We start from the raw sequence: 68,115 nt of genomic DNA on the forward strand, positions 1-68,115 counted from the left end.
ATAGAGACCAAGGGGGTTCCTCATCTTCAAACAAGAGAAAGAAGAAATCTGATGCTCGTGATAATGTGTATTCTTCATTTGATGAGGCTGCCACTTTGTTGGGGGAAAAAATCCAGGCCGTTGGCGATCAAATCAGTAGGAGTATTGCCTCCGAGGTGGTTGTTCAGCAGAAGTCAGAAGAACATCAAAAGATGGAAGAGAAACTTTAAATTTATATTCAGCCTTATGGTCAATTGAAGGTTTAACCGACGATCAGCGGTATGATGCTTTGAGTAAAATTCCCGATCATCCAGCTCAAATGATCGTTTTCTATAGTTTACCTTCTGTTGCCCGATTGGAATGGGTCAGAAGATTTCTTTCTCACCATTAAATATCAATGTTCAAACTTTTTGATGTTGTAAAACTATATAAAATATGGATTATGATGTACAATTTCATTTTCATCTAACCTTTTCTTAATATAAGTTAATTATGTTCATGCAGAATATAATTCTCAAGTTATATATTGATTTTAGTAAATTCATATAAAAATATTTTATTATTAAGAATTTTATGAAATTATATATCACTATTAAATTATATTTAATATTAATTATTTTAAATTGTATAAATTCATATAAGAAAATTTATTATCAAGAATTTTATGAAATTTAATATTAATTATTAAATTATATGTAATAATTATTATTTTAAATTATACAAATTCATAAAATATAATTTATTAGTTATAATTGTTTTAAATTATTTTAAATCATATATTTTAATTAAAATATATTTAATATTAATTATTTCAAATTTTCATTTACAGTATCATATATTATGATTTAAGTAAATTCATATAAGAATATTAATTATTAAGAATTTTATTAAATTATATATTTTAATTATAATATATTTAATAATAATTATGTTAATTTATATTTTACAGTATCATATATTATGATTTGAGTAAATTCGTATAAGAATATTAATTATTAAGAATTTTATTAAATTATATATTTTAATTATAATATATTTAATAATAATTATGTTTAAATATGATTAAATTATTTATTATTGATATTAATAATCTTATTAAAATTTAAATAACAATAACAATAATAATTTACCAAAACAAATTTCTGCTAATTATAAGAATTTTATTAAATTATATATTTTAATTAAAATATATTTAATAATAATTATGTTTAAATATGATTAAAAAATTTATTACTGATAATAATAATCTTATTATAATTTAAATAACAATAATCATTTACCAAAACAAATTTATGCTAAAGGTATTCTAGTCATTTTAGTTTTTTCCATTATGCTATTACACCTCTGTTCCATTCAACCAAAAACAAGATTACTATTACGCCTCTATTCCATTACATTCAACCAAACAGTTGATTTGCTATTACAACTCTAATCCAATACACCTCTAATCCAATACAGCGAACCAAACGCACTCTTAAATGTGCATAAAAAATTCAGGCACATTTATCCCATGTTCTATATAAGCATTAGAACACCACGATCTACCATATACCTCATCATGTTTAAGGTTTTTTGGTCACCATAGAATGACAATAACCCTTCCCCTTGATGTCTACCAAGTATTAAATAAAATTTATTAGATATGTTGTGATACCCAACATCCTTGCATATGCTTAACAACTCAAAACTACCCAATAAATTAGGGCCCCACCTAAATTTCTTCGACAACCTCACTATCATATACTAAATTTCGACCCTTACTAAAAACGCCTCACCATAATGAAACATGATTATACACAACTCCATTAGCTTGTAATTAACCATAAACTAATATTTGTTAACATCACAAGTATTATACATTAATAAGCCTTAATTACAAGTGTCAACATCACAATTATTCTATATAAACAACCTAACTTTAAAAAAAAAATCCAAAACATACTAATAATCATATATACATGTTGCAATAGGTACACTTGGTAGTAAAGAATAAATTATATTAGTAGGCACATGAGTTTTGAAACTTCAATGAGTAATGCAACTTATAGAATATTTAATTGTAAGTAGGCACATCGCAAAGTGCAAAAAATAAAGAATGTAGTTGGTGTTATAGTGTTTAAGGAAAGGATCTTTGTTTGAAGTTGCTAGTTCTTATGCTTATTTTGGTATGTTTGTATTGCCTGGGTGTGTTTATGTCTTTTATTGTCTTACGGGCTTCAATTTTAGGTTTTGGAGTTATTTGTATTGAGATTGTGGTTTTTTCTTAATAAAATGCTACTTTTCAATATATATGAAATAAAATAAGCATCCCATCATTAGTAAATAAAATTTTACAATATTCCAACATCATTTGATTTTGCTAAAAGTATTGTTGATTTTTGTATATGCCATAAGATCCATGAGAGTACGTTTCAACTTTTGGACTTATATGATGATGATAGTCTTTTATAGTAGTAATTCAGCTTTACCAAATGAAATAAATGTTTTCTTACTTAACTTTAAGATACAAGCTTCAGGTGATATTTTTTTATGTCATTAGTACAAAAATTTATAAAGATAGGTTTAAAAGATATCATGTGTCATAAAGCTTATATAAAACGATTTTGAAAAGATTTGAGATGAAAAGTTGTTCACCAATAGTGACAATAATTGTGATAAGGGACAAATTCAATCTATTTGGTTTTCTTGGAATAATTTGGGAATTCGACATATGTAAGGTATTCTATATCTATTTACAATTATTAACCTTAAATGTGATCATATTTATATAATGTTAAGAGAGTTGTGTCGTGATCAAAGACTATGAAGGCTAAAGAAAAGAAGAGTCCTACAGTTTTTTGCAATCTTAGTCGTTATCTCCGAATAAATATAAAGTAAATAGAATGACATTTTTCAATGAAGGATGAGTTGTGCCTTTGATTTAATGATAAGGGATAATGATGACTTGGAAAACATCTATGTTAAACAAAGAGCTCATCAACTTGTAAAGACAGATTAAAGAAGATATTGATAGTGAAAAATCTGTTCTTTGGGGAATTGTTTTGAGAAGAGAATTAATCATTTTGAATGATATGTTATAAGACACTTACTAGGTGATTGAAAGAATTAAGCCTGAGAATCAAACTAATATGTACAGAGATGGAGTTGCAACTTAAGTAAAGGAATTAGGCTTAAATCATCAAGCTCTTTGTACTATGAGAATTTTAATGTATCGCTTGTTTAATTAAGGATCTGCAGGCGTAAAGATAAGCCCGAACTACATAAACAATTCTTGAGTGATTAGTTTTCTTATAGTTGTCCTACTTGTTGCGACCATAACTCTTACCACAACATTGCCAAATATATGTTGAGGCATGTTTAAAGATTGTTTTGCATTTGTTGAATTCTTTTAAAACCATCTCCCAAGAAATATATTACTCTTGAAAATCCTTTGTCCTCATACCGTTATCATTAGTTTGTACTCATGTAAAGAATTCACTCCGCGTTCTTATAGAACAATATATATATAATATAAATAAGAAATAAAATAATTCAATTAATTTCATCATGATTTTTTATTTAATTATAGAATGAAAAAGTAAAAATGATTGAATATTGTCTTGTATTAAATTTTAACGAGTTGAACTTAAATTTATAATAACAAACCAAACAATTAACCCTTCGATTAAAATTTTTAATCCAACTTGAATAAAAAACTTTAAGCTTGCAAAATAAATCAAAATTTTAATTTCTAAAATGGATTGAGATTTGGTGTAAATAAAATAATTTTAATTCTTTTTTAATTATATAATATTTACCTTTATTATGTAATTTTTATATATAAAGTAAATATAATATTAAAATATAATTATTAGCTAAAAATTTACTGGTCATAAAATAATAACATATATAAAGGCATAATAATAGGTTTAGCTCTGACATTTATATATATTTTTTTATTAATTTGGCCTTTATTCTTTTTTAGCTAAATTTTATATCCAACCAGGGGCAAATCTAGATATATTTTTAGAAGGGGCCGGAATTAAATAATAAATTTTTTAGAGATTAAAACATAATTTTATAATGTATTAATTTATTATTTTCATATTTTTTAAGGGATTAAACATAATTTTTTTCTTCTAAGGTCAAAGTACAATTTTATTGTAAATTAAATTTTAATTTGATCATCTTATAGGCATTTAAATAGCGATTTTCTATCTGAGGGGGGGGGGAGGGGGGATAGGCCAAGGCCCTTGCCTGCCTCCTTCAAATTTGCCTTTGACTCCAACTTTTGTAAAACAGTCAATTTGTTTTTTTTTTTTGGTAAAGGGTGTAAAAAGCCCTCAAACTTTAAAAAAAACAATTAAGTCCCTATTTTTTTATACTCAATTGAGCACTTGAACTTTCAAAATGCATCAGAAAGGCCTTCAAACTTCTTTAAAAAAAAGCAATTAAGCTCCGGCTTTTTCTATCACTCAATTGGGTACTTGAACTTTTAAAATGCATCAAAAAGACCCTCCAAATTTTTCAAAAAAGCAATTAAGCCCATGCTCTTATTAAAAATTAGAAAAAATTTTATTAAAAAATTGGAATTTTTTATAAAAATCATAAAAAAATAAAAATATTAAAATTTTATAAAAATCATAAAAAAATTTAACGACCCCTATTTTTTTAAAATTAAAGTCATCACGTGTCACAACACAGCATGACTTGTGGTGAAAAATGATAAAATAAAAATAAAAATCAATAAAAGTTATAGAAAAATTATAAAATATTTCTTTTGGTACGATAATTTTTATAATTTTTTTTGTGAAATTTATATTTCTTTACATTTTGTATAATTTTCTTACGACTTTATAAAATTTTATAATTTTTTATATTTCTATATATTTTATTTTTTTACGATTTTTATAAAATTTTACAAATTTTTATATTTTTTATGATTTTTATTTTTTTCTAATTTTTAATAAATTTCTAATATTTAAATTTTTTATTAAAATTTAATAATATTTATAGATTTTGTTGATTTTAATTTTTTTTCTCATTTAAGCAATGGCTTAATTTTTTTTTTAAGTTTGAGGGTCTTTTTAATGCATTTTGAAAATTCAAGTACCTAATTGGGTGCAAAAAAAGGTAGGGGCTTAATTGCTTTTTTTGAAAAGGTTTGAGGATCTTTTTGATGCATTTTGAAAGTTCAAGTACCCAAATGAGTGCAAAAAGAAAAACAATGGCTTAATTGCTTTTTTTGAAAAAGTTTGAGGGCTTTTTGCACCCTTAAACATTTTTTTAACGAAAATGATGGCTAAAAAATTAATTTTTTAACGATGTTGATGTGACAATCTGCGTGGTAGTTTACGTACGTTTCATGTTAACTGTAACACCCCCTAACCCTTATCCGTCACCAGAATAGGGTTACAGAGCATTACCGAACTTTTCAGATCAAATATGAACATTATATAATCATCTAGCATACACATCATAATTTAATTATATTGTCCCTTTTATGAGCCATCGAGGCCCAAAATATGTGTTAGAAACAAATCGGGACTAAATCGGGTACTCCAAGAATTTTTCGCAAAATTTCAAAAATTTTCCTAAGTGCAGGGGACACACGCCTATGTGTTAGCTGTGTATCTCACACGGTCCAGTCACACGCCTGTGTGGACTCAAAATTAACCTTAAACATAAAGTTTACCCTTCCCTTCAACCTTAAACACCAAGCAACTCAAAAACCAATCGTTCTATTACTTTCAAACACAATTTAATACCTTTAAAACATGTCAAAACAATCATCCTAATTTCCTAACCAATGTACCCTCATAGGTACTTCACATATATTATCAAAACAATCAAATAAAACATCATTTAAGCCAATTCTAAATTCATACCAATTTCAACCCAAATTTGCCTATATCACTCTCACTTATGCATCAACTTAAACATTCCATATTAAACCTTAACTTAACACGTATAATCATGTATATAAGTAACCAATATCGTCTTATAACATCATTTACACTCACTTTCCAAAATGACAAGCATAAGACATCCTAGGTACATGCCGACAAAAAACGAAATATACATCACCACGTTTTGAGTTCGGGATCGTTGATGGATGCTGAATCGGCAATCTGACTTTAACCTAACCTGCGCACGGAAAACAAACCGTACATTGAGTACAAACTCAGCGGTATTTCTATAATCCGAATGCTTAAAAGTAAAATAATATAACATACAATAACTATAGTCATACAATTATTCAATTCATAAATAAGGTATTTATAACACATTCAATTTTTATCATTTGCTATCCCAGATAGCTTTTTACAATATGAACACAAATCATTTTAACAACAATATTGTTCATTCATATTCAATTCATAAATACACAAATCATGTGTCTCTAACCATATTTCAAATCACCACTCAATATCATTCATAACACTATTTTATTCAACAACCCCTATTAACATGACTCGGACTCGGACGAATACACGGATCCAACCAAAACACACTAGTTTGGCACCCAGTGCCTCATAGGATAATTCAAAGCAATAAGTTGACACCCAGTGTCTCATCAGCCATGTTGAAGTAAATTGGTACCCAGTACCTCATCGAATTTATCCGAAGTAATAAATTGACATCCAGTGTCTCATCAACTCAAAGTCGAAGTATCCCTGAACTCTTCTGATCCTATGGATGCCATCTATATCCGACTCAGCCCGATACAGTTAATAGGGTTTCAATTCACTTTTCTAATGCCATAATTTTCCAATACTCAATTATCACATAAATCACAATTTCACATATATTCAATTCAATATAAAAAATGCTAACACTTACCTTATTTACTTATCATAAATATTTAAATCAAAATACAACAATTAATAATTAAATTTGGATTATAGAAATACAAACCAAAATTTTCGAGCTACTCCTCGTCGACTTTATCTTTTCCTTTCTTAGTCGAAGTTTCCGGTACAACATTAGCTACGAAAATTAAAACAATTAAAATTCATCAATACAATACAATTTCACATTTCAATTTTTATTCAACTTTTTTCTAAATTCCAATTTAGTCCCTAAATCGAAACTAACTTTATTTCTTCAAAACTAATTCCATATTTTCATTCAATTTCCACTTTAGACTAAATTCAACTCTCTAATTTCACTCAAATCCTTAAATTTCAATTTTTTTACAATTTAGTCCCTAATACTCAAAACTTATAATTTATTTTACAATTCAATCCCTTTTTCATTCCTAACTTAAAATTCTATCAATTTAATCTCAAATACTTAAATTATTCAACATGAACAACATCTAAGAATTCAATATTTTCTAAAATTTTAATATAGGTTAAGTAGTATTTAATACTAGAATTCTAAAAACATAAAAATTATAAGAAAATGGACTAAATTGACTTACCAATTAAGCTTTGAACCCTTGAAAACCCTAATTTTCTTCTCCTTTTTCTTTCTCTTTTTCTTCTCTGTTTCGTTCTACTTTGTTCTTCTTTTTCTATTCTTTTTCTTTCATTTATTTTATGTTTTAATTATTATAACAATATAATATAATAATATAATAATATTTACTTAAATAATAAGTAATAATTATTATAAATGTATGTATTTAAATGTTACACATGTCATTATCAATGCCACACACTTGTTAATTTGAGGTTTAATTGCTTATTTAGTCCCTTTACTTTTCTCTAATCTATAATTTAACTTTCTCCCTATATGCAATCTAGTCCTTACACCTAATTACTCTTAAATTAAGCAAAGTCACCTAATAAAAATCTAATTAACCACACAACTAACTTCGTAAATATTTTTACGAATCCGTTTTCCAAAAAAAGAGACCCGAAAATGCACTTTCAGATACCCGTGACTATCAGGTGGTTACATTAACATGGCATTATTTGTCGTATATGTTATGTAACAAATAATTTAAAAATTATAAAATTTTCAAAATTTTAAAAAAATATATAAATAATTCATAATTCTTTAAAAAAAACATAAAGTACACGTGGATTGCATGGAGGCTACCATGTTTAAAAATTCAATATTTTGGTTAATATTTTCATTAAAAAAATAATATTTCGTCCTTTTTTAAAAGATTAATGGTCACATTTAACTATTATAAAAAAATAAAGAATAAATTTAATTAAAAAATTCCAAATTGATAATATACCTAATTGGAGGAACAAAATTAAAAAGAAAAAAAGAAAGATATTAATTATTTTAATGTAAAAGATTAGGTTAAAAAATAATTTAGAATTGGTGGTGTATCTCAAACAATGATCACAAATTTAATTTTATAATTATATTTAGAATATGAAATAAATAGTTATTTAATTATAATTTTGTATACCTGAGAATGTTTCATCACCTACCATTTGAGGCAAATAATGATACTTTTACCAAATAACTTACTCGGATTTAACTCTCCGGAAAAAGCGAAAAATAATATTTATTGAAAATAAAAATATCTCAACAACTCATATTCTAAGAAGGGATTTTTATTACAAAAATATTTACAAACATTAAAACTATAAATTGTAAAGAATATTTTGATTTTAAAAATATAGTACAATAACATTTTAAAATAATAAGAAAAAAACAATTAATTTTCGGAAGCATTGAGGATATAGGTATCCAAGTTAAAATTGAAATGTTTGTGAATCGGAAATCAGTGGAATTAAATTAATAAAACTACTTGGGTGTCTCATTTCGATCATTTTTAATTTTGTCATTATCGTTACAATAATTTATCCATTTTCTCACAAATTAAAGCTAATGTTGCATGAAACATAATGTTCATATAATCTGTCCTTGCTGGCTGATATTTTCATGTAATTATGTAAAAATTTTAAATCCATTTTCCCCTATATTTATCGTAATGTAAAAGCCCTAACCCCAAATTTGTGAGCTTGGTGTGACCAATCTATCAGGGGAAATACCAAAATGTAGATGACACAGATGCAATTACTGATTACTTCGTTGGTAGGGAGTTCATAAGAAGTGAATCATAAGAAGTGAATTAGTGGTAAGGAAAGGGAGATCCCATGAATTTAGCACCATTCTTTCACTGGTTATCACCATGGATCTTTCAAATAATAATCTCATTGAAAACATTTCCAAAGAACTAACCAATCTTGCAAGCTTGCAATCATTGAATCTATCAAGGAATTCCTTGAGAGAAAACATATTAAATCATATTGGCAACATTAAGATGCTAGAATCTCTTGATGTTTCAAGGAACAATTTGTCGGGCTCAATCCCAAAAAGTTTACGAAAAAATAATTTTAAGGTTAGAGTTAAAGCTTTTACATTGTTGTAAAAATAAGGGAAGAAAACGGATTTAAAATATATATTTATATAATTACATGGAAAATACCAGCCAACAAGGACTAATTATATGGACATTACATGTCATGCCTCATTAGCCTCCGTTAGTGATAAAATGAATGGGTGATTAAGTCAATAAATTATTGTAACAACAAAGACAATTGGTAAAAAGTAGGGTGATCAACTAGGTAGTTTATCCTGTAAATTATGGCATTCTCAATTAGTAAAAAGAATTAGGGTAAACTACACCATTATTACTATACTATGGTAAGTTTTTGTTTTGGTTACTTAACTAAAAAAGTTACAATTTAGTCATTGAACTATTCAAAAGTTTTCATTTTAAGTCACTTGGCTGTTAAAATCAATGGTATATGGCTTTCTTTCTTAGCTTTGCCTGCACCAATCGAAAGTTCTCTTTCCCCTTCTCTTCTACACTTAAATTTCTTTAATGAAACAACTTTGGATGTCACTAATTTGTGAACTAAAATTCAAACAGTTTTTTTCTCCGATCTCCAACATTGACTGTCATATCAACTTGGATCTAAGGTATGTTATTATACTCGTCGATTGGTATTGATTAGACTTGTCCAAGGGTCAATAGCCCGCCCGACCCAATAGGCCCAACTCGAGTTGGGATGAGCTTGGAAAGGATTTTTACACCTTAAGTCAGCTCGACCCCACCTGAATACAATTTAAATAAAAAATATTTTAAAACTTAAATTTATTATAAAAGTATATCAAATATCAAATAAAAATATTTTTTTAAAATTTTTAATAGTAAAATGGCCTTTTTAAATAGGCTGGGCTGGCCTGGAAACAAACCTGGACTTGAAAAAAATTTGGAATTGGGCCTTGGCCTAGCCCAAGAACACCTCTAGTACTGATCTACAGTACCGATTGTTGAATCGTCGCTTGAAGCTCATTGGCGGAACTTAAAGAAAAACTTAATAGCACAATGACTTAAATAAAAACTTTTAAATAGTTTAGTGACTTAAATAAAAACTTTCAAATAGTTCAATGACTAAATTGTAACTTCTTTTAGTTAAGTGATCAAAACAAAAATTTACTTATAATATAATGACTACCAATATAATTTACCAAATGAATTAAATGCCAGCATAATAAAAGCTAAACTTGTTTCACCAACACCTACTCTTTTTTTCGTCGTTGAAAACTTTGAAATAATTTGAGCAACTTTCCAACGACTAGTAAGAAACTTGTAGCACCATTTTCTAACTCAAGCTACCTAAAGTTTTCATCGGATACCTTGACGTGGTACGATTCTTATCCTAATAAAATAAAGCCCTCTACCAAAAAGAAAAGCTGCATTTCTGCTTTATTTTTTATTTGAATTTTCACCATTGAAGATCATCCTATTGGTTGAGTGAGTGTCATGTTTGAATAAATTAATGAGCTTTTAAAATGACAATTAAATATGCCTATGTAATAGATTCAATAATTAATTCAACTCAATTAATTAATTAAATTTACATAAATAAAGGATTCAATTTTGGGCGCTCAAAATCTAAAACCTTAACATTATCATAAATTATCTTAAAATGATCAGAATTTAAAGTTAATTTCAAAGAAATGGGCTAAGATAACTAAAAACCCGCAAACATCTTTAAAAACCTCTATACTTTTCATATTGATATCATTTGCATACATTTCATTTAAAAAAAAGTTAAAACATATTAATATTCACTCAACCATGGAATTTTTTTCTTCTTGATCACTCAATTATGAAAAGTTAAAAAATGGTCACTCAATTATTTAATTTTGTCTTTTTTGATCATCAGTTAGCTAATTAAAAACGGAGACACCCAAAAATCCAAGATACTTGGGTGACCAAAAATACAAAATTAAATAGCTAAATGATTATTTTATAATTTTTATAGCTGAATGATCGGAAAAGAAATTTACTAATAGTTGATAATTATTTTATAACTTTTCATAAAACAACAAAAAAAAAGTGAGTATTAATATAAATTTTTAAAAAAAATCACTCAAAAAGCAATAATCTCATTTTCACCAACTACACTCGACACATTTCCTTCCCAAACAACATTTCTTCAATTATCTATTTATTTTGAAGGGGGAAAACACATGCACCAACCAAGTAAATCAAAAGTTAAGCACTTGCTATTTGTATTGCCTCACTCTTTTCTCCTAGATTGAATACTCCATTTCCTGATAACTTCCAACAATATCTGATTCCAAGTATCTATAGGACCAGGCAGACACCAATGCACGCAATCATTCTGTACGCGCTCTCGAACCCCATTCGCAAACGGAAACGGATACATGTAAGGCCCTGGATGACCATCCGATCTCATCAACAATAATTTGGTCACATCCAACATCTCAATCCTCAATCCTTCAATTTGTTTAGCATTTACCTTGACAGCTTCTATTTCTTCAACCTCAATTGCTCTCATATCTGCATCCATTCCTTCAAGCATCTTCTCTCCTTCCTTATAAGGTTTAGTCTTTGGACAAGCACCAGCCTTATCCCATTCACCTTCAAAATGTGAAGGTGAAAACATGGCGAGGAACACATCAATTCCATTACCATTAGCCCATTTTCTCTCAATTATTGTCTTAAGCGCAGTCTTTAAGGCCTTCCTTATCACATCGTAAAATCCAATTTCAGTGTGATTTAGTCCAGGGCAGTGACCACCTAATACTAAACCACCCTCATAATAAACTGCTGGATGAAGAAACCAATGCCCTATTGAGAGTAGAATCATATCTATATGGTCCAAATTAGACCCCCACTTCTCATCAACAGTGTCCACATATAATTCATTATGATTTGGACCAGCTTTTGATTTCTCAACACCTTTAACCAGAAATGGTGACCAGTAAACTGATATAGAAATGTTATATTAAGCAAAATGCCATGTACGAAACTTGTTATCCTCCCCATCTCTATAGACCAGGTTAGGATTGGAGGCAATAGCTAGCATACAAAGAAGAGATTCCAATTGGTTCCTAGCCATGGAATCTCCGACAAAAGCTATGTGCTTGTTACTTAAGAGGTGCAAGAAAGTGTTGGGATTAAACCTGGGGAGCTTGCATTGGCTTGGTCGCCATCTCCAATAAAGGTAATCAAAGTCAGGTCTCCCATGAGAGATACAATTTTGACCGTCCTTGATTGTACCACAGGTTGTGCCATTGTACAGAGGCCCCATCTTGTCGTTTACCCATCTGCCGTCGGTGTAGTCACATAGTGTGTCTCAGGCCGTATGGGCATTTGAAATAGGGCACACGGTCGTGTTCCAGCCCGTGTCCATACCCGTGTAACTCTCTGACTTAGGTCACACGGCCAAGTCACACGCCCGTTTGATAGGCCGTGGGTAGGTGCAAGGGTTACACGGCCAAGCCACGCGCCCGTGTGCCAGGCCGTGTGATCAATACTGAGCATTCTTTTTTGAAAATTTTAAGATGCAGGGGACACATGGCCAAACCACATGCCCATGTGCTAGGCCGTGTGTCACACACAGCTGAGACACATGCTCGTGTGGACGAAAATAGGCCATTCCTAAGGCCACTTTTCTCACCCAAATTTTCATCCACCTATATCAATATTTTAACACATTCTTAAGCGATATCAAAGCACTTAAATCAAACCAAAATCATGTCTTAAAGTTGACATATTACACATACAACCAATGTGCTATTAGGCACCCTAATAGACAATTTATTATTATGTCATTCCAAAACTTATACTTACTTAGATACCAAATGCGTATATGCATAATCAAATTTATACTTAAAACATGATAATACCAGATATACCAAAACATGAACATTACAAGCCATTCCAATGGCTAATTACAACCAAAACATTTATATGCGAACATTGGCCTAGTTAACCTATACATGCCATTATAACCAAAGTTAATTTACTAAATATACCGAGATGAGCCGATGGATAGTGTGATGATATCTCCGCCAAGCTTCCAACTCAACGAGCCTCTGAATTACTATAAAACAGAGGAATTAAAATAGAGTAAGCATTTAATGCTTAGTAAGTTTGTATAACAGGAATTTAACTTACCAATTAAATTCACATTTAAGGTAAACAAATAAACATGTTCAAACCAATTTGGCCAATTGCCTAGCAGATATCCTTATCAAGCATGTTAGTCAAGTAATTCACATAAATAACAAGAAACATGAATGAACCCATCAATATTCAATTTCCACATACATTTATTTATCACTACAAGTGTCCATGAACATGTACATATCATATCTTTGTATTTCAAGTATTTCTCATTGTAATTCATCTTGAATTCATATTATATCATAACAAAACTTTACCCGTTGAATCATTTAAAATATCGATGGATACAAGGGTAGTACACATGAAGTGTAAAAATCTGAAATTCGTTAATTCATATTCGGGGGTGCTCATTTGAGCACATAATCAGGAAGCCCTCTCTCGAGCCATATTACAGGAAGCTCATGTGAGCTGTATAACGGGAAGCTCATAAGAGTCATAATCGGGAAGCTCATGTGAGCCAATAATGGGTAGCTTCGAAGAGTCATTAATCAGGAAGCTCTAGATAGCCATATATCGGGAAGTTCATGCGAGTCATATCGGGAAGCTCCGAAGAGCCATTAATCAAGAAGCTCACAAAGAGCCTTTAATTGGAAAGCTCACGAAGAGCCATATATCGGGATGCTCATAAGAGCTATGGTGTGTCTACAACACGTGCAGAATCACAATTGATCGGGATGCTCTAAAGAGCTATTAATGGGAAGCTCGCAAGAACCATATAACGAGAAGCTCAAAAGGGCTAATATCTAGATGCTCTTTCGAGCTATGGTGTGTCCACAACATATGCAGGACCACAACCAATACGGGAGCCCTATATCCAATCGAATTTCATCTATTCAAATGAGAATTAATATTTATCGGGATTTGTCATATCTGCAATCAATTTCATGTACATGGCAATTAAACAATTCATATATATACAACATTCAATTCAAACATATAAATGTACAAAATTTAGTTACGTGAACTTACCTCGACAAGTGTTCGTGTATGCAAATTCTACTAATATGATACTTTTTCTTTTTCACGATCTAACTCCGTATTTGGCCTATCCAGATCTATATGACTAAATTTAACTCAATTTAATACAATTCATAATCAATTCAATTCAATTCACATCCTAGATAAAATTACCATTTTGCCCATATAATTTTAATTAATTACAATTTCATCCCTAGGCTCAAAAAATGAAATTCATGAAATTTAATCCTTATTCCAAGCCTAAATGATTTTTACATATAACAATAACAGCCCATGTATTTCATAAAATTCAAAATTTTTTCATGAATTTTACATCTTTTCAATTTAGTCCTTAAATCATAATTTCATCAAAATTCCCTTAACAAAAGTTGTTTATCTATCAACAACCTTTCATTTTCTACCATAAAACTTCATAATTCAATTATAATCATTCATGTAAAAACCCTAGTACTTTGACAACTTTACAAATTAATCCCCGAGATAGCTAAATTAAGCTATTACGATCTCGGAAACATAAAAATTACTAAAAACGGGACTTGAATACTCACTTAATTGATCAAATTAAGCTTTTCTATCTTCAAGCTTTCAAACTAGGGTTTCCATGGCTTTTTATTTAGGAAAGATGATAAAAATGATGATATTTTCTTTATTTAATCATTTATCATCTTTTATTATTTTACTTTCCAATTTAGTCCTTTTCTTTATTCAATTTTCCATGGATGAATCATCATACTTATCTACTAACTCCTCTTCATTGTCTATTTTCCATATAAGGACCTCAAATTTTGAATTCCATAGCTATTTAATCCTTTTAGCTACTAGAATTCAACTTTTTCATTTTATGCAATTTGGTCCTTTTATCAATTAAACATGAAATCAATAAAATTTTCTTAACGGAATTTCTATACAATATTCCTATCATAATGCAGATCATGAAATGATATTAAAATAATTTTTCTTATAGGCTCGAATTTGTGGTCCCGAAACTACTGTTCCGATTTCACTGGAAACGAGCTGTTATAGACATATTAGGTATAATGATTTGATTTTTATTTTGTTACTTGTTTAAACAAAAAATTTTCATTCTAATTTTATTGATACTTTTTATAATAATAATTTTTTAGAATTAAGAATTGTATAGTTGTATAATTATAATTTAGACTATCAAATATGATAGAAAATTATAATATAATTATACTCTATTAACCAAAAACATTTAAGAAATTAGAATTACTTATAATTGAATATAATTACTTTCTAGTAATTAGATTTATCCAATTACATTTTAGTGTCCAAACATATTCTTATTGGTTTTAAAATTACGACATTTTAGCTAATTGAGTCTTAACTTGATTGGCATGAACATTGTTGCTTATGCAGGAGGACGAGGGTTCAAGTACATTAAAGCTCATTATTCTTTTATTTATGGGTTGGGGAGGGACTATGGGTAGTTCTAACCATTATGTCAAATAAAACAAATATGATCAAAACCTATAATGAGATTATTCAAAAAATTACAATATTTTAACTTGATAATTTAAATTTAAATTTTTATTGAAGTTGGTCTATATTAAATAGTAGATAATGTATGCATTCATATTATATATTAATATTTATTTCACTTTTTGAATTCTTTTTTATTGGACTTTTTGAATACTTGAGATTTGATGGGATTGAAATTCTATGGTAGTTGGAGGAGAATTTTGATGGATTGGGCGGTTAGTGAGGATAATGGGGAGTTAAGGGCATTATCTTAAAATTTATTTTTTTAATTTTTCTCAAAAAATTCTCTATTTTCCACGTTTTGTCTTTCTGCCAAATTCCTTTGACGTTTTCTTTTTCATCTTCAATTTTAACATCTATCTACTCAATTAAATCATTGTGGCCTAGATTATTTTGTTTCTTCTTGCGGTCTGGTAAGTGGGGTTTGTGGGGTTTTGTTCGGTTTAGGGGTAATTTCAAAGTTCGTTGTGGAATCAGTGTAATTTTCTTTTTGTTGATTATATCCTTGGGTTTGTTGACAGCGGTGAATTGTGAGGGTCGAAACTCCCCCTTGTGGATTAGTGGTGCTAGGAATTGTTCTAGAAGTTGGGGTAAGTGTTTGAACGTTTGAGATTTTTTATTATGGCTAGTGTACTATTTTTGTTAATTGGGGGAAAACATGGCTAATTGGTTTATTGTTGATTTTTAGGTACTCGTGGTCTCCTAGTTGCTTCCGTATCAAAATCAATCCAGGTGTGTAATGAGAAATTCAAAACATGACAATCGATAAAAGCTAAAATTGGGGCCTATCGACGCCACACGATCGTGTGGCTGGCCATGTGGTAGGCTATGTGCGACACACGGGCGTGTGACAGGCTGTTTGTGAGGTCATGTGTTACATATGAGCTAGTCCATCTTGGGCCACATGGGCATGTGTGGGTCGTATGCCAGGCTGTGTGAGCCACACGGGCTAGGCCATTTTGGGCGTGTCGGTCCAAATTTCAAAATTTTTTCCCAGGGTCATACATGTCATCCCGATCACCTGCGGGCCTTCTGTAGGGTCGGTATGTATGGTATAAGCCTTAAAGCATGAAATCTGTCACTCTATTATATTGAAATTATCGTAAATAACATATACTTGAGTATTGTGTATTATGATCTTTTTCGTTGTATATGAGCATGTTTAGTATTTGTTACACAAGCATTCATGTTATATACGTTCTGGTATCTGTTATTTTGTTTTATTTGATGTTCTATCTATATCTGGCTATAGGGCGGGTTATGTATTATGAGGAGAAAGTATTCTGTGAAAGGCGACATTTTGATAATATACTGGCAGCAATGCTGCGATTATTCTGAAGAGTGTCGTATGAATATTATGCAGTGTGTATGGCTAGGTGGTTGTTTTTACCCCACGTGGTGTGTAGAGGATACGGGTAGGATTTTCTGTGCGAATCTATTATAATTCTGATTCTACAAAAGATTTACATTTGTATCTATTCTGCGATGAGATTGAATCTGAATTTATGTTTATTTATGTGTTACACACTGAGTTATCAAAACTCATTCTCTGTCTGCTTGATAATTTTAGGTAGCCTCAAACTTAGGTGGGTCGGTGTGACGAGAACTCGGTTGTGTCCACGTTGTCGTAAAACTACTTTTACTTTAATTTGGCTTGCTTAAATTTTCTGTTTTGAGAGTTTTGTATAATTTGGACTCTCCAGACTTTTGGGACTGTTTTTGGTTTCAGATTTTTATTTTGGTATTCTAGCATAACAATTGATAAAATGGTTTTTATGAAAACGACAAGTTTTCTGAAAATAACGGTTTTCAAGGAAATAAAATCGATTTACCAAAATATCACATTTTAAGAAACATCGCTACAAAATATTTTATTTTATTGAAAAACATAAATGGGCAACGATTTTAAGTTAAATAACCATATCAACACGGTTTCCAAACAAATCGAGCATAATAAGTAACAATGGTTTACGATGGTTTCAAATAAAAAAGAAGTCAGATTTATAATTTTCCTTCGTAACACTTACGGATTCTACCATAATGTCTAGGCTAGGTTTGGGGTGTTACAAAACATACGTACACATATCAAATTTTTTGCTAACAGAATATTAGAAGTCATGTTTTATAACTTAATTTTTATCATACGAACCCTACGGAAGGCCTACATTCAATTCAAACAACGTTTACGACCCTAGGGAAAAATTCTAAAATTTTGGCCCACATGACCTGGCACACTGTCACACACACGCCCGTGTGGCCCACACGACCCAATTGGCCTAAACCGTGTAGCTCAAACAGTCTCACACTGCTTGTCACACACAACCTACCACACAGCCTGGCACACGGTCGAAATAGAGTTATGAAGCATTACCGAAAATCATAACTTAAAACACTAAATTTCAAACATTTTGTAAAACACATCATAGCTCAATCAAACACAAGCACATTGTCCCTTTTTAGAGCCTTGGAGGCCTTAGAATTACTGTCGGAATGATTCGAGACTAAATAAAAAATATTTAAAATTTCATGGAAAAGATAGAAAATTTCATACTGTAGGAGCCACACGGTCGTGTAGCTAGACCATGTGACTCACACGACTGAGACACACGCCCGTGTCTCAAGCCGTGTGGACATTCGAAGTAGGGACACATAGTCGTGTCCCAGCCTGTGTAACTCTCTGACTTGGGTCACAAGGCCAAGCCACACGCCCGTGTGCCAGGCTGTGTAACTCTTGAAATGCAACCTTTAAAACCTACAGGGGACACACGACCGTGTCGCATGGCCGTGTGTCTCACACGGCTAAGACACACGTCCGTGGCTTAAGCCGTGTGGACAAGAAATAGTCCAAATTCCAACCATTTCTTTCACCCATTCAAAGCATGCACTTACAAACCATTTACACTTTTAATCAAAGCAACAAAACATACCAAAACATGCATATTAAGACCAATTCAATAGGTCATTTATCCATACAACCAATATGCCAAAAGGCACCTCCAACATAAATCATCAAGTCAACCTAAACATGTGCACATTTATCATTTATCAACTAATTTGTTTCCATGCCAAAACATATCACAATTGATACATATCAACCATACCATATTAGATTAATTCCATATCAAAATAACCTTACCATTAGGAATGGCCCTTACATGCATCATAACCACTTAAATGACACAAACCGACCATTTCCAAATGGTACCAAACAACCGACATTTATATACCATATTTACATTATGTACATTTGGTTCAAAACCTTTCCAAAGTAAATCATATCTTGACCATGTTGAGATCAATTTATCATATACCACTTTGGCCATTTAAAGATACATTAACATATACCAAATTTAGTCATTCCAAAACATGCATCAATTTTACCATATTAACAACAACCAACAAGACATCAATAATACCATAAGTACCTCAAATCCAAGGCAACATTGCATGCCATAAACATCAACTAAACATTAGACATAATCCCACCTATACATGCTATTATAACCATGACCAAAACATCAAATTCTATCTATATAATCTCTAGATAGTGTGATAGTTCTCTGACGAGCTTATGATAATATGTAAAGTAAAGGAAAGTAACTATGTAAGCAATGAATGCTTAATGAGCTCGTATAAACTTTAAACTGAACATTTCATTTCAAATATGAACTTTATAGGTTAAATATAAATCTATACCACTGCATCAAGATTTAACAACTATATAACATCAACTCACAAATGAGTAGTCTATTAACATCATATGTATTTTTCGTTCCTAACATAATAGGATTTTATAAGACATTTTACACTATCATTAACCTTTTCACAATACTATGAACTTTTTCCTTTACTTAGTTACCATTCCATCTTCTTACTTTCCATTTAATTTACTTAGCATTAACTTAGATAACATCATCAATTCACTAATTATTATATCTGTTCATAAACTAGGTAAATTAATCCATAGCATACGTAAGTTTCTCATATCAATACATCATTCAACTGATCAATCACTTTTTCATCATATTACAATTCAACTATGAACTTACCATTTCATTACCTTTCCTCACCCATTTCGTATGCATGACATACAAGACATAAGTATAACATCAACCATGACTACAAGCTAGTGCATTTAAACATAGCTCTTTTGGAACCAACTACATGATAAACCATCTCATAAGAAATTACATACTTTGATTCTTACCACTCTTTCATGAACATAAGCATCTTTCTATTTGGGAATTTACCATTTCAATGCATAACTTTAAAACTAACATAATATAATCCAACCACTAGCTTAGAACAAGCCTAAGCATCATTCACAACACAAGTTAGTGATTAAACACATAACATAACAATATCATCACATGGTAAGATATGGTACATAAACATAACATTAGTTAAATCATACTTTTCATAATCATGAATGTTCATACTTTGACCATCAACAATTCATACCTTTTTCATAGGTTCTTAACGTAGCTTTCGATACACTTACCATTCTTTCCCTTTTCATGCCCGTTGAACTAGTAACAGACTCAGATACTCGGGTAACTACACCATACTAGTGGCATCATAGATGCATAACAGGGGCACCAAAGTGCAATCAAGAGCATGAATGTGCGATCAGGGGCACCGAAGTACAAACAAGGGATAAAAGTGCAATCAGGGGTATTGAAGTACAAACAGGGGCACGTAAGTGCAATCAAGGCTAAAAAAGTACAAATAGGGGCACATATGTAAATTCAAGGGTACTGAAGTACAAAAAAGGGCATGCAAGTACAATCAGGGGTACCAGAGTATAAATAAGGGCACGTAAGTGCAATCAGGGGTACAGAAGTACAAACAGGGGCACGTAAGTACAATCATTCAATAATTAGTTATGAACATTTAATTAAAGAACTATATTATAACAATGCAAGTAGAAATTTTTTTATGTATTGAAACACTATGAACTTACCTGGCTAAATTGCAGAAATGACTAAGTACAAGGCTATTTGGTAATTTTCCTTTCTCCTTGATTTTCCATTCGTTCTTGATCTAAAATAATAATTTTATTCAATTCCTTAATTTGGATAGAAAAACCAATTCATTTTATGTAATTTATTTTCTTTTTGACATTTTTACAAAATTTCCTCCAAGATTTTACCTTTACTCAATTTAGTCCCTAAGCCTAAAACATGCAAATTAACCATTTTTATTGAAAATTACTACCAGATGAATGTTAATAACATCCATTACATCCCACATTTGTAACAATTTCACACTAAGTCCTTGTATTTTTACTATTTCATCAATTTAATCCTTAATCACTAAATTCATCAAAGTCACTTAACAAAATACTTGTAAATAACAACCAATACCTCAAATTCATCATTTAACATCTAAAATCACAAATATTGATCAATGGAAACATTCAAAATCTTCAACAGTTTCAAAAATGAAGGTACGAGCTAGCTGGACCTATTTGCAACGATCTCAAAAATATAAAAATACGAGAAAAAGATGAGAATTGAGCTCACATGCATAAGAATGAAGGAACCGAAGCTTGAAGTTCTCTCCCAAATATGGTTTCTACAAGGTTGAAGAAAATGAATAGGACTTTTCTAACTTTACAATTTGTTTTTGTTTAATTTTAATTTATTTACCATTATGCCATTAACATGAAATTTTCTATCATTTTTAATTCTAATTGTCGTCCCACACATTTATTATGGATTATTTATTAAATAGATCCTCCCTCAATTTCTAATTGAGCCAATTCATTACCTAATTTCTTTAATTAGTAAGTTTTGCACATTTTATAATTTAGTCCTTTTTTCTTTAATTAACTACCAAAATGATAAATTTTCTTAATGAAACTTCTATACAACCTTAATAACACTCCATAAATATTTATAAAAATATTTATGACTCAGTTTATAAAAATGAGGTCCCGATACCTTATTTTTCTAAAACCACTTGACTTTAGGGTCATACCACTTGAACCTAATTGTTTATTCAAATAACATAATTTAGCAATCCAAAATTTATTTTAATACTATAATTGAATTGTAAATATTAAATAATAATATTTATGACTCACTTGTTGGATTTATGGCCCTGAAACTATTGTTTCTAACACCACTAAAAAATATGTTATTCCACGTGTGGCGTCGATATCCCCAATTTTCAACTTTCACCGTTCACTGATTTCTCGAGTTTTCGTAAAACACCTAGATAACAATACATCGGACAAGACCCAAGCAGGATAGATCCTGAATCCGTTTATGGATTTTTTTTCACTTGTGACATTCATAGTGTGGCATACCAAAATCCTGAGTGGATGGTGGACTATGTATGTGTGACTCGTACACTTTAATGTAAGTAAAAGTCTGAGTTCAAATAGATAATGAACTGAAAGCTGGTGCGTTGGGTGTACGACATCTGTAGTATGTAGCATTATTCACAAAATGGAATTCATAGCCCAATAAGTAAATGCAAAAAAATAAACTCTAATCTAACGTAGAAGAAGAGAAAAATAAAAACCAAGAAAAAAATGCAGAGAAAACTAAAGAAAACTTAGAGAAAACTAAACCTAAAACTAAGCTAAAATGTGTGTCTCTCCACCTCAACAATTTTTGGCTGTTTTGAAGTATATTTTAATGAATTTTCGATGCCAAAAATTGTCCTGACATGGGCCTTGTATGATTGTGGGCCGGGTAGACAAAGGTTGCCCTTTTTGTCCAAGTTTGTCCCCCTGACGAAGGTGACATTATGATACCTAGAAGGTGATATTGCGATATCTCAAGCAGTGTTGAAACTTGGGGTCTTCCTTAGGAGATGGATATCGTGATACCCAAGGGGATATTGCAATACCACTTAAAGGTTTCCTTAGTTTTCAACACTATTAGAGGTATCTTGATTCCTTGGGTTGGATATCATGATACCCTTGCCCTAGATGTCATTCTCGCTCGTTTTCGACCTTCGACATGTCCTTGCAGTACTCAAACACACGTTGGACCTCCCAATGGCACTATTGGCTAATTTGGGTCAAAAAATAGACAAAATTGAGACATTTTCACTTATTACTTAAAAATATGCTAAAAAATATGCTAAAAAATATATTTTGCTCAAGAATAAGCTCCTCAAGTGCGTCGAAAAATCCTAATTTGCCACGTCGATTTGTGGTAGATCAGACATTGTCATTGGTTAAATTGTGGTTAACCCAATAGTTTAGCATGAAGGACTTGTGAGAAGCTAATTTTGTTCTAGGCATTTGAATCCTGTAGGATCGAAAGAACAAAGTGATAGCACTATCACAAGCTTCATACATAGACAATATATGAACCATTTTGCAATGACTGATTCTGAGAAGGGAACTCAACATTCTGTATCAGAAAGAAAGAGAAAATATGAGAAATGTTCCTTATGCTTCTATAGTAGGAAGTCTCATGTATGTTATATTGTGCATGTTGGATCTGGTGCCGTGAGTGTAGTATATTCATTTATAAACTTGTAATTTTTTTATTATATTAGTTAATAAAACAAATTCATTAATTATATTCATATACTTTTTATATTTTTCCTCATATGGTTTTTGCACGCAAAGCTAATGGAACAAAAAAAACTATTTTCGAAGCAGATTTTTTCCAACAATTAGTATCAGAGAACCAGGTTGTACAATGTTTATAGTATAAATCAAGACCGAAATTCTCTCTCTTCTTCATGTATGATTATATTTGATACGATGTTGCATTCTTGTAATTATATGCATGTTTAGGGAAATGTATTCGAATGAATGTATGATATTATTTTATTATATATGATAAAGTAATTTTGTTAAAGTTGTAATTCCTAGAAAATAAATTGTAATTAATTAATTTATCGAGAATGTATATTTTAAATCGTGGACTATCATCTCCACACAGGGTTTTATCTTATTATTTATTTAGAATAAAATGTGTGAGCTGAAAACAGATGTAGGAATTTTGTGATATTTTTCCTGGCAAAACTCGAAGAATCGAGATGCATCCAAATCAATCGAGACGATGCAAACCTGACCCAGCCAAATTGGCACGAAATCGACTGTGGTCCAATATCAAGAGGCTGGTGGTGGTCTGGTGGTAGCCTAGCTATGGTCGATAGCGGCGACGTCACGGAAACGACAATGAAAAGACAACGATGATGAAAACATGAACTAGTACGACAATAGAAGTCTGTGGTAAAAAAATTGAAGACCCAAAGTATGATTTGGGTGAATTTTGTAATTTTGCAATTTTAATTTTTCTAGAATAGAATAATGGAATGGAAACTTTGTCTAGTCGAAGTTATTTAAATTTTATGCTTTTTTTATGAGATAAGCATGATGATATTTATATGACTCCAAATGTCTGGTCATGCATATCTCATGATAACCATTACATCTTCCTTTATGAAAAGTCATTTACTAACAAATAGTAATTAAATCATATATCTTTAAGACAAGACCCATGGCCACGTTATTTTCCATCTATCATCTAATCTCGATGAAAGGACGTCATTTACCCTTTATTGGACTATCAATTCCACTATTGCGTTATATCATGCAGAATTCCACTATTACCCAACATACCAGCTTTCAGCTCCATTATCAATTAAACACAAGCTATCAATACATCAAATTATACAAGTCATGCATACATAGTCAGTCACTTACTCAAGATTGAGATAAGCCACACTATGAATGTCACAAGTGAATAAGTTATAAATGAATCTAGGATTTATTCTACTTAGGTCTTATCCTATTATAACACCCTTAACCCGTCACCGTCGCCGTCACTGAATTAGGGTTATGGAGCATTACCGTACAATCAGAAACATTTAAACATTTTAACATTCAATAATTTAAATAATATCATAAATCATTCATACACATGCATATTTTCCCTAAATTGAGCCCTCAAGGCCATAAAAATAGCTTAGAAGCAAATCGGGACCAATTGGAAACAATTTGGAAAGTTTAGGAAAAAGTTGCCAAATTTGCACAACAGGGGTCCAACGACCATGTGCCTCACATGGTTGAGACACATGCCCGTGTGTCAGGCCGTGTAACATTCGAACTAGGGACACATGACCATGTCCTAGCCTATATCCTCACCCGTGTAACTCTCTAACTTACCCCACACGCCCGTGTGTCATGCCATGTGTTAGGCCGTGTAACTCACTGACTTGCACCCTCATGAAATCGTCAGATGACACACAATCGTGTCGCTAGTTCGTGTGCCTCACACGGCTTAGTCACACCCTATGTCTCAGGCCGTGTGGACCTAAATTTATCTAAAGTCAAGCCATTTCAAAAGCCATTTGATCGGTTGTTTAACATCACGGCAATAATGTGCAAGCATACACTGCCAATGCAAGTATAGTAGACAGATCTGAATCTGTTGTCTTTTGTCTATCAATGTCAGTGCAATAAATAGATAGAAACAAGATAAATTATGAGAGTAGGATAAGATAAAATATGATAAAGATAATTATAAACTGGGATCCCCAACGTGAATATTCAACATGGAATACTAAGTGCTCACAAGGTATAAAAGGATAGATGATTGCCGATGCATTAAATTGCAATGAATATCTTACCAAGCTTAACTTCTATATTTAATCTAAGACTTAAATATGCACATTAAACATGCATAATAACACTTCCATGCTAAAAACATTCAAACCCAAAGATTAAACAGTAGAAGCAAGATTGAATAAAATAACATTTAACCCAAAAATTATGTGTACTTTCGTACAAACATGATATAGAAAGTAATCACCATTGTTTAGAAAAGAAATATAAAAGAAACAAGTTGTGAATACTATTCCTAGACAATCTCAACTTGAATCTCTCCATTCCCTCTTGTTTCGCACTCGGGGCTCCTCGTTAGGAGCTCATCTGCGTCCCTTTCACATCGGTTCACCTGTAGGAGACTTAAGCCGCCATAGCCGAAAAGCTTCAAAAGATAGGTTGAAGAAGATAATACCCCCCAAAAAGCCTCTCTTTTTTTTTTCCTTTCCACATGAATATTTATATTCTTCCAAATAACACAGGTGTCCTTTCATAAAAAAAATGTTGCCTCTGTACATACAAGTTGGTTATACCAGACTAGACAGCTTACACATTTTTCTTCTAATCCGGACAGCTGTCAGGTGCAACGACAATTCTGGGCAAAATCTGGAAATACTCATGCAGCGGTATCGGTACCAAAACATGAAAAATTAAGGATAAATAGGCTAAGATTCACTGAGTTATAAAATGCAATTTACTAAACTAAAAATGTTAATATATGCACTAAAGATAACTAAATGGGGACAAATTAACTAATAAGTAGGAGAAAACATATGTTCTTTCTAGCACTATCACCATTCCATGCATGAACATTTAGACCAATTATGCACACTTTCAAAGCACCAAACCCTCATCTAAACACACATATATTTTCCACTTCCAAAACTTTAAATCAATTAGCCAATATGCCGACCAATGCACCACCATTAATATCCAAATATCATATACATAAAGAAGTTCATATGACACATTTCATGCATATAAATCTAGTCCATTTAGGTACTAAAACATACCACATTTAACCATTTCCAAGCCATTCAAGACATACCATAAAAGCCTCATACCATTATGTACCTAGAGCACATCACAATTGACCATTTTCAAGCTAACAATTTGTACCAACAAGCAATAACCTTTCATTCTCAAAAAGTGACCAAAAAGACTTACCTAAACAAGCATTATAAGTCCATAAACCATACATAAACATCAAGGCACAAACATGCTCAATTTACCATTTCCAAACTATCAACAACATGCCAAAAGAATCTTATAAACAAGCACTATAAAGTTACCAAAACATCATAACTCGGTAAGACATCAAAATGAATCCAATCAACATGGCTATCCAAAGCTTAAACATACCAAGACATAATTAACACCTACACCATAATACTATTACAAAACACCCTATACATGCCATTATAAACCTTAGTCAAATTACTCAACAACTACCGAATCATCCACTAGATAGTCTGATAGATCTCTGACAAGCTTCCAACCGGTCGAGCTTCCAATAATCTAAAAAAAAGGAAATAACTACGTAAGCAATGAATGCTTAGTAAGCTCATATAAACTTTACACATAACATACCATTTCAATAATGAACTTTATAGAATAAGTATAAACATTTACCAATGCCATAAGATTAATAAAACCTATATAACACCATCAAACTCACAAGTTAGCATACTTGTTCATGATACATATGAAATCAACCATATATGTATAAACATAACATTTAATTCATCATCATTACCATATGATCATGTTTCATTCCATTAGCTTACTTATCGTTTTTCAAATGCTTAGTATAAGCCTGAATCACATCATCAAATCACGAGTTAGTGCACTTGTCCATAATATAAAAGAGTTCATACATAGCATAAGTAAATTTCCCACATATAAGTACATCATTTAATTCATCAATCTTTTTATAACATCATGTTACATATCAATGGTGAACTTACCATTTCATTCCCTTTTCTTACTCGTTGAACCATCTAGAATTACATCGGATACTCGAGAAAGCTCACACGAAGTGTGCCTTTACATATAATCGTAACATTTCCTTTACATCAATGCTCACACGAGCTGTGAAGTGTGCTTGCTCACACTAGCTGTGGGTCGAGATGTAAACTACACGATGTTGCTCACACGAGATATGGAGAATCCGCAACAAATGCAGGACCTTAGCTATCGGTAGGACATTCAAGACCTGCACTCGAAACATGAAATCCCTAATGACATATCATTCGTATCCTAAGAATTCCTAATGTTCAACCAGGACTCGATATTCGTCAATTCATCATAGCTTTGATACATTTATATTTGGATTCATTTACATAAAAAAAACATAATAAACATTCAATTTAAGCAACATTGAAGTGATTATAGTTCATACGAACTTACCTGACTAAATCACAGCAATGACTAAGTACAGGGGCTACTTGATAATTTTCTCTTCTGCTCGATTTTCCACTCGTTCTTGATCTAAAATAATAATTCCATTCAATTCAATAATTCTAACAGAAAAATCAATTCATTTTATACAATTAAGTCCTTTTAAAATTTTTGCAAAATTTCCCCCAACATTTTATTTTTATACAATTTAGTCTCTAAGCCCAAAACATGTAAATTAACCATTTTTATTCAATTTCATGTTTAGCCAAATTGTTTAGAACCTTATTACAGCCCAAATTTACTGTTAATTTATAGCAAGTCCTTGTACTTATACTAATTTCACATTTTAGTCCTTAAACATTAAAATCACCAAAAATTACTTAACAATAAAGTTAATAATATATCATAAAATTTCAAGAACACTTCAATTTTATCCATGGTAAAATTCCAAAATTTAACAATTTAACAAATTGACCCCCAGGTTAGCTAGATTAAGCTAACACGAGTCTAAAAACATAAAAAATCATTTAAAACGGAATTAAAATCCACTTATATGCATGAAATAGAAGCTTGGTCGATTCTCAAGCTTAAAACCATGGTGATCTCGGCTACTACTAAACAAAAGGAAGATGATACTAATGTTTCTTTTCTTTTTATTTGTTTTAGTTATTATTTAGTTTAATTACAATTTTATCCATTAAAAGCTAACTTTTAAAATCATCTAATAATGTTCAAAACCGTCCATCACCAAGCCATAAGGTATAATTTCTAATTTAGTCCAACAAACCACCTTTTCCCAACCATTTGACCCATTTAATTAATACAAATCAACTTTTGCAGCTTTGACAATTTAGTCCTTTTTAATTAATTAACTACCTAAACATTAAAATTTCTTAACGAAAATTTAATATAACCTTAATAACATTTCGTGAATACAGCTCGATTTCTAAAAACGAGGTCACGATACCTTATTTTCTAAAACCACTTGACTTTAGGGTCATACCACATGAACCTAATTATTCTTTCAAATAGCATAAATTACCAATTCAAAATTTATTTTAATACCATAATTGACTAGTAAATATTAAATAATAAAATTTATGAACTTACTTGTCGAATTTCTAGCCCCGAAACCATTATTTTTGACACCACTGAAAAATGGGCTATTACAACTCTCCCCCCTAACGAAAATTTTATCCTCAAAATTTCTCACCTGATAATAGCTATTCAGAACAAGTTTTTCTTTCTCAATCTTAAAGGTAGTCCATATATAAAATCCATCAACTCAGTCCCAATAAGAACTTCTATCATATCGTAATAGTACATCAGTACTTGATACCCTATCTTGAGTGGTAGACATAATAGATATCAAAGAATAACTCTGAAATTTCATGTTCAAATCCTGAGTACCAATATCCTTATCTCAAGCTATTATACATTTTCGTTGTTGTTTGATGTATACCAAGTAGACCATACCATGAACTTCATATAAGATATCCCATGAAATCTCAAAATCGTTCAGTGTATCCATTCGAATATTTCTCTCTACATCTCAAAATTCTCTATATAATTTTGCTCTAACCATCACAATTCAAGATTATTTGAGTCAAATGTTGCTATAAGCAATATATATGTAACACCATAACCCGTCTCTCTCGCCAGATTATGGTTACATAGCATTACCGTATAATCGCAAACCTGTAAACATTTTAACATTAAATAATTTAAATCATATCGTAAATCATTCATACACATGCATACTGTCCCTAAATAGAGCCCTCGAGGCCTTAAAAATAACTTAGAAAAAATTTAGGACCAATTTGAAACAAATCAAAAATTTTGGGGAAAAGTTACAAAATTTGCGAAACAAGGGTCACATGACTGTGTGGCCAAGCCGTGTGCCTCACATGACTGAGACACACACCCTTTTCTCAGGTCGTCTAACCTTCAAATTAGGGACACAACACACAGCCGTGTCCCAACCCGTCTCCTCACACGTGTAACTCTTTGAGTTGCCCCACACGCCCGAGTGTTAGGCCATGTAACTCACTGACTTGCACACTAATGAAATCATCAGGTGACACACAGTCGTGTCACCAAGCTGTGTGCTTTACACGGCTAAGTCACACACTCGTGTCCCAGGCCGTATGGATCCAATTTTACCTAAAATCAAGTCATTTCAAAAGCATCCCCTACATGAACATTTAGAACAATTTTGCACACTTTCAAAGCACCAAAACCTCATCTAAACACACATACATTTTCCATTTCCAAAACCTTAATTCAACTAACCAATATGTCAATCAAGGCACCATAATTAATATCCAAGTGTTGCATACACAAACAAGCTCATATGACACATTTTATGCATATAAACAACTTCCAATTGATCGAGCTTTCGATAATCTGTGAAGCAAAGGAAAATAACTACGTAAGCAATGAATGCTTAGTAAGCTATTATAAACTTTAAACATAATATAACATTTCAATAATGAACTTAATAGAATACGTATAAACCTTTACTGATGCCATAAGCTTAATAAAAGCCTATATAACACCATCAAACTCAAAAGTTAGCATACTTGTTCATGATACTTATGAAATCAACTATATATATATATAAACATAACATTTAATTCAACAACATTACCATACGATCATGCTCCATTCCATTTGCTTACTTACCGTTTCCAATACCATGCATTTGATATAAGCCTATTCAAGCATCATCAAGTTCACATGTTAGTAGATTCGTCGACAATCATATAAACTCATTTATAACATAAATAAATTTCATAAGATACATTACATATGCATCAACCTTTTTATATAGTTATGCACCTTTCCATTAAGTCACTTACCGTTCCATTCCTTTTCTTACCTGTTGAACCATCCAGGATTTCATCAAATACTTCGAAAAGCTTACACGAAGTATGTCTTTACATCAATGCTCACACGAGCTGTGAAATGGGTCTGCTCACACGAGTTGCGGGTTAGAATGTAAGCTACACGATACTGCTCATACAAGCTGTGGAGAATCTACAACAAATGCAGGACCTCAGCCATCAGTAGGACATTCAAGATTAGCACCCGAAACATGAAATCTCTAATGACATATCATTTGTATCCTAAGAATTATTAAGGTTCAACCGGGATTTGATATTGTCAATACATCACGGCATAAATTTATTTATACTTAATTTCATTTGTTTCATAACAATGTAATAACATTCAAATTTAACTAAAATTAAAAAAGTTATAGTTCATACGAACTTACCTGACTAAGTCGTAGCAATGACTAAGTATAGGGGTTATTTGGTAATTTTCTCTTCTCCTCAATTTTCCACTCGTTCTTAATCTAAAATAATAATTTCATTCAATTCACTATTTCTAAGAAAAAAATCAATTCAATTTATTCAATTAAATTCTTTTGAAATTTTTACAAAATTTTCCCAACATTTTATTTTTATACAATTTAGTCTTTAAGTTCAAAACATGCAAATTAACTATTTTTATTCAATTAATCTCATTCCAGAATTTAACATAATTAATTTATCTTATAACCCATAATAATGAAAAATTAAAAAATTACCCTAAAAGTTTACCTTTTTTGCAACTTAGTCTCTAAACCTGAAACTTGCAATTTCATCATTTCTAAATAAAATTCGTGCAAACTGATTTTTACCTATTTTTTATAATAGCCCATATTTATCATTCATTTGCAATATTTTCCTTTAATTTTACCATTTTCATAAATAAGTCTTTATACCTTAAAATCATCAAAATTTACTTAATAAAAACTGTCTATTTAACAACTAAACTTAACAATCTATCATAAAACTTCAAAAAAAATCAAATCCATTCATGACATAATCTACAACATTTAGATGTTTTACAAATTGACCCCCGAGTTAGTTGGACCTAGTTGCAACGATCTCAAAAACATAAAAATCATGAAAAACGAAGTGCAAATGCACTTACATGCTAGACTTTGGTGTTGGCCGAACCTTGGAAGTTTTTAACAATGGCTTCCCAAGCTATGTTTTCTAATTTTCGGTGGTGGAAGCAAAAATGGAAGATAATGGCCATTTGATTTATTTTAACTAATAAAATTTCCAAGTTAAACACTCCACCAACCGTCCATACATATAAAGAGGGTCTAAATACAATATAAGTCCTTCCATATTTATTAATTAAGTCATTTAATCAATAAAATTCAATATTTTAAGTTTTACATCTTTTAGGATTTAATCCTTTTTAATTAATTAATTATATAAACATTAAAATTTCTTAACGAAAATTTAGTACAACCTTAATAACACTCTATAAATATTTAATAAAATATTTACGGCTCAATTTATAGAAACGAGGTCCCAATACCTCATTTTTTAAAACCACTTGACTTTAGAGTTATACCACTTGAACCTTATTATTCATTCAAATAGAATCAATTGCCAATTCAAAAATTATTTTAATACCATATTTAACTCATAAATATTTAATAATAACATTTACAAACTTACTCGTCAGATTTGTGGCCCCAAAACCACTATTTTCGACACTACTAAAAAATGGGCTGTTACAACTCTTCCCCCCTTACGAAAATTTTGTCCTCAAAATTTCTCACCTAATAATAGCTATTCAAATCAAGTTTTTCTTTATCAACCTTAAAGGTAGTCCATATATGAAATCCATCAAACTCATCCCCAATCAGAACTCATACCATATCGTAATATTACAAATAGTACTTGATACCCTACATTGACTAATAGACATAAAAGATATCCCAACATTAACTCTAAAATTTCATATTCTAATCCTGAGTATCAGTAACTTTATCTCAAGTCATTATACATTTTCGTAGTTGTCTGATGTAGAGCAAATAGATAATGCCATGAACCTCGTATAAGATGTCTTTTGAAATTTCAGATTTGTTTAGTGCACCAATTCATATATTTCTCTCTCCATTTCAAAAAATTCTCTAAAAAATTAATGGTTTAACCCCTGACTTCATAATGCTCAAACCATCATAATTTAAGATTGTCTGAGTGAAACGTTACTATAAACAATATATATTCTTCTCTAGTTGAGACTAAACTAGATACTTGACTTGACTGAACAAATTTGATGCTTTCCTGTAATAGCTTCACCATTAGTAGTACAACTACCAAGAAATTCCTAATAAATCACTTGTTGGAACATAACCGAAAACCCACATCATCAGGTTCCAAATACATTAGATAACTCATAGTGTTTAGCTAAAATTTTTAATTTTCATAATGGACTCTAATTGATGTTTTTTTGACACATCTGCATCTGTAACTTTAAACTGATAAACATTCCAGTTATTCTAACCCAACTGACTTGTTGTCACTCTATCTGGTGAGCATATCATGGTTCTATATTCCATTCATGAAAAGCTATTACTATCAAGAATATTTTAACCCTTAATAATGTTTCCCAATTATCACTAATCTGGTTGATATATTCTTGTATCATGTCTCAAATCAGTATGGCCTCTTTCAGTATGGCCTGTCTCAAATCAGTATCACGCAGCCAGAACTCGCACTTACTAAACTTAGAATAGAGTTATTTTCCCTCAAAGTCTAAAGAACGACTCGAAGGTGCTCATCATCCTCATCCTCAGCCCCCGAGTAAACTAGTATATCATCGATGAATACCACCACAAATCGATTTAGATAAGGCTGGAACACTCAATTCATTATATCCATGAAAGTTGCTGGTGCATTAGTCAGTTCGAATGGCATCACTAGGAACTCGTAGTGACCATAACGAGTCCTAAATGTCGTCTTATGAACATCAGCCTCCTTAACCCTTAATTGATGATATCCAGATCGGAGATCAATCTTGGAAAAAAACCGAAGCTCTTCAAAACTGGTCAAATAGATCATTTATCCTCAGTAGTTACTTGTTCTTAATGCTCATCTTCTTCAGTTACCGGTAGTCGGTGCACATCTGCATAGATCTATCCTTTTTCTTTACAAACAGTACTGGTGTTCCCCACAAAGACATACTAGGGCGGATGAACCCATGATCTAATAACTCCTAAATTTGAGCCTTAAGCTCCGTAAACTCCTTCGGTGCCATTCGGTAGGGGGTGATAGACACCGGAGCTGTACTAGGAAGGAGCTCTATCCTAAACTCCACTTCACGATTCGGAGGTAACCCGGTAGCTCCTCAGGAAAGATGTCCGGAACATCTTTTACCGTTCTGATATCCTTAACTGTAGAGTCCCCAGAATCTGAAACACTTACATAGGCCAAGAATGCCTCATATCCCTTACGAACCAACTTCTCTGCCACCAGTGCAGAGATCACATTAGATAAGTAGTTCTAACGTTCTCCAATCATGACTATCTCCATATCCTCCTCGGTGATTTTTGCCTCATCGACCAAGACAAAAAGATCTCACTCCCTCTATAGGGCTATCAAAACTCTCAAATTATCTTTGAGGCCATCCTCAAAGCGGACACATCGCTCATACTCAGATGCCACCATACCTCGCGCATAGCGACTCAGTCTCAGAAACTCGGCCAATGATCGATCCCCCTCTGTAAGATTCGAAAAATCCCTTCCACGTGTATCCACATAACTAGCTCTGACATATTTCCCCTTGAAAGCGGTCTTAAAGAACTCTCAGGTTAGACATTCGGGCTGCGTGCCCTCCTTAACTGTTAGCCACCACTGATAAGCCTCGTCCCGCAGCAACGAGACTACACTATTTAATTTCTGCTTAGGGGTGCAATCTAGATCATCACGATCCTCTTCGTGCCCTCAATCCAGTACCCGACCACATTAGGGGCGACCCCAGTGACACCCTGAAGAGCTCAGCTCCATTGGAATAGAGTCATTCCGTAACCGACCCTCGACCCCCAAATCCAGTATTGGGCCCAGCGACCCTCTCCAAAATCCTTAGCATAGCCAGTGGCAATGCATCGTCCCCAGCCATGCGATCAATCTCAGTAGCGGGCGACACTGGCATTTCGTATCTAAATTTGGCAGGCTACCCGATGACAAGAACTTAGCTCGAGCCCCTCTACGGCCTTTACCCTGCCTCTAGTATCCGTCCGCAGATACCTCGTGTGCTCATATCTAGTCAGATTTATCTGGTATTATAAGTTTTATGAATCAATTACAGTTCTAGTATTTATTAACAAATGTTTTATGTAAAATAGTATCGGTTATTCAGAGTTCGTTTTCGTAAATCGCAGTCTCACTACATTTTCTAATTTCTCTACAATTTTCAATATACACTAACTAAAGTGTTTTCAGTACAGTTTACTACTTATAGTAGTTTTAAAATATACTATCCATAATAGTTTTAGTTCAATACAAATCACAGTTCAGAATACTTACAGGATCAGCGTCGGAGACTCGATGTATCACTTACTCAGTAAAAATATTTCAAATCATTTTTAAATCAATCAATTTTTTGAAAGCCCAATTTTTATAAAACCCATAATCCACGGCCGAGTTTTGCAACCTGGCTCTAATACCACTAAATGTAACACCCAAAACTGTGCCCAGACATTATGGTCGGACTTAGCGATGTCACATAATAGGGTGTTTGGCAACCGTGTCGTCTCATTAAAACCATTTCTATTGAATTCCTTATCTTAATATCTTATTAGTTCCAAAATTGTGTTTCTCATTTAATCGATAGTTTCAAAATGTTATTCGTTTGCGGAAGCTTTTAAAATAGATTAAACAATCATGCGTTTAGGAAAAACATTTGTTTCTTTTGAAAACTGAGGTTTCCTACTACTAGCAGTTGTAATCCATAAGGTAAAGATAATGAAAACCCAAAACTAAAGTCCGAAAGTCCAATTACAACCCAAAAACTTAGCTAGTGAAAATAGAATAAAAATATAACAAATTATCATAAATATGGGTTACAAACCATAAAAGTCCAAAATCGTGGTCACCGCCTAGTCTTCCGCCGCACCGATTTGTCTAGATCTGGGGATTACCTGTGCATATTTAAACAAAAGGGGTGAGTTACGAAAACTCAATGTGTAATCCCACAGCAAACAAACAATAGCAAATCACAGTGCATAGTTAAAACAGTCCTCAGCCTAAGCCCTTTTTCAGTATCAGTAACAGTTTGAGCCTTAGCCCATCTCAGTACAATATCAAATATGCAATAGGGTCTTAGCCCATCACAGTATCAGTAGTAGTCATTCATTAATCAGTAACAATTTCCTACCCAACCAGCCCCTACACACCAACTCCGTCCAACCCTACACTCCATCTAGGGATCAAATCAACCCACCCATTCCTACACTCCAGGTAGTACCGAATGTGGCACAAAATAGTAATTTGCAGCTGAGCTGCTAATATGTTAGGCTTAAGAGCCTTTCAGTACACTTCCTCCAAGTAACAACCCCCATATATGTAACACCTCTTACCCGAGATCGTTGCCGAAGTTGATCATAGGGCATTACTTGACTTAACTTATTAGTTCGGGGCATAAAAATTTGCTTTTAAAATTTATTTCACTGTTCACCATAATGTTGTGCACCTGTGTAGCAGTCACTAATTTAATTATAACTCGAGTTACGAAACTAAAAATTTAGATCCGTAAATTTTCCCTGAAACTAGACTCATATATTATCGTACCATAAAATTTTTAGAATTTTTGGTTTAGCCAATTAGAATAGTTTATTCATTAAAGTCTCACATGTTTCACTGCCTGATGGTTCTAACCTTTATTCACTAAAAATCAATTTTCTCATCGTATGATTTTCATATGGTTTTCTCACTTGTTTCTACAGAAAATAGACTCATTAAGGAATCTATAAATATAAATTATAAGTCATAATTATTTTTTTACAATTTTTAATGATTTTCTAAATTCAGAATAGGGGATTCCAAAAACCATTCTGACCCTGTCTAACCAAAATTCAAATATCTCAGAATATAAAATTTCGTTACCCACACCATTATTTTTTTATAAAAATAGACTTGATAAGATTTAATTATATATATCATTCACTCTCTAATTCATTTTATACTATCCTTGGTGATTTTTTAAAGTCACATCACTGCTGTAGTCCAAAAACTGTTTTATTGCAAATTTTTACTCTTTCATAATTTCTAGGTATAAACTATCACCTAGGCATTCATAATACCAAACATATCCTTACTGAGCCATTTTAATAGCTAAAAATTATCACATATTTACACATCATCCTTTAGCAATATCACAATGACGTACATTCAAAATGACTAAGTCCCTATACATGCCATAGCTCAAACATTGATCATCATAAAATACCGAGTTGTTGTTGTTGATAGTGTGAGCGCTCTCCGACGTCTTTATGATTTTTGACTTTGCTTTTAATACTATAAAAGAAAGAAAATAAAGGAAGTAACCATAAAGCTTAGTAAGTTTACAAGTAAATAAATAACAACATTTATCATAGATAATCATACTCATAAATTTCATCAAACATTAGAATCTTTACTCGCTTCTTTACTTGCTCACTTACTTGTTTACTTACTTGCTTACTTAAATAACTCATGATTATAACTTACTCCTCCCTTGCTGAAATTTTTTTCTCAACTGATAACTGAGATATTCTCAATCCTTATAATTCACCTGAATTATTATTATGCTTTTATCTGAACTTTCATGTAACATGGTCTATTTACTAGCCCGTTGAATAACTTAGAATACTAAGGATACTCGAGTATCCTGTCTAATAATACATGCCAAAGCTATGTCCCAGACATAGTCTTACATGGGATGTTTTCTGTACTGCCAATGCCATATCCCATATATGGTCTTACATGGGAGTTCTCATACTGGTTCCCATGCCATGTCCCAAACATGGTCTTACATGGGGCCTCTCATAATGTCAATGATGCCAATGCCATGTCTCAGATATGGTCTTACATGGGATCTCTTTACCCAAATGTCATGACATTTGTATCCGATACATTCCCAATGTTTCAACGGGGCTTTTATCACTGATTCTCTGTCATCTCATACTTAAGTCAACATTAGATATTTTCATTAAATAAATACATAATTTTTGAAAAATAACAAAATTAATAATAATTTTCAAAATATTGCATTTATTTACCGTAAACTTACCTTGGTACAAAATATGATCAAATCTAGCACTTTAGTCTTCAACCTTCTTCTTTCCCCGGTCTAACTCTGGATTTCGTTCTTCTTGATCTATAATAGCAAATTTATCTTATTTAATACTCACATTCATCAAAACAATCCTTGACTCGAACTTTGGAAATTACGATTTTGCCCCTAAACTTTTGCATAATTACACTTTTTCCCCAAAGCTCAGAAATTAAACTTCATCCCTTATTATTATGTTTTATGACATGCTGAACATTTTTCCCTTCTATGGCAACATTAAATTCCCACTCTAACACTTACTTATGAACATTAGGTATTTTTACCGATTATGTCGTTTTACTTGTTTTCACTTAAAATCGCTTAGCAAAAGTTGTTTAACATAATTCCAAGCTTCATATTCTACCATAAAACATCAAAATAAACACATTTCACCTATGGGTATTTTTCCAAATATGAACCCTAGGTTAAATTATTACTAGAATAAGCTAAATCAAGTTACTGATACTCCAAAAACGTAAAGAACATTAAAAGCGAGGCTTGGGATCACTTATTATGGAGCTTGGAAGCTTGAAAACCCTAAATATGGCTTCCCCCTTGCTAAATTCAGCCAAATGAAGAAGATGGGCATATTTTGCCATCTTTTCCCCTTTTTAATTCTTTTTTATTAATAAATGACTAACATACCCTTCACTTAAAAATATCCTATTTCACTTATCTCATGTCCATTTTTGTCCACAATTTAACCACTGGTCTAATTGCCATTTAAGGACCTCTAATTTAAAATTTCATAACAAATGGACACCTTTAACATGTAGAACTCAACTTTTAAAATTTTTACAATTTAGTCCTTTTGACTAAATTGAGTGCCCAAACGTCGAAATTTTCGAACGAAATTTTTACAAAATCAATCTGTGAAATTGTAGGCCATAAAAATATAGTAAAAATAATTGTTTCCTCATCAGATTTGTGGTCCCGAAACCATTGTTCCGACTAGGCCTAAAATCGAGATGTCACAATATAATTAACCCAACCCCATGCAATGCAACATACAAGTCATGGCATGCTATCTAAAGACATCAGTACATATAACCAGTTCAGTATACAAGAATACTATCATCATGCTATACACATATATAAATCAAACAGTTCGTTCGTACAATTAGGGGTCTAAGTGATGCTTACCGACCCTACAGTAGGTTCAGAATCGACTTGGGCGACCCGTGCAACCTTAGCAATCAATTCAGTGAAAATGGGCTCACACGCCCATGTGGTCTGCCCGTGTGGGCCCACATGCCCATCTGGGCCCACAAGCCCGTGTGCCCTCGGACCAAATTTGCCATGGTCTCGTGGTCCATTTTTAATGTAACCCATGCTAGGTAAATATTCATATATGTTTTCACTATTTACTTATATGTTCCTTCAAAGTTGTTTACTTGAGTCACTGTTCCTGAATTATTTATATCTTGAGCTACAGAATTCCAAATTAAGGCCTGCTTGATGTCTTTGAAACTAGACTCAAATACCTTTCTACCACAAAATTTTCATAATTTTTGGTTGAACCAATAAGTACAGTAAAATCCTCAATCTTGCCCTTGTTCTGCTGTCTGACAGCTTCGACCTTTCTTTGCTCAAAATTAATTATATCTTAGTAAAAAATTTGGATGATGTTACCATTTATTTATATTGAACATAGACTCATTAGTAATTTAAACATGTAAATTTTAACCACTAATTATTTTTCTCCAGTTTTTGATGATTTTTCCAAAGCCAGAATAAGGGAACCCGAATTCATTCTGACCTTGTCTCACAAAACTTATTATATCTCACGATTTACAATTCCATTACTTAAATCGTTTCTTCTATGAGAAACTAGACTCAATAAGATTTAATTCCATATTTTTTTCATCCTCTAATTCTATTTTCACAATTTATGGTGATTTTTTAAATTTAGCCTACTACTGCAGTCCAAACAACAAGCAACTTTAGCTTTTTGTCGAATCTCATTTTCTGCGTTTCGGGTACACACCTGGTTTCGGTTTGACGTGTAGACACTCCCAAGACACTCAGAACCTAGAATCGACATTCCAAAAAACACAGCCTCAAATTTTAAATAAGTTTTTAAAACGCGAATACGAACGACCATATCGCTAATCAAGCGACCAATGCATACCCCAACACCCTTAGTGATTTCAATTACGATGTGACACGAGGAAGACTTCGTTCTTCTCGATTATCTGTTGTCCAAAATAGAAAATCACAACTTTCAGTTGATAATCGAATGCCAAAACTACAATAACTTAAACCACTTACCAAATAGGGAAAAACACAACGATCAAACAGAATCCCAAACAAGGAGACACGTCTTGGTCAAAACAATAAAAGGAAGAAAAAGGGATTTGCTAACACAAAAAGAAAGAAAAATGGCAAAGGAGAATTCGGCAAGGAGAATGGAAGGGAAAACGTGCAGTTTTTTGGGGAAAATAATAAAAAGAAAAGACTGACAGAATATCTGATAACCACCCTTAATCTCTTATTTTTCTCCTAAAAACAATCCACCACACTCTCACTATCTCTCAAGCTCCCCAAAAATCGTCCACCACATTCCCTCAACAACCGAATTCAAACTTCACTCAAACACTTCAGTATTTTACTTCCCTTCAAACTCCCACACGGCACAGATAACAAAAAAAACTCCCTTGCATGCACTGGGATTCGAACTCAAGACCACCAGCATATTAGCACTCCACCTAACCAGCAACCCAACAGGCCCATTCTGTTATATTCTACCAACCAAACAAATACAAGCCTATTGAGCAAGAGTGAGGCTTTATTCAGAAAAATTCCAAAATTTCGCCAAAGGCATGACTTGAACTTGGGACCTCATACACACACCTAGAACACTTAACCACTGAAACACAAAGATATTTGTGTCATATTTTTACAAAAACAAAAATATACAAATAACCTCAAGCCAATATATATCCTTTGTAGATGGACTATATATGATAAAGCAGACAATAAGAACGATAAGAAAGCCAAGATAAAGAAGTCCAAGAGGTAAAACGCTACTAAACTCCCGAGAATATAACCCATTTCTATTATGTCAGAATAGGCAAATTTATGAGCCTTCTGGACATACTCGTCCACATCCAAGCTATTTCTATTGAAGACCATGTGAAATAATAATAAAATAACGATTGATAAAGAAATTGATGATTCCCTAAAGAAAAATCCAGAAGGAGAATATCACACAGATGCACCGGAACTAATTGTGATATAAACAACATAAATTTCATATACGTAAAGTAGGGCAACAACCAGTAGAAGAAGAAAAGTAACAACACTTGGATTTTTCCATAGAGTTCTCTATCAAAACATAATTGAATCGAATGCTAAAAATAGAGCAATGTCGATCATTATTAATCCAGACTAACAATATCTCTGTCTAACATTATGATTAGCCAGTATTCCCACATGATAAGAACAACATTTGGAGATAAACCAACTACATATACCATTAAGAACAAAAGAGCACATAGAATACCCAGAAGAGATCATTATCAGATATCCGGCCATAATAGTTGCATTCAGATCTATTTATATTTTGAACACTACTCCACTGTCTACTAAAGTTATCGGTGATCTCACATTATTCTATTCCAATAAAGTAATCAATTCAAAAGAAATCCCGGTTAACCCGTTCTTTAGGCACCATACTTGATAAAGTCAATTAGCAATGAATAACTTCTTCTTTTAACAGTGACGTTGTCCATCCCGAATAGTCTTCAGAAAGATCTAATATCTCATCTAGAACTCATTCAACTGCTGAAATCTTTGGATCCTCTTTTAAATACTTAATCAATATAAATCCTGTAAATATTCTGTTATATAAGACTTTGAAGATAAGGGGTGTAACAACCCGTTTACAGAGAAATTAGAACAGCAATTTCGGGACCACAAATCCGAGGCCAAAAGAAAATTTATTTTAATATTATTTTATAGTCTACAATATGATAGAAATATCGTATGAAAATTTTGTTAAGAAAATTTTATCGCTTACATGTTTAAATTGATGAAAAGGACCAAATTACATAATGTGCAAAAGTTGAATTTTAGTAGCTAAAGGTACCAAATAGCTATGGAATTCAAAATTGGAGGTCCTTATATGGCAAATAGACCATTTAGCGGAGTTAGTAGATAAGAATGATTATTCATCATTGGAAGTTAGTAAATTTCTAAAGTTAATTTTGGAAAGATGATTAAATAAAATATGATAAACGAATTAAATAATAAAAATGTCATCATTTTCATCATCTTTCCTAAAATTAAAACATGGAAACCCTAGTCATGGGAGCTTGAAGTTAGCAAGCTTATTTTGCTTAATTAGGTGAGTATTCTTGTCTCGTTTTTAATGATTTTATATGTTTCCGAGATCGTAATAGCTTAATCTAGCTATCTCGGGGATTAATTTGAAAAACTATTAAAGTGTTAGGGTTTTTCCAAGGATGAGTATAGTTGAATTATGAAGTTTTATGGTAGAAAATGAAAGGTTGTTGATAGATAACAACTTTTGTAAAGAGAATTTTGATAAAATTGTGATTTAGGGACTAAATTGAAAAGATGAAAAATTAATGGAAAAAATTATAAATTTTATGAAATACATGGGTTTCTATTGTTATATATGAAAATCGACTAGGCTTCAAATAATGATTAAATTGTATGAATTTCATTTTCCGAGCCTAAGGACAAAATCATAATTAATTAAAAGTATAAGGGAAAAATTGTAATTTTACCAAAGATGTGCATTGGACTGAACTGAATGTGAATTGTATTAAATTGAGCTAAATTCATTCGTATATATCCGGATAGACCTGGTATGGAATTGGATAGAGGAAAAGAAAAAATATCAGATCAGTAGCTTACAATCCACGAACACTTGTCGAGGTAAGTTTGTGTAACTAAATTGTATATTTATATGTTTTAAATTGAATATTGTTATGTGTGTGAATTGTGTAATGTCCATGTAAAATATTGATCGCATATCCGACAAGTACCAAGTCTCGTTTGTACCTAAGAAATTTGACAGATACAAATGACATTGTCATTAAGGGTTCCTGATTGGTTGTGATCCTGCATGTGTTGCGGACACACCACAGCTCTTATGAGCGTCCCGATACTTGGCTCTCATGAGCTGCCCATTATTTAGCTCTTAGGAGCATCCCAATATATGGTACTATTGAGCTTCCTATTATTTGGCTCTCCGGAGCTTCCCGTTAATTAGCTCTCATGAGCTTCCCAATCAATGGCTCTCTTGAGCTTCCCATTACAGCTCGTATGAGCTTCTCGATAATTGGTTCGTAAGAGCTTATCATTACATGGCTCACGTGAGCTTCCCATTATATGGCTCGAAAGAGCTTCCCGTTTACATGCCCATATGAGCATCCCTGAATATGAATTGACGGATAATATATGAATTGACGGATTACAGATTTGTACACTTTGTGTGTACTACCTGTGTATCTATCGATATTCTAAATGGTTCAACGAGTAAAATTCTGATATGAAATAATATGAGTACGAAATGAAATATTACCATATATGCCTAAATACATGAAAATGATATCACCTGATATGTTGAAATATGAGATGAAAAATACATGTGTATGAAACTTGCTTGATGACTATGTACATTTGTGATTATGAGTTATTATATGAATTACATGACTAACATGGTTGATAAGGATATGTGTTTAGGCATTTGGCCAAATTGGTTTGAGCATGTTTAGTTTACTTACCTTAAATGTGAATAAATGGTAAGTTAAATTCCATGTTATACGAACTTACTAAGCTTAAAAGCTTACTCTATTTTATTTTTCCCTGTTTTATAGTAACCCAAAAGCTTGTTAAGGTTGGAAGCTAGTTAGAGCTACATCGCACTATCCATCGGCTCATTTCGGTACATTTAGAAAACTAATTTTGGTTATAATAGCATGTATAAGGTAATTTGGTCAATGTTGGCTTATAAGTATTTTGTTCTAAATAGCCATTAAAATGGCCTGAGTTAGACATATTTTGATGTGTATATATGTGTAGCCTTATCATGTTTGTTGTATGTTTAATATGGTTGAGTGATGGATAATTTATAGGTATGTTGATGATTGGGTTAAGCTAGTATGTTTGATATAAATAAGCATACATGTGATTTTGATCAATTTGGTAAGTTGGATAATAAGGTATAAGAAGAGGTATGTTATGAATAAAACTTGATTTTGGCTTGACTTGAGTGCCTTATTATGGTATATTGATGTTCAAAAATGTTTGAGTAGTTGATGGCAAATTTGGGGTGAGAAATGTGGCTTGGAAATGGCTTATTTTCGTCCACACGGGCAGAGACACAGGCGTGTGTCTTGAACGTGTGTTAGACACAGTCGTATGTCCCCTATATTTTTGAATTAGAGTAAAACAGAATGCTCACACGGCCTAGCACACGGGCATGTGGTTTGGCCGTGTGACCCCTGCACCTTATTTATGCAAGTCAATATGCTCACACAGCCTAACACACGGGCGTGTGACTTAGCCGTGTGACCCAAGTCAATGAGCTTATAATTTTGGACACGGGCTGAGACACAACCATGTGTCCATATTTCAAATGTCCACATGGCCTGAGACACGAGCGTTTCTCTTGACCGTGTTAGACACACAGCCTAGACAAATGGGCGTGTGTCCGCTACACCTTTTGAAAAATTTTAATGTTTTTTGAAAAATTTTATGAGTACCCGATTTAGTCCCGACTTGTTTCTAATGTGTATTTTGGGTCTCGAGGGCTCATATAAGGGACATTATGATTTATTTCTGATATAAATGCTATATGATATGAATTATCTATTTATTTGATCTGTAAATTTTGGTAATACTCCGTAACCCTATTCCGACGACAGATACGGGTTAGGGGTGTTACAAGGGGTGGAAGTCGTAAACCCACAAAATTTGATTCTGATATACATACATCAGACATAACATTCATTATTAATATGAATGTTATAAACCTCTACTCTAACCTTTATGACTTTCTGCTCATCATCAACAATTTTTTAATCAGTGACTTGTATATCGCTTTCAGCATCATCGGAATTAGCTCAGTTGGAAGACATCTTTTATCTATAAATATAACAAATCTCATCAGATTCAGGATACATCACACTATCACAAGTTATATATTGGCATGTATTTCTAGACTCCATACATGCTACGTTCAGTCCAAGAATTGACTAAACCGTAATTTTGATACCACTAAATATAACACCCCTAACCTGTCTCTATCATCGGATTAGGGTTACGGAGCATTACAATACAATAAAAAACATTTTAACATTTTAACATTCAATAATTTAAATAATATCATAAATCATTCATACACATGCATAATGTCCCTAAATCGAGCCCTCGAGCCCTTAAAAATAGCTTAGAAGCAAATTAGGACCAATTTGAAACAATTTGGAAAGTTTAGGAAAAAGTTTCAAATTTTGCAAAACAAGGGTCACACAGCCGTGTGGCCAGGCCATGTGCCTCACACAACTGAGTCACACGCCGATGTCTCAGGCTGTGTAACATTTGAACTAGAGACACACAACCATGTTCCAGCTTGTGTCCTCACCGGTGTAACTCTCTGAGTTACGCCACATGCCTGTGTGTCAGTTCATCATAGCTTTGATACATTTATATTTTGATTCATTTACATTAAAAAAACATAATAAACATTCAATTTAAACAACATTTAAGTGATTACAGTTCATACGAACTTACCTGATTAAATCACAACAATGACTAAGTACAGGGGCTATTTGTTTTCTCTTCTACTCGATTTTCCACTCGTTCTTGATCTAAAATAATAATTTCATTCAATTCACTAATTCTGACAGAAAAATAATTTCATTTTATGCAATCAAGTCCTTTTTGACATTTTTACAAAATGTTCCCAACATTTTATTTTTATACAATTTAGTCCCTAAGTCCAAAACATGCAAATTAACCATTTTATTCAATTTCATGTTTAGCCGAATAGATTAGAACCTTATTACAGCCCATATTTATTGTTAATTTATAGTAGGTCCTTGTACTTTTACTAATTTCACATTTTAGTCCTTAAACATTAAAATCACCAAAAATTACTTAACAATAAAGCTTAATAATCTATCATAAAATTTCAAGAACACTTCAATTTCATCCATGGTAAAATTCCAAACATTTAATAATTTAACAAATTGACCCCCGATTTAGCTAGATTAAGCGAACACGAGTCTAAAAACATAAAAATCATTAAAAACGAAATTAAAATCTACTTACATGCATGAAATAGAAGCTTGGCCGATTCTCAAGCTTAAAACCATGGTGATTTCGGCTGCTACTAAACAAAAGGAAGATGATACTAATGTTTTCTTTTCTTTTTATTTGTTTTAGTTATTATTTACTTTAATTACAATTTTATCCATTAAAAATTAACTTTTAAAATCATCTAATAATGTTCAAAACCATCCATCATCAAGCCATAAGGTATAATTACTAATTTAGTCCAGCAAATCACCTTTTCACAACCATTTGACCCATTTAATTAATATAAATCAACTTTTGCTGCTTTTATACTTTAGTCCTTTTTAATTAATTAACTATCTAAACATTAAAATATCTTAACAAAACTTTAATACAACCTTAATAACATTCCGTAAATATTTAATAAAATATTTACAGCTCGATTTATAGAAACAATGTCATGATACCTCATTTTCTAAAATTAATTGACTTTAGAGTCATACCACTTGAACCTAATTATTCTTCCAAATAGCATAAATTACTAATTTAAAATTTATTTTAATATCATAATTGACTCGTAAATATTAAATAATAAAATTTAAGAACTTACTCATCAAATTTGTGGCCCCGAAATCATTGTTTTCGACAGCACTTAAAAATGGGTTGTTACACCGATGTACAATCAATCCAGTCACTCACATCTATATCTCTATATTTTAAGAGTCATCTACTCTGATACCTAATGCAATGTATCTCCCCATTTGGACTTAATAAATGACATATTAGTCTCTTAATTGATTTTCTCAACTCATATTAGACTAAGGATATGTTTAGGTTGTCTACTAATATAAGTTGTCTTTTCACACTACGATCTAGCCACGTAATGTCGCTTAATATTAGTTAAAAATTTAGATAATTAGTGAGCCAATATTTGTTTTCATTTTGTTTTGCGTGCAAAAACTGTTGAGGACAATATACAAAAGATATTATTAATAATGATGTATTTTATTAAACCAAATTGTTCTAAAAATTACAAATATATAGACGTAATCATTACACTAAGGACACTAGATCCTAACAATTCTAACATTGCCTCGAATTGGTTCAACAAATCTATGATCTATTGTTAATTCTTCATTTAATGTGTTTTTGTTCATTTTATTGATTTTCTAGGTTCCTTAATTTTAGTTTTAGTCCCTTTGACTTGAACTAATTACAATGAGTCTCCTTCTATCTCAATTTTTTAAAGACCCATATCCTTGGCAAAGTGCAAAGCTTGAATCCGAAATGGGATAGGAAAAGGATGATTTATTGATATTTGGATAATTAATTAAATCAATGAAACCCATAAAAGAATTTGTGAAATAAAGTTTAAACCTCTAAAGAAAACAAAATACTGTGATAAGTTTCTGGGAAGAGGAATTTTTTGGTGTACAGAAGAATTCAATAAACTCTCTCTTCAAACTTTTATTTTTTTTCTTTTAGCTGTAAATGGACACTAAACGGAAATAGAATAACAAGAAAGCTCACTTAAAATAAAAGAATGCACATGTTAAAAACTTATTGAATGGGCACCAAAGTGGACACCAAAAAGGGGCAGAAGAATTTTGTTCATAATAAGATAATATTTTATTATAATTAATATAATATATAAACTTTATAATAAACAATGCATAATTAAAACTTAATTTAAATTACATATATTACATTTATGAAAGTGTATATTGACACATTAGAACTGGGAGAAATAAATGAAGCTAAGCATGATTTAAAAAAATATTTATATTTTTATAATTAAAATTTTCATATTTTATACTATAAAAAATTATTATAAAATAATTATAAAATCTAATATATTTATTATTAAATTTTTTTTTATAAATATGCTTGATAATATATTAAGAATATTATTTAAAATTTAAGATTATTATTGCTAAAATTGATTATTAAATAAAATTGTAATATTACATAATTTATTAAAATAATACATTAAATTAATAATTTATTATATTGTTAAATATAAATAATTTAAAATGTGTGTTTAATAATATTCAACATTATAATATTTGATATTAATACTTTAATATGTCTAAATTTTTTTAAAAATTAAAATTTATTATTAATATAATAATATTATACTTGATTCAAGTTAATTTTTATATAAAAATAAAATTATTTATAAATGAGTTCCTTTTAGAAAATAATTTTACTTTTCAAAAGCATAAGTCTATAAGTCATTTTCCATAAAACAAACACAAAAACATTTTGTATAAATTATTTTTGATGCTTTGGATTAGTTTATCACATATGTCTATTTCGGCATTTGCATGTTGGGCCATGAATTATTTTTTGCTGAATGGTTTAGCCCAATGGACCAACTCCAACATCCAGGACTTAAGTGTTTTGTGGACTTGGTGTTCAACATTTGATGTTCATCTTCTCAGCCACAAAATTTGCATAGCCATAATCTGATAAGAACAATAAAGCTCAAAGATATAGCAGATATGGGATGATTAATTCATTTTAGCAAGTTATCATCATTTACAATAGAGGTGAAAAGTGGGTCAATGTTATACATGCTTTAGCTTATCAACTTAAAATATATTTTGCTCAAATCAATGTAAATTATTAACCAAAACACATTCAATTTTTTATAATATTTTTGTGTTTTTTATTTATTTTTATGATATACTTTTTTTATGATTAGATTATAATGTTCCATGTTAAACTTTAATATGATATTAATTACATAATACATTATCAAATTGAAAAATAACTAAAAGCTCAACTTATATTTTAAATAAGCTTTGAAATTATAAATGAAGTCCAGCTCATTTAGGTCTATAAGTACTTTATTTTTTCTATTTTAAAAAATGTTTATTATTTAATGTTTAGTAACATATTTTTAATATTTAGATTATAAATATTAAATATTTAATATCAATACCATATTAATTACATAATAGATATCATTTTTTGTTATTAACGCTTCTGTTAATAGTAGTGTTAGAAAATATCGTTCCTTGCAGAATCACTCCTTGGTAAGATTGTACTATTTACTCCACTATTGGGATGCCTTGAAGAGCATGACTTGGAAGCTCAAACACAGAGACTATTAAGAAGTTTAGTTCTTAACTTTTCTCGGGTATATAACTACTTCCTCTCCCTCCACATTGAGTAAATTGTTAAAGCACTTGTAGTTAAGTTTGCAAGTAGCACTTTTTTTACCAAAATGAGTTACAAAAGTGTAATTTTCACGAAACTATCATTATATCCACTGTCTTCATAATTGTTCTCTTAGTACTCACTATTAGTAACATGAACGTGATTTCCTTCACCTTGATTACTCATCATTCATAGCATACTCTTGTGAGTTAACAGGCATCTTTTTCATATCTACAGAATATGCAACTTGTTTCACAACTGTTCTTTTGATAACTATCTTGAAAAAACTAAATAACGGATCTAATGTTTCATTTAGGGATTTTTGATCTTTTGACAAATCTAAATACTCAAAATTTACTTTGAACTTTCATTCAAAGATCACGACAACCACTACAACTCTGACCATTCCATCACACTTATTTTCCATGATATGTTCCGATCTTTCTCTTCACAATACTTCATTTTACCGGATTGTAACTTTTGCTCACTTAAACAAAGGAACACATAACATTAAAAAATATATTATAAAATTAAAAACATATGAACACAAACTTGGATATAAGAGCGCATCTCATATTTGAAGTCAACTATATATATTTGCGCTTAATCCCAATCCTTTTACTTTAATAGTTTTTATCCAAAAACATAGCAATTGCAATCAAAACTTGAAAAAGAGTTGAAATTGTAAGAGCGAGAGGAGAATGTGGTCCTGCGGAGGGTTAGGGCATCACGAAGGAGCAGTCTTTATCGGACAAGCAATTAATAAATTACTTAATCATACAAGTGGGCGAGAGGACCATTGGTGCCCCCACAATTCCCGGAACTGCCCATGCCCCTACCTGCTCAGCTTTCCATGTATGAATTCCATGCTACTATTCGTAATAATTAATAAGAATATTCATATTTCTGCTATTAATATTATATTATTCGTAAGTTTTATATTTTAATTTTGAAAATTTAAGCTTGAACTCAAATGATAATTATTTAATATGTTAATTAAAATTCTATTATTTTTAAATTTTATATTATTATATGTGTAATATTATGTTATTATGATTTTTCTATATAATACTAAAAAAAACTCATCGTTTTAATTAATAGATTCAAATATTATTGAACTAAAATTTCAAAAGTCAAATGATATGGTGATTAAAATGATCAAAAATGAAAATAAAATAATTGCTTTTCTACCTAAAATGTTTGGACTTTTTGTTGAAATCAATAAGTAATAATTTCAAAAACTTTCTATTCATTTGGTAAAATTATCAGTTTGTCTCCTACGATGAGATAACTTCAATTTGACAAATTAAGAGTGTTGGTAAAATCCAACTTATTAAAGATAAAAAAAATTAAATGTTTTGCTAATTATTAGGGCTAGACTTTTCTAGATTTTCCGACAAACCATTTTCTAAATTGTTTGTAATATTGTTCTGTTAAAGCATTAAACTTGCTCCAACACTCTTTAGAACTTGTTGTACCAACTTTAAAAGACCTAAATTTAGCTTTAAAACTTTTGCATTAACAAAATACAAACTTTTCACGACAAGATAATTTCATGTTATAACAAATCTCACTTTGATTTATCGGTAGATGGATGGGAAGTTGGTTTCTCCAATTTAATTAATTTCTTTTTTAAAATTTTAGATTAATTTAATTTCGAAAGTCAACAACTAAGGATAACTAATTACATTGTTAATGTCTTCTATCAATTGTACATAATTTTGATTGGTATTGGTATAATAACAAATTTATCTTTCAATGTTTATATATTTTGTCATTTTAGCATTAATTCTAAATGTAACACCCCAAACCCGGTCTAGACATTATGACCAAATCTGGAGATGTTACATATAACAACCGAAAATCCAGTTCTTGTAAATTTCGGAAAGAGTCGTAAAGTTTTATCATTTAAAAACCTCGGTTTAAAAGAAAACATATCTAACTTTACTTTTTAGTTGAAAACGACACTTGCTTACATTTTTTAGAACGTATACTTTGCAGCTAAAATTCTTAGATCAATATGTACAAGAAAATCGAGTTTATTTCCTAGAAATCAATTGTTTTGAAGGAAAAAATAAATTTTGTCGATAAAACGTTTAAGTTAAGTAGTATTTTATGAAAAATGAAAATAAAGTTTAAAATCCCAACGTCCAGACAGTCCAAATTTTACAAAACACTTTAACCTAAATTAAAATAATAATAAACAAATTAAACAAAATACTTTTATAACCAAACTCCCGTTGCACCGAACCGTCTAAGTTTGAGGATTACCTAAAAATAACAGTCAAATAGAATATGAGTTTTCAAAAACTCAGTGTATAACAGATAACGTAACAGTTAAATTATATCAGACAGATTTAGCAGAAACAGATTCATATCATAGCAGTACAGATACGAACATATAATCCTACCCTCATACGCTACACATCAAATCCGACCATCCCAGCACCCCATATGAGGTATGAAAGACTCATTCAATCTTATACACCACTTAGTGCCGATATTACACTTTACATAATACTTGCAGCTAAGCTACCAATTAAATAGACAAATTATCGTCTTTTACAGAAAGACTTCCTCCACATAGTGAAACCCACCCCAGATGCAAATATAGAATGTAACAAAAATTAGACATATTTACAGTATATACGCATAACATAACAGATATAGAACATACATAACATTTTTCAGTTTATTCATAACATATTACGTAGTTTACTTATCATATGACATTTCAGATATACGAACATATATCAGAATTCATGCAAACAAATGATCAGATTTCATATTTTACAGTCTACTTGAGCACATACCGTCCCCACAGAAGGCCCACGTTCGTTTAGAACGATGTGTACGACCCTAGGAAAAAATTAAAATTTTGGGCCCACAAGCCCGTGTGGCCCACACGGCCCAAATAACCATCTTGTGTGGCCCATACGCTTGGCACACAGCTTCACACACGCCCGTGTGGTCCACACAACCCAAAAAGCCCAAACCGTGTAACTCACACGATCTAGCACATGGCTATGTAGCGTCGATAGACTACTTTTTCAGCTTTCGCCGATCACTATTTTTCGTGTTTTGTGTTACACACTTGATAATTCTTGAAATGAAATCGACCACGAGATGTCAAGAACTTAAATTCAGTAATTAAATAATTAATTAATTCTTAATATCGATACACCAACTTCTAAAAACTCATTCAACTTAACAAGAAACACCAAATTTATCACGCCTAAATTAAATATTCTAACATTCAAACACTTATTGTTGAAAAATCAACAACCACTCATTGCTTATGTTGTTTGAAGAATAACTCTCACCTCTTATTCTCCTCCTGACAAAACACAACATGCACTCATTAATTTCTAAACACCTCCTTCACAAAAGAGGTAATTAAACAAACTCGATTAGCACAACAACCATACAAAACTTATTCTTTTACCTAAACCATGAATACACATGATCCCAAAATCGTGAGGAAAGAATCGAAAATAACGAAATATGACAACACCTTTACAGCAAGTAGAGTATAGAAGAATAAAAATTGAACCAACCTTTGCTTGGGATGAAACAAAAAGCAACAAGAAGAAACAAAAAAAATAAGAAAGAAATTAGATAAGAAAAACCTTGAATTTCTTTACTGAAAACTAATTGAAACACACAAATGGGGATTTAGGGAGAAAGAATGGGAAACGTAACTAGGCTAGCAAATTTTTAAAAACCTTTTTTTTTAATTTCAAAAATCAAATGAAGTAGGATAAAAACAAAATTAATCAAAAATAGTAAAAAAAAATAAACCCATTATCTCAACTAACCCCAATACACATCTAACAAATTTCTTTGACTTCCAATTGAACTCAATTTCCTCTAGTCATGTAACCCCAAAAATGTTAACAAAAAAAACATCCTAATAGCTCCTAGAGATTCGAACCTAAGACCCATAACCCATCTTCAAGGCCTTTAACCATCAAACAGACACTCAACTATGACATAGTTCAACAAAACAAAAACTACGATTTTTAAGGCTTTACAACTCTCTTCCCTTAAAAGAAATTTCAACCTTGATATACCTGATTCAAATAAATGCCAATACTGCTATCGAATTGCGTCTTCAGGTTCCTACGTGACTTCCTCAATACCATGATTTTGCCACAAAATATTAACCAAATGGATCAATTTCCTCCTCAAAACCTTAACATCTCAATCCAGAATTTGAATCGGCTCCTCCTCGAATGACAAATCCGGTCTAACCTCAACCTCCTCAACAGACACGATATGGGATGGGTCAAACTGATACTGCCTCAACATAGAGACGTGGAATACATCGTGAATATGATCTAACTCTAGAGGTAGCTCTAACTGATAAGCGACCGATCCTATACATTTCAGAATCTGATACGGACCAATGAACCTAAGGCTCAACTTGCCCTTATGTCCAAACCATAGAACTTTCTTCTACGAAGACACCTTCAAAAATACATAATCACCCACATAATACTCGATCACTTGCCTTTTCAGATTCGAATATGACTTCTATCTATCAGAAGCCACCTTAAGACTATCTTGAATCAGTCAAACTCTATCCTCAATTTCAGCAACCAATTCAGGACCTAAAACCCCTCGTTCACCCAACTCAATCTAACACAATAAAGTGTGACACTTACGACCATACAAAGGCTCGTAAGGTTCCATCTGAATATTAGATTAAAAACTGTTATTATATGCAAACTCGACTAATGGTAGAAATTTCTCACAACTACCTCAGAAATCAATGACACAACTCCGAAACATATCATCCAATATCTAAATCACCCTCTCAGATTGACCATCAGTCTGAAGATGAAACGATGTACTGAAGTCTAATATCGAATCCAAAGCCTCATGAAGCTTCCTACAAAATCGAAAAGTGAAATGAAGATCTCTATCAGAAATAATCGAGACTAGAACCCCATGAAGTCTCATGATCTCAAAAACATACAACTTGGCCAACTTCTGAAGGGCGGATATTCCTTGCTCATTATCAGACAATCACTTATTTACAAACTCAGTGTGGGGCTAATAGTTTTCATTTCCCGTTTCGTGGAAAATCCTTTTCACTCCGCTTAGCCCTATCTCCCTCTAAGGGTATTTTAGTGATAGGTTCTATAGGAACCGGACGATCCTATTTGTTCAAATACCTAGCGACAAACTCCTATGTTCCTTTTATTATAGTATTTCTGAACAAGTTTCTGGATAACAAGCTTAAAGGGTTTCTTATTGATGATATCGATATTGATAATAGTGACGATATTGATGCTAGTGACGATATTGATACTAATGACGCTATTGATGATAGTGACGCTATTGATCGTGACCTTGATATGGAGTTGGAGCTTCTAACTATGATGAATGCGTTAACTATGGATATGATGTAGGAAATAGACCGATTTTATATCACCCTTCAATTCGAACTAGCAAAAGCAATGTCTCCTTGCATAATATGGATTCCAAACATTCATGATCTGGATGTGAATGAGGCGAATTACTTATCCCTCGGTCTATTAGTGAACTATCTCTCTAAGGATTGTGAAAGATGTTCTACTAGAAATATTCGTGTTATTGCTTCAACTCATATTCTCCAAAAAGTGGATCCTACTCTAATAGCCCCGAATAAATTAAATACATGTATTAAGATACGAAGGCTTCTTATTCCACAACAACGAAAGCACTTTTTCACTCTTTCATATACTAGGGGATTTCACTTGGAAAAGAAAATGTTCTATACTAATGGATTCAGGTCCATAACTGTGGGTTCCAATGCACGAGATCTTGTAGCACTTACCAATGAGGCCCTATCGATTAGTATTACACAAAAGAAATCAATTATAGACACTAATACAATTAGATCTGCTCTTCATAGAAAAACTTGGGATTTGCAATCCCAGGTAAGATCGGTTCAGGATCATGGGATCATTTTCTATCAGATAGGAATGGCTGTTGTACAAAGTGTACTTCTAAGTAATTGCCCCTTAGATCCTATATCTATCTATATGAAGAAGAAATCATGTAACGAAAGGGATTCTTATTTGTTGTACAAATGGAGTAGTCTGTCTGAACAAGAATGAAATGGGCAAACTTTGTCAGCCGATCAACGATGATCCACACAGAATCCTTCCTAATGGATGTTAAGGGTAACCCATACACGAAGCTCATAGTCTCTTGTTCTTATTTCCATAGGGGAATCTTAACTGGTTGAAGCAAACATGAAGGTAATTAGTGGTCAGCCTTAACTTACTGGCACGTCAGACATCGAGAAACAAAATTCGTTACCTCACATTTCAAACTTGACCACAATACAACTCATGTAGATCACAATACATCTTATTTTTGTCGGGATGCATAGCATAAGGGCTACTATGCGCTTCCTGCAAAATGAATTACCTCAAATAAGAGTTGTTAGGCACATAAACTTGTCCTCGAAAACACAGAACCTTATTATTGTTTAACGCAAAATCAGAAGTACTACCTTCCTCAACCTGACTAAAGCACAGAACCAAAGAATCATCCCTCCACTGCTTAACCCGAATATACTCAATCCAAGTCGACTTAACTTGTAACTCAGCTAATAGACTTCCATGATCAAATAAACTTAGGTAAGCAAATATCACCTTCAAATTAGACATTGTTTTACGACTAAGAGCATCGACACCACATTAGTCTTATTAGGATGATATTCAATCGTGCAGTCGTAATCCTTAAGCAAGTCTATCCATTTATATTGTCTAAGGTTTAACTCATTCTGAGTAAAAAGATACTTGAGGCTCTTGTGATCGGTATAAATGATACACGTCTTACCATACAGATAATGTCTCCAGATTTTCAAAGCGATAACAACCGCAACAACTCAAGATTGTGTGTGAGATAGTTGCCTTCGTGTGACTTAAGTTATCAGGACGCATAAACCACTACCTTACCATCTTGCATCAGAACGCAACCCAAACCAACATGTGATGCATCACTATAAACCACGAACTCTTTGCTAGATTTAGGCTGTATCAGAATAGGAACCTGGGTTAAAATAGATTTAAGCTTCTCAAAGCTCGATTGCTGATCATTAGTCAAAACAAATGGCGCATTCCCTTATAACAGTTTAGTTAGAGGAGCTACGATAAGTGGGAACCCCTCAACAAACCTTCGATAGTAACCCGCTAACCCAAGGAAGCTACATATCTCAAAAACATTCCTAGGTTGTTTCCATTCAAGCACAACCTCTATTTTCTTAGGATCAACTCGAATTCCCTTAATAGAAATCACATGGTCTAGAAATATGACTTCCCTAAGCTAAAATTCACACTTGCTCAACTTAGCATAAAGCTGTGTCTTACGGAGTATTTGAAAAACTACTCTAAGATGCTCATCATGATCATCCCCAGTCTTAGAGTATACCAGAATGTCGTCAATGAAGACCATGATGAATTGATCCAAATACGGTTGCAAAACCCAGATCATAAGGTCTATGAATGTAGCCGAAGCATTCGTAAAACCAAAAGGCATGACTAGGAACTCGTAATACCCATAATGAGTCCTAAAAGTAGTCTTATGAACATCTACTTCCTTAACCTTAAGCTGATGATACCAAGAATGGAGATTTATCTTGGAGAACATAGAAGACTCACAAAACTGATCAAACAAATCATCGATCCTCGAAAGTGGGTACTTATTCTTTACCGTCAATTTATTCAGTTGAAGGTAATTTATACACATCCTCATAGTATCATCTTTCTTATTTACAAACAGAACTGGTGCCCCCATGAAGACACACTAGGATGTATAAACCTTCGATCGAGAAGTTTCTAAAGTTGAGCCTTTAGTTCTATAAGCTCTTTCAATGCCATGCAGTAGGGATAAATAGATACCGGAGTTGTCTGGTAGAACCTCAATACCGGACTCAACCTCTCTATCCTGAAGAAAACCTGAAAACTCTTTAAGAAAGACATCTGAAAACTCCTTAACCGTCTGAATGTCTTCAATAGACGATCCCACAGAAGCTGAATCACACGCATATGCCAAAAATACCTCACATCCTTTACGAACCAACTTTTTGTCCACAAGAGCGGAGATCACTAATTACGACACTCGCTGATCATAATCGCTTCCACATCATTCTCAAATCTTAGAACCACCCTCTTAGTAGCACAGTCCAAACTGACCCGATGTTTCACAAGCCAGTCTATTTCCAAAATCAAATCGAATTCTCCAAATGGCAGTTCCAACAGATTAGTCAGAAACATGACCTATTGTATCTCTAGCGGTACATTCCTATAAAGCCTATTAACTCAAATTGACTGACCCGGTGGAGTAATAATAGTAATTTCTCCAAAAGTGCTCTTAACAGACATACCCAAGTTCATAGAGATAGAACTAGCTATATAAGAGTGTGTTGGTCCTATGTCTATCAAAGCAAAATAAGGATCAGTATGAATGAAGAATGTATCAGGGATAACATCTGCGCGTCTCTATCTTTACGGCGTCTAGTCGCATGTACCAGTGCAGGCTGCCTAGCCTCTATCTAAGTAGCACCTCTGTCTAGTGCTCTCTGACCTCTACCCAAACCGTTACCACCTTGACCAGACCAGGTCCCCTATATGGCTGTTGAACTACCAATTGAGGTTGAACTAAACCTGAAGCTGGAGCTTGCACCTGATCAGACCATTATGGACAATCTCTGATGCAATAATCCATCGACCCACATCACAGACAAGCTCGTAACTTCCTTCAAAATTCGCTTGGATGGCATCTACCGCAATCCCTATATAGTTGAACCACAATAGGAGCTAGAACCTCAACCTTCGAAGGCTCATTAGATCTAGCTCGTTTCTTAGGCCTTGAAACAGAACTAGAGGACTCTGAATCCTTCTTATTTTTACCCTTCTCATGCTCTCTATTTTCGCACTCAATGCGCTTAACCTCCTCAACAATTCTTGCATTGTCCACCATCACAGCAAAAACCGCTCCCTCTTGTATTGATACCAACCCACGAGCATATATGCTTTGTCTAAAAAATTCGGCCTCATACTCAGCCCCAGTTCTATTCCCCTGAGTAAGGCTTATAAACTCACGTCTACGAGCATCCACATAGCTTGCAATCACATAATTACTTTGAAAAGCACTCTTAAAAGTTTCCCAAGATACCTGATTTGGTTGAGTACCCTCTTTAATCGTCAACCACCACTGATACGCCTTATTACAAAGTAAGGATAATGCACCCTTCAATTTCTGCTCAGGCATACATTTGATTTCATTCATAATCCTCCATGTGACCTCTAACCAATATTCAGCCACAGTTGAGGCGACTCCAGTGACACCCCCAAATAATTCAGCACCGTTGGACCGAAGTTGTTCAGGTACCGACCCACGGCTCCCAGAACCAAAATGGGGTCTAATGACCCTCTTCAAAACTCTTAGCATGGCTTGGGATAATGTGTCGCCCCCAGCCGAGCGACTTTGAGACTTAGTCTCCACAGTAGGTGTAACCAGTGTCCCACTTGTATCCAGATTGGGCATACTACCCATTCAGGATGACTTAGCTTGAGCTTCTCTTCGGCGCCTGCTGCGCCCATAGGTACTGCATCCACGTGTTCCACAAGTACTCATTGTATATATTATCCACATTACTATTTTTTATATATTAGTTCCAGTATTTATTAATAAATATTTTATACTCAAAAAGTTTATCAGAAAAATTTTCAGAGATGTTTCAGTCTTTAACTATCGCAGTACAATTCTAATCATTTTAGAGTTTTTCTAAACTAAATTTTATCTAAGTCAGAAGTACTTACAGGACTAGTGCTGAAAACTCAGTATTTCACAAAATTGTTTTTTAGATTAATGCAAAAATAAACTTTACTCGAAAAATAGTTTTCACAAAAAAATTTAAACCCGAAATTTCACAGCCCGAGTTTTGTAACCTAGCTCTGATACCACTAAATGTAACAACCCAAACCTGGCCTAAACGTTATGGTCAAATTTGGATATGTTAAGTATAATGGTCGAAAATACAGTTCTTGTAAATTTTGGAAAGAGTCATGCAGTTTTATCGTTTAAAAACCTCGATTTAAAAGAAAACATATCTAATTTTACTTTTTAGTTGAAAATGACATTTGCTTACATTTTCTAGAATGTATACTTTGCAGCAGAAATTCTTATATCTTTATGTATAAGAAAACCGAGTTTATTTCCTAAAAATTAGTTGTTTTGAAGAAAAAATGAATTTTGTTGATAAAATGTTTAAGTAATATTTTATGAAAAATGAAAATAAAGTTTGAAACCCCAAACAACCAAAACATCCAAATAGTTCAAAATTTACAAAACACTTTAACCCAAATTAAAATAATAATAAACAAACTGAATGAAATACTTTTATAACCAAGCTCCGGTCACACCGAACCGCCTAAGTTTGAGGATTACCTAAAAATAACAATCAAACAGAATATGAGTTTTCAAAACTCAGTGTGTAACAGATAACATAATAGTTAAATTATATCAAATAGATTTAGCAGAAACAGATTCATATTAGAGTAGTACAGATATGGATATATAATCGTACCCCCATCCACAACACGCCAATTTCGACCATCCCAGCACACTATATGGGGTATGAAACACTCATCCAATCCTACACACCACTTAGTGTTAGTTTGACACTTTATAGAATACTTGTAGCTAAGCTGCCATATAAATAGACGAATTATCTCCTTTTACAGAAACACTTCCTCCACATAGCATAACATAATACATACATAACATACATAACATTTTTCGGTTTACTCATAACCTATTACGTAATTTACTTATCATATGACGTTTCAGATATACGAACAGATATCAAAATTCATGCAAACAGATGATCGAATTTCATATTTTACAGTCTATTTGAGCACATACCGTCTCCACGGAATCCCCACTGTCTTTCAAAATGACGTGTATGGCTTTAGGGAAAATTTTAGAATTTTGGGCCGACACGGCCTGGCACACGTCCGTGGGATCCACATATCCTAAAAAGCCCAGACTATGTGACTCACATGGTTTAGCACACAGCCTTGTGGCGTCGACAGACTACTTTTTCAGTTTTTTCCGATCACTATTTTTCGTGTTTTGCGTTACACACATGATAATTCTTGAAACGAAATCAACCACAAGATGTCAAGAACCTACATTCAGTAATTAAACAATTAATTTATCAATTCTTAATATCGTTACACCAACTTCCAAAACCTCATTCAAATCAATAAGAAACACTAAATTTATCACGCCTAAATTAAATATTCTAACATTCAAACACTTATCGTTGAACAATCAGCAACCGCTCGTTGTTTATGTTGTTGGAAGAACAACTCTCACCTCTTATTCTCCTTCTAACGAAACACAACACACACATTAATTTCTAAATACCTCCTTCACAAAAGGGATAATTAAACAAACCTAAATAGCATAAAAACCATATGAAACTTATTCTCTTGCCCAAACCACGAATACACACGAGCCCAAAATCGTGAGGAAAGAATCGAAAATAACAAAATATGGCAACACCTTTATAGCAAGTAGAATAAAGAAGAACAAAAATTGAACTAACCTTTGCTTGGGATGAAACAAAAGGCGACAATAGGAAAGAAGAAAGTAGGAAAGAAATTAGAGAAAAAAAACCTTGAACTTCTTTATTGGAAACTAATTGAAACACACAAATGGGGATTTGGGGAGAAAGAATAGGAGACGTAACTAGGTAGCAAATTTTTAGGAACCCTTTTCTTTTTTAATTTCAAAAACCAAATGAAATAGGATAAAAACAAAATTAACCAAAAAATAATGAAGAAAATAAACCCATTATCTCAACTAACCCCAATACACATCTAACAGATTTCTTTGATTTCAAATTGAACTCAATTTCCTTTAGCCCTGCAACTGCAACCCACAAAATGTTAACAAAAAAAAATCCTAATAGCCTATTGCAAAGGTTCAAACTCAAGACCCACAATCCACCTTCAAGGCCCTTAACCACTCAAATAAACACTCAACTATGACATAATTTGACAAAATCGAAACTAAGATTTTTGGGGTGTTACACTAAAAAATTTATCAATTTTAACCTTGATATTTACACAAAACTATGGGATAAATTTATTAAATTAAGACCAAAATAATAAAATGAATAATTTTTGAGGGCTAAATTTATTATTATACCAATGAAAATAATGAACAATTTATGAAAAATATTAACATCGTGATTAAATATCTTTAATTACTCACTTTTAAAATTGATAGAGATTAAATTATTTTTATTTTTTGAGGGGACGAATTTCCATAATTTTAAAATTGAAAGAGAAAATCGTGTCACTTGAAAAGTTTTATATCTTTGAACTCAGATCTTATTGATAAATCAATTCGGAAATCCGATATATTTATAACATAAAATTTCAAACCAAAAGAAGATTTAAAAGGTAGTCAAAGATGGATGTCGAAATGATAAAAGAAAAAAAAAGGTAAAGGCATTTTAGGTTGAAAAGAATTGACAAGCAATGAAACCATTCCCTTTAAGAAATAAAATTAGGTCATAAAAATCTTTTTATATATATAGGTGTCTGAAGAAAGAGGGGCAAACCCCAATGTTTGATTTGATACAATTCAGTAGCAGAAGGTGACAAGCAGACCAGCATGTAGTTCTTACTGTTGATGTGTCGTCGCCTAACAAATCAATAATCGGTATTAAATATGTCTATTGCCTCTAATTTCACATGCATGCAAAAGGAACAATTGCAATCATATCAGCCTTTACAATCCTAAAGGAAATGAAAAAGTGATTTCATGCATGAATTTGGATGTAATCTTTTCTTGTGTGGTTTAAGAGACAAAATGAGGTTGGTAGAGTTGCATTAAGTATATACTTTCAGTATTTTTAAGAAGAAAAAGTTATTTATTAATGAATGTAGTGATAGATAAGTCATCCCTTATCTATTTTTTTAATGATTTTTTTGTTAAACATATTCTATCAAATAATATAATATATTATCTTAATACAGGTAATATGGATGTATAATCTCTTATATTTTATCATATGATTTTTAAAAGTAAATAAAATAAGCCATTGATATATGTGGAATAATGAGTTACAAATTTAGGTTATGTTGAGTAAATTGAAAAATTAAGTGTTGAGAAAATAAGTATTGAATATAATTATATTTTTTTATAAAATAAAATAAAAATAATTAGATTTATTTTCTATTAAGTGATAAGTAGGTTCATATCTATTTATCATTTTCTATACTTTTTGTAAAAAAATTCTATCTAGTAGTTTTCATTTGGGTTAACAAATTGTGCTTAAAAAATAGTTTGTTAAAAATATTAATTTTTAGTTGATTGAATATTTTCAACATTTTATCAAATAGGGTCTTATACTATAATAATAGATTTAGAAAGGATAAATATCAAAACTGTACATTAACTTTGGTATAATGTACAATTTTATATATAAACTTTTATTTTGTATAACTTTATACATAAAATTTTGATTTGATCTCGTTCTCACAAATTATTAACCAATGCTGTTGCAGATTCATTAGCAAAATCCTATATATTTCCATCTCATATATGTTTTTTACATCCTATGTTAACTCTGCCTCTTTTAGCATTGACGCTGTATACTCCATTTTCTCATTAATAAGAGCTTTGTCTTAACACAAAAAAAAAGAGGAACAACTTTTACAACTCCAACTAACAAGAAATAATATTCTTATAAATTAATGACTTGACAATGTCGGGTGACTTGGCAATCAATGGTTGTCCTATCACAATTGAAAAATCTTAGACACTTCTAGAAGAGTTAGCTGATAGCAAATGTATGCTCAACAGTAACATAGACGATACGGAGGTGACCTCATGGATGCTACTTAGAGGTGGTATAACAATTTTACCAAGACAATGGAGAAGTTATAAAGTGACCTCTGCCGAGACTGTTAAAGAAATTGGTAATCTTCATTGTGGCTATGGGAGGAGTTGATGAATTTTAAGGCGTAGGGAGTTATATATTTTCAATTCTGAAAATTCGAAATTTATATTTTAAAATGTACATCAAATTTGGGCACCAAAATAAATATGCAAGATGTGTTTTAAATTACGTGTCTTTTGATGAGTCGAAATAAATAAGTATTAATGATAAATGACATAGGTATAACATTTTATATCTAAATAAATCGTTAACCATAAATATATACTTGAAATTACCTTTAAAAATTAACATTCATTCAAACAAAAGTTTAATCTATACTACTATAAGGCATTCTTTGGCTCCTGAATTGCCTTTTTTTTCTTTTACATTCTTATGTCTCTACTTTTTAATTATATAAAAATAATTAAATTTTAATTTTGATCCCTATAATATATTAAAATTTGAGATTTTATCTTTATACTTGAATTTTGTATATAATTTAGTTCATCAACGTTTATAATGTCTTTAGTTACTCTAAATATTTTATTCTAATTAAAATGATAAATTTAAAGAATCGTTAACATTGTTAAATTTTTTGTTAAACTCAAATCTATTATAATTCCATTTTTTGTGATATGATTATCGAGTGAGCACTTTTTTTAAATTTTAGAATGTTACACCAATAAATTTAACAAAGGAATTTTAACGATATTAACAATCGGACCTAAATTTTTATATTAAAAAATAGAGGAATTAAATTATCAAAAATAAAAAATTGGGGATTAAAATTGTAACTATTTAATCCAAAAATAATTAAATAGTAGCTAGATATAAAATAATGTGTAAATAATTAAATTAAGAAAAGTTGTTTGATTATATTGGAGAAAAAGATGTAGACATAAACAAGAGTAAGGGGATGCTTATTTTGTAATCAAGCAATGATTGAATGTCAATTCTTTGGTGCTTAAAAGTTTAGGTAACTCTTTATTCGGAAAATCCAATCATCTTTTTTTCAACACCTTCTCACTTACAACTTGACCGCATTGAATTGAATTTTATTTTTTATTTTTTATTATATTTAAAATAGTAAAAATAATTTAAGATTTATTATTTTTAACAAAGATTTAAAATTTTATGACCGGATAGTCAAAATCCACAAAACAAAACTTATTCTATAAAAATAAGTCTTAAAAATTATAACTTAAAATAAAAAATCATATTAAGTTAAATTAAATTATAATCAATGTTTCTTGATCAAATCAAACTAATATCACATCTATTAGCAATGTTGCTAATTGATATTATTTTATTATCCTAACACTTGACCATCATCATGTGTAAAACCAAAATAATATACATTTTAGATAGAATTTTTTAACAAATTATTTGTTTGGTTGGATAGATTCAATAATAGAGATTAAATAGATTGAATTAATGGTCTCTAAATTGATTCTTACATTCTTATTATATTTTTAATTTATTAATATTATATCAACCAGATCTTTTTATTATTAAAATTATTAATTTAATCGTTATACAACACATCAAATCTTATATACCATAATTTACGAAGAAAATTTTAAAGAAAAGAAAAACGTTATTGCATAACTTTTAAAAGTTAAAACTAAAAATAAACTAAATTCGAAAAAGAGAGTGAACAATAAAACTTTTGTAAAAGTTCTGAAAACCTCAAGACTAAAACTTTTACAATATTCTTTTTTTTTTATTTTTAATTTTAAACTCTGCCATCTAAGATTTAACATATCATTTAACTATTAAATTAACGATTTTAGTGATAGAAAGACTTTATTGATATAACATCGATAATTTAAAGATGTCTTTAGAATGTTTTAAAATTTGAGGACCAATTTAAAATGAATGTTATGATTTGAAAATGTATGCTTCAATTAGCTTAAATAGATTTTATATACATTTATTGTTGGGTTATTATTATGTGAGTGAAAATTGAGAACTTGTTTTTAAATATATTTTTTTCGGTTAATATGTAGTTTATCTCTTAAATTTGTCCAAAAGTACTTAGTTGGTATCAAACTCCTTTTTTTTACCTAGTTGGTACTTGAACTTGTATTCCATCACCTAGGTTGGTACTTTTGTACTAACACCGTTAGTTTGTGCTAATGTGACACTGATAGTCAATCCGTTGGTGACACATGATAGTCTCTTAGTATGCCATGTGACAGATATAAATTTCAATAATTAAAAAAATTAAAAATATTCTCTTTTTATCTCTAAGGCAATAGCTATTTTTTGTTACTTTTTATACAGGTTGTGTAGATAACACGAGATATGGTAAAAGTACCATGGAGGCCCTTATACTAAGAGTTAAATTGCATTTTGCCTCCTCTACTATAAAAAAAAGGGTAAATTAATCTTTGTACATTAGATCAAAGTGTAAACTGATCTTTCTGATAAAAATTCATCTATTTTTACAATTAAAAATTAGTTTTTATATGTCAAAATAAAATACATGTGACACGCTACGTGTAATTATCTAGTTATTCTGTCACACTAATTTTTAGTAATAGGAAAAATTTAAATTTTTAACAGAAAAAATTAATTTACTATTTAATTTAATATATAAAAATTAATTAACTTATATTTAAATAAAAATAATATAATTCAATTCTTAATATAAAAATTACATATCACTTTTACCGAGGACGTATCTTTTTAATATTCTGCTGTGATACTACATAGCCCATATCTTTGACCTTGGCTTTTGTGTTTTGAACCAACTTTTTATTCTGAGCAAGTGTAAATCATTTTTCCACTTCTCTTTATTTTTAAAATTTATTAAATAATATATTTTTACAACATCAAAAGTATACTTTAATAATTAAATAAAGATTAGTCTAATTTGATTAATTTGAAAAATGATGGAAAGAATTATACAATATCCTAAAAGTAATTAAATAAAATAATTAAAAATTCTTAATTAATTTACTATGATTTCAAATAACAATTTATTTTTTATATGATACTTTCATTTTTGTTTTCATTGTTTTAAAATTTTTTAAAAAAAGTATGATATTAAAACCCAAACTAATAATATCTAATAAAAGTAAAAAAATTTATATAATGCAAAAGATAAAATATAAATAATTGTATTAATATAAGTAATTATTAGCATAAATAATTAGACATAATATTCAGAAATTTGTGATAAAAAATTAACAGTAAGTATTATTAAATATCAAATAATTATAAAAATTAAGCATATGAAATAGTAATGAAAGGCACACCATTTTGCGACGAAAACAAAGCATATAAAATAATACTGGTTAGTACACCAAAAATGGAGCCCAAACATATTGAATATTGATAATGGCAAGTTTGGTTCTTTCTGTATAACCCAAAAATCTCATTCTCACACCTTTAACTGTTGGCCAAAAATAGTCCTTAGAAGTTTAGCTCAACTAAGAGAGCACACAAGGATGCATTGTCCCCAGCACCTACCCCATCGTTTTAGTGCAAACATTAAGGACTTTTAAAAACCACCGGAATGACTCTGCACCTGGTTATGAGTTGAGTCACCCTGCTTGAAAGTCTATTCGAAATGTAGGAGGATTTAGATAAAAATATAGGCCCGAAAAATGGGCTTGGACAAAAAAATAAGACCCATTTAAAAAATAAGTCAGGCCTCAGGTAAGGCATTTTTGACCCAGACCCGGCCCGAATTCACTAAAAGACAAAAAAAATCTGTTTTTTTTTTGTTTTGTTTTTGAATGTTATTCTTTTGTTATTTTTCTCCTATTTTGCTACCATTTTACTATTATGTTGCTACTATTTTGTTGTTATTGTTTAGATATTGTATAATAAAACTTATTTTATTGTTAATTTTATTATTATTTTAAAGGCATTTGTTAATTTTGTTATTGTTTTAGAGGCATTTGCTTGTTAAGTTGCATTTATCTTAGTGCTATTTAAGTCTACATATTTTTAAAATTTATTTTCAATTTGTTGGGAAATATTTATTTTGATGTTTTTAGTATTTTTGATGTATTATATATATTTAAAACTTATATAAAAATAATATAAAAATTAATATGGGTGGGTCAAGTCGAGCCCGAATTTTAGCATTTTTATCCGGGTTGGGCTTGGACAAAATTTTAGGCTCATTTTTTGAGTCAAACTGAACCCGAACCTAGTAAATGAGCTAAAATTTTAGTTGAACCCGACCCGGCCCGACCCATAAACACCTCCACTCTGCACTAATAAGCCTTTTATTCTACCCAAAATCATCTTTACCTTACTTTACAAACCTCTATCACTTATGAAAGTCCCAACTCCGCTCCCTTCTAACTTTTAACTATAATTACCTGATTAGGCTTATATACACCAAAATTTTCCTTTTATAATTTTAGTTTCATTTGCCTGTTTTGTGGGATTCACATTATTAAAAAAAAATTCAAAAATTGTTCAGATTATTTTTTTGAAAAAATTAATTGGACAATTAAAATTTTAATTGTAATGACATAATAATTTATGTGACAATGGGTGTATACTTTATAAAAATTAAAAAAAATTTAAAATTTAAAAACTTTCAACTAAATTCATAAAATGTCAAAGAAAAATATCCAAGTACATAAAAATTGACATCCCAATTGTCACAACAATACTATTGAAAATTTAATAATTCAATCAATTAAAAAAACAATTTAATTAAAACTTGAAAACTCAAGAGCTAAAGTTATAAAA

General features: G+C 31.4%; 1 pseudogene; it reads right to left on the reverse strand.

Annotated features, from left to right (window-relative positions):
* Positions 1–11,439: 11,439 nt before the first annotated feature.
* LOC107902296 (protein ALTERED XYLOGLUCAN 4-like) lies at positions 11,440–57,709 on the reverse strand (annotated as a pseudogene).
* Between the last annotated feature and the right edge of the window lie 10,406 nt (positions 57,710–68,115).

This window comes from Gossypium hirsutum, chromosome D05 (genome assembly GCF_007990345.1).
Source record: "Gossypium hirsutum isolate 1008001.06 chromosome D05, Gossypium_hirsutum_v2.1, whole genome shotgun sequence".
In the NCBI taxonomy this organism is placed as follows: Eukaryota; Viridiplantae; Streptophyta; class Magnoliopsida; order Malvales; family Malvaceae; genus Gossypium; species Gossypium hirsutum.